At 41.3% G+C, this 72,089-nt stretch overlaps 1 protein-coding gene across 1 annotated transcript; it reads right to left on the minus strand.

Moving 5' to 3' along the window:
* Positions 1-16,655: 16,655 nt before the first annotated feature.
* On the minus strand, positions 16,656-27,820 carry KCNV1 (potassium voltage-gated channel modifier subfamily V member 1). The gene is made up of 4 exons (XM_086742563.1): positions 27,752-27,820; positions 27,014-27,526; positions 24,908-25,434; positions 16,656-17,497 (listed from the first exon to the last, which is right to left on the minus strand). The coding sequence occupies exons 2-4, from the start codon at positions 27,493-27,495 to the stop codon at positions 16,986-16,988; spliced, it is 1,521 nt and encodes a 506-aa protein (XP_086598689.1). The 5' UTR covers positions 27,496-27,526; positions 27,752-27,820; the 3' UTR covers positions 16,656-16,985.
* Positions 27,821-72,089: the final 44,269 nt, after the last annotated feature.

The following is a 72,089-nucleotide window of genomic DNA, read 5'->3' on the forward strand; positions in this document are numbered from 1 at the left end:
TTAAATGAATGCTTCATACTGAGCATATAAAACCAAACAGTGGTTGACTGAAATAGTTAAAGTGTTCTGTGAAAAAAAACCAACAACATTAAAAATAAATCTGATCCATTAGAACCTATTTTAACACCCGTATGTATCCTCACAGAACAGAACAGATTTGCACTCTCACTGCCATCTGGAATGGAATTACGCTAGTAGTCTCTAAAAAATACAATTTAACTATTTAATGCATTTCTATAGTGTGATCCTTCATTTTTCTATTCATGTCCCCCATTCAGTTAAGAATGCCAGCCTTGAAGTCATTGTGTGAATGTCTCATTTGCTTACTGTAGGAACAGAAAGAGTAATAATGTTTGTGGAACGGATACAAGAAATATTAAATATAATTTAAAACTAGTCTCTTTCTGCCATTGAATTGATGGCCTTTGCTAAGATGTATCTGTAACAGACGCTGCTTAAACTTGCTAGATTATATATTCTTACAAGTAAAATGAACATCAGGTATGTATGATCAGTCTTTTACAGGTGTTCAAAATAACATGCTTAATATACAAATCATGAAAAATAAACCAGTTAAAATATAAGAATATCCTTTTTTACTGCTGGAAGAGAGCACACAGTAGATTCATGTGGTTGCTCAAATTATTACAATTAATGTTTGTTTTTAAAGCAGCCCTGCATTTGATTTGCAATTAAAAAAATGAGTTTTTATCTTTCTCAGCTATTTCTTATTCACAAGGAGTTGTGGAATAGTTTTGCATAAATAAGTTTCAGACTCCAGGCTGTTTGTGAAATGCTCACTTCAATGATTCAGTAATTGTGATTCATGTTTTGCAGTTGATCACTCAAAGCACATGGTATTGTTCCTCTTCTATGAGAGGAAGACATAAAATGGAGAATGTGTAATTCACTTTCTTAATGGATAGAAGAAATCAAACTAGAATTTATGAAAATATCAAGTTTCACAAACTTTTAAAGATTATCTGATGTGTGATGTAGTCATAGAAAACAAGTAAGGCTGAAGAAATAAGATTATAAATATTAAATCTTTAGTCCCTGGACAATCCAGAGATGACATGTTTTGCTCTGGGTGGTCTTAAAGTTTGCATTGTTGAATTCTTTTAATTCTTTACTCCTTTCAGATTTTTATCTGGTTTATCCCATGAATGGCTGGCTCCATCTGGAGGATATGAGCTATGGAACTGGAGTTAAAAAGATGTCCTGTAATACATACAAAATAAATATGCCCAGATTCATTCCACAAAAGTTTAGACATTTCATTCTTGAATTTACTTGTGCTAAGGGAGAAGAGCACTGAGAGAGCTGAACAAATATTTTCAACTGATTCACTAAGCAAAAGAAGGAGAAAATAATTTTGACTATTATTATTATATTATATTTGGGGCCCCCAACATAAGAATGATATGGACTAGTTGGAGAAGGTCCAGAGGAGGGCCATGAAGATGATCAGAGGGCTGGAGCACCTCTCCTATGAGGACAGGCTGAGAGAGCTGGGGCTGTTCAGCCTGGAGAAGAGGAGGCTCTGGGGAGACCATATAGCAGTCTTCCAGTACCTCAAGGGGGCCTACAAGAAAGATGGGGAGAGGCTGTTCAGCAGGGCCTGTTGTGACAGGACAAGAGGTAATGGTTTTAAAATAGAGGGAGGTAGATTTAGATTGGATATTAGGAAAAAATTTTTACACTGAGGGTGGTGGAACACTGGAACAGGTTGCTCAGAGAGGTGGTGGAAGCCCCATCCCTGGAAACATTCAAGGCCAGGCTGGATGAGGCTCTGAGCAACCTGATCTAGTCAGGGATGTCCCTGCTCCTTGCAGGGGGGTTGGACTAGATGACCTTTGAAGGTCCCTTCCAACCCTAACCATTCTATGATTCTATGATTCTAAAAACCAAGCCCTATCTTCAATCTTTTGCAGCTTGTCCAAAAAGCCTTCATATGAATTTGTTGTAGAAATAATGTGACATGTTCCTCTTGGTAAATCTACCGATGTAATGGAATTACAGCAGAATGGATTTGGCCCACTTTCCAGCCAACACTCTTTATAAGAGGCTTTGTTGTGTGAAAGCTGGATATGTGATTGGGCCACAAAAGGGACCAAAACCAACATCCAAATTATGGCCTCTGTTATGCAGACTGCCTCCTTCCATATGGAGAGGAATCCAGTTTGCTTGTGCCAAGCACCACAATGGAAATACTGGCAGACTGAGCTAACAAAATGCCACTGGCCATCATTATAATACAGAGGCTGCATTATGCTGCAAATGCTCCCATCAGCTGTCCAGCAAGAGATTGTATTAGAACAGATGTGGCAACACACAAGCCAAAAAAAAAAAAAAAAAAGGGAAAGCTCTTGTCCTCACCTACCACCAGGATTTCACTGTGATTCAGAGCTAGTGCATTTCACTATCAATTATTTAATGTTCTTAGAATTCAAATATTCAGTGAAAAAAAATGATGTTATTTATGTAGCATCTTTCTCTATCAAGAATGTCACTTTCTGATGACAATTCAGTACTTCAGTAATCATTACTTGCATTCTGTATCACATATGTCATCACAAACTGCAGACCTGTCTCCGGTCGGTGGATAGAGACAGTTTCGTTTATCCATGGTATGCTTCCATTCACATTATCTTTTCAGTTTCTTAAGATCAAGTGTACTATTCTCTCCTGTATTTTTTCATAAATCACAGATCAGAGCTACCTGTGCCAGAGAGACATGGTCCTTTAGATGATTCATGCTAGAATGATGTGGTCTGTGGTGCAGGCACTGGCAATACTAGTAACAAGTAGGAGAACACAGCGCAGGTGCAATAACCAGACAGAAAGTCGCACAAGTGCCAGTTTCAGAAGCAGATGCTATATGGGATGCAATGAGCTGCAGCTTTTGACACAGCTCCCTGCAACCCAAGTCCAATCTGTGAGGCAAAAGCAGGTGGCCATGAAATGACCCCAGTGAAATGCAAATCCATAAGGCGTGCAGGCAAGTCAGGAGCTGCTCTGCACATCCTCAGCTCCTTCTCCAGCTTGCCTATTCCTCATATTTTTCCCAGCCAGCCCCCCAAAACTGTGGAAGAGGCCCCAGTAGGCCAACTGCACGTTGGAGAATGCATTCAATGCCACTGACCTTGCCCAGGGAACAAATATTCTGGAATGTGAATGTGTTGAGTGATAAAGTATTATTTGCACATTAAATTCTAGGCAGTGCAATATGCTTTTGTTCCAAACAGTTTCATTTCCTCACCTAACTTCCTGTGTAAAGGTGTTCAATTAGCAAGGTAAAATACAATCTGCTAATTAAAGGGAAAATTTTAGCAGAGGCAATTAGGAATCTAAATAAGGCAGGCAAGCTGAAAATATATGATAGTTTGCTAATTGTAAAAGTAATTAAAAGAAAATCTTAAAAGACTGAGTTACAGTTTAAGAAAGAAAGATCAAAAAGTCAGAAACAAGTAGAAGAGATAAGACAAGTCCAGAATATGAGATCCAGGTTCAGATTCTAAATATTTCCAACCATCTAGCATACGGCAACTCCCATGCAAGTCACTAACTGTTTTGAAATGTACCTCATCCTGTACTCTGGGCAAGGATTAGAAATTTCTCGTGCAGGATTCTGGCTTACAAGGTAAGGTATGTTAAATCAAATACCTAAAATTTTTAATGAATCTGGTCAAGATCTGGTTTTGAGTGAAGGATAAAACACTGTAGCTGCATGTATACTTTCCTTTTGGAAACTGAATGGTTATTAATCTTTCGCACTTTAAAAAATCTCTTTTTTCCCTTTTTGGAATAAAATGATCTGAAGCATTTGTTTCAAACACAAAACAGCTGAACACTCATAGCATTGCAAAAACAGGTTAATGCTCTGCCAGCTTTACCTCCTCCATTCCCACTCCAGCACACACAGAACGGGCTCTTTTCCAGGGAAAGGCTCCTGAAAAAACTTGGAGACATTTCAGAAAGAATATATTAAGTTTATTGCTGCACAATTGGGACTAATTTCACATCAAGGCAAAGACTAAGTGGTAGGTTTGCTTCAGATATCTGAGAAGTGTTAGTACCTGTTGCACAGTCCCAGCACTGTAATAAAGGGATGAGAGAAAAAGAAAACAAATAATCATATTAGTGACCCAGCTGGTTGTTTCTGTCATGAGCGTAACAAAATGTAATCCAGACAGGAAGGACAGGGAAACCAAGAAAAACAGTGGTAATCAGGTTTCTCCACTGGTTCCACTCCTCATCTCCAGCAACAAAACTAAGGACAGGGATTGCAGCAAACTAAACAAATCTCCTATGCTTATTCAAGCTGTATAAAACTCACCAGGCATATTCCTGTCCTTCCAAGGAGGAGGTTAGCAACGGTCAGCACTGGTGCTCAAAATGGCTTTGGAGCAGAAGCCCTTAACTACAGCAGGTGGCCTGAACCAACGGGTTGCACTGATGAGCAGGATGCCTAGCAAGAAGGTCTATCTCCCTTCTAGCAGCTGCAGGGAGGTTTCAGAGCGGACACCCACACCTGAGACAGTGAGTCAGTGCTGGGATGCTGGGGGAGATATCATTGCTGGTGGACCTCAATTTCTAACTCAACAAAGTGTGTTAATTCTTACTTTATGGGGTTTCTGGAGTCACACCAAACCCTGGCTCAAGAAGAGGGACTGCAGGACCAGTGACCTGAGATGCAGAGAGCCCTCTCATATGGCATCTCAGGGCTGCCCCAAGGCCCAGCAGTGGAAAAGCAACTCTCCAGCACCCACCAGTGCAGCTGTAGGGAAGGAGCAGCTATGCCAGTGACCATCTGCTTGAGCTGGCTTTCTTTTATTTTTTTTTGTTTTTTCTTTTTTTTTTTTATTCTGTAATTTGAATCAGTTTCTCTCTACACAGAAAGGCAATGCTGGAGACTTTCTATAGGTTCTCTGTGCTCAGAAAACTATAGAGGGTTTTGCAAACAAGCAATTAAAAGCTGCTTGAAAACCAATTCTGCTGCTGGAAGGATTCAGTCTCAATTGCAGTATTCATCTGATGCTATCACTACAGCAACCAAGCCTGTAAACAATACTGGTGGTCATGGATAACACAACAGTATTTGGTTTAGCGATTAGAAAAAAAAATCCTTGTCAAAATGTATTTCTTTCCTGCCATTGCAGGCTTCCTGATGGAAATGCTGTTTCAAGGGTTTTGCTCTGAAGTACACTAGTCTTTGTCTGACATCAGATCTGAGAAGAAGGTTAAGCTGCAATGCTCTTCCCTTTACATTTTATTGTTATGATCTGACCTGTTACCAATGCATACCTGCTGGCACGATGACAACATTTTTATTAATGTACATGGGTCCTGTTCCTTCTGAAGTAAGACAAAACTATCATTTAATTCTGATACCTACAGAGTGTGATCAGTCTTTTGAGTTCCTACCTAGGGAATTCTGCAAAACTGACATTTTATAATGCCCTACAGATATATTTAACTCACCTGCACCCTGAAAACTAGATAAATCTAAAGAGGTGATCTTTGTAGAGCAAGAACAAAGAGTTATTTTGGCATTATCTCCTGCAGGGCATTGATATACCTAAGGCAGCTACATAGTACTGATGGAAAAAAACCTCCAAAAGTTGAGTGTCTAATCTGATGCCTTAAAACTCACAGCAGAACTCCCAGTATGGATGAGCTATATTACAACCAGGAGGAAAGAGCCATCTAACCTAACCCTAGATAAGCACAGTGTAGAAAATCTTACACTGAAACAGGTCATCTTAATGACTCTTTGCAGTCTTTTAATCTAAAATAGAATCATCTATTATTCTCAATTTGCTGAAGGGACCTTTAGAGTTATTAGCTCTAGTTTAGACACTTACATCTCAGAACCCAAAATCATGGAGAGGTTAATTATTCCTCTTGAGCCCTTTGTGGTGCCACCAAATTTATTGTCTAAGCATCCAACACAGATAGAATTGCTTTGTGTCAATCTAATTGGGCCACAGCTGAAGAGCTATGCACAACTTGGGTGATGGTCCCTTCTGGGAAGATTTATTGAACTGGAAATAATCATAGAATCATAGAATGGTTAGGGTTGGAAGGGACCTTCAAAGGTCATCTAGGCCAACACCCCCGCAAGGACCAGGGACCCATGCCTCTCTAGTTTAGAGAGAATGATGTCGTGCGGGACAGTGTCAAAAGCTTTGCACAAGTCCAGGTAGATGATATCCGTTGCTCGTCCCTTTTCCTACTCATTTGGATGGAAGGGTCTTTAGGAAAGGGCCGTGTTTTGATTCAATGCAACACTTGTGCAGTGGAATCTTGCCTCTTGGGTACGTTTACACTACCAATTATATTAACTCTCTAAACTCAGAAGACGGGTGTATTCTCAGAACCTGTTCCTTGTCTATTTGTTACTGAAGTCTGATTTCCTAGTGATACAAATTGATGTGTTACTTGACATGTCAGTTTTGACCAACTGTAAGCATATGGCTTCCAGTAATCTGGAAAACTGTGGTTCTGTTAATTTCTAATCAATGCCATCCCTATAGCTGTGAGAGAAACACCACACTTGTTTCTTTAGACTTGGATTTTGTTTCTAATATAGGAAAACGGAACACAGGTTTGTGGGGTAGGTTTGTCTACATTTTGACACTGAAAGGCTGTGATTGGCAATTCTTCCATCTGTTATTCAGCAATTCCTGCCAGGAAGAGAAGATGGGAGGGTTAAATGAGAACTGACAGCACGAATAACAAATAGCAGGAACCAGATCCTAATCTTTAACTTGAAGTTTACTTCTTACAAAAAGGTTTTTTTTTGGTGTTGATCTACAGAAGAACAATGCAAATATGAAGCCACATGCTTACACATGGTTCAGGGCAAAGGTGTGTCTGATATACAGAGCTGAATGGCTAGGATGAGGTATGAATTACTAGTGTGTGATTTAATTTGTGGTATGGACCTATGATGCAGGTCAGTTAATGAGCTGAAAAAAATTTCTTCCTCTGCACCAAACCATGTGTTCTTCATTTCTTATGAGAAGATATGAGGAGTAAAACACAAAATGTCACTCACAAAACGTCATTGGTAAATCTCAGCTGAAGAATGTCAGCTTCTTATTTTAAATTAAAATTAATGTAAATTTAAATTAATTTTCTCTTTCCTGTTTTACCTTAATTTTTCTTCTTGTATACTTAGCTTTAATAATGGCTTAATCTGTCTGTTTAGGGCTTCAGTAGTAATAGCTTTTATCACTGCAGCATCTAACAGACATTACAAAAGCTATGGAGGGATCCCACGGAGCCTGTAACCCCAGCAGTTTCTGACATCATGTTCTAAAGGCCGAAATGATGTTGCTAGTTTAGGACAAAAGAGCTATGAGTTTATGAATGTTGCTTCACGGGACAGCAGATCTTAAGCAGAGACATGTTCATCCTGGAATATTTTTCCATAATTCAACACAGTTGGATTGCATAATATATTTCATACCTCAGGCTGAGAGTTACAATTCAGAAATCCGGAACACAGGGCCAGCTCTAAAGAGTGACATCATTAGTTATCTTTTAACTGCTTTCAAGACAATCGCCTTTTTTGGTTGGGTTGAAAAAATGTGTTTAGGACAAGTCAATTCACTGTGCTTGGTTTTTTATGGTGATTGCAAGAGGCCATTCTGAATTCTCGTCCAAGTTCTCCTTAGAAACCGGTTCATGCATTAGGTAGTGAAGAGTCATGCACACTTCAGCCATTTCCCTGCATCTCTCTCTGCTGCGCAGAGTTTGAAACAGACCTGCCTTTCTGAGTCAAGCCGTTGGAAATTAAATGTGTGTATCAGCTTACAGGATTACACAGTAGTACTACATGATTTACAAGGACTTCTAGTTTTATTAAAAACTGTACAAAATTAGGTATAATTAGAGAAAATCTTACATCTGCAGGAGTCTTGTTTTGCTTGATTAGGAAGAAGATTTAATTTTGAAAAGCTGTTACAAATGCATGGGGTTTTTTTCACATCATAATAGACATTTTACATAATTTTAACTGATGATGAACAAAACTGTAGGCTTTTTTAAAAGACCCAGCCTGACTTCAGGCTGTTCTGGGTTCCTCACTCTTTGGTATAAATCCATCTCACAGACAACTTCTTGAGGGTCTGAGAAAGACTGACAGTAACTGGTATTTACATCGGCTGGCATTGGACCCGCTTTTCTGATGTTAGATGGGATCCCTTCCTTTTCCTCACCCCAGCTACAGGGGTTGCTGATGTCTGCAGAGCAAAAACTTAGCATAAGTAAAATAGTTCATAGTGCCCCAAAAACATTTAAATAGGCTTTGTTGTTAGTCTAGAATTCTTTTGTCTCACATAGAAAACCTATAACAGGGCAGTCTGCAAGATCCACCCGCACAAAATTTCTCTCCTGTTTTAGTGTGAGAAGGGGTGTGTACGCTCACGCTTTTCAAGCACGCCTGTGAGGGGCAAGTGCAAAGTGGACTGTGCTCTCCCTCCTGTTGACAGGGCCATCCTCTAGCAGAAGCACCAGTCCTACACATCAGGGTCAAGTTTTTGTCAGAAAAGATTCTATTTCATATATCAAAACAACAAAAAAGTTAATTATATCTGAATTCTTCATCTTAGTCTTTCATTAAAATCTATTTTTGGAAGGAATAGCTTTAGTTACCAACTGCTCATCAGGTTAAGCTCTCTATTTACACCAAACTTAAATGTCTCATCATGCTGTTAGTGAACAGTGAGTGCACTGCAGCTCCGCTTTTGTCTGCAGATGTATGTGTTTTCTAATAGATATGCTTAAATAAAAGACAAAGCTGTAATAATTACAGGACTGTGATGGTTTAGCCTGAATTACCATACAGTTTCTCGCTCATCCTCCCCCTCCCCAGGGGGATGGGGGAGAGAATTGGGAAGAAAGGAGAACTCGTGGGTAGAGATGAAGACAATTTACTAAAATAACAAGGGAAAACTACAATAATAACAGAATATAAGGATATTAAAATATACAAAGTGAACAATATATGTTTTCTTACCACCTGATGTCCCAATGACCAATACAGCCCATCCTGAGCAGCAAAAGGGAACCAGCAAGGTAGAGGGAATGATGCCACCAAAACGAGCAGGAAAGATGGATGCCAGGAAGGCAGATACCCACCCTGGCCTGCCCCCACTTATATACTGAGCATAAAGTTTATGGCATGGAATACTCTCTGTGGCCAGTTTGGATCAATTATTCTGTCTGTCTTTCTCCCAGTTTCCTGCATCTGCACATTAGTGAGACTTGGAAAGCAGGATGGTGTCCTTGGTCTCATTCACAACAACTCATATCATCAGGGTGTTTATCAACATTCTTCACACACAAAATCCAAAACATACCAGCTACTGAGAGGAAAAATTAACTCCATCCCTGCCAAAACCAGGACAGTATCCACCCCTCATTCCATACCATCTACGTCATGCATGTATATATATATGTGTGTGTGTGTGTGTGTATACATATATAAATGTACACAGAGATGTAACTCCTTCAGTCTGTTGAGTTCACTTAGTCCATGACTTTGGGCTCCATCTGTCATAATAGTCTTTCAGGACAAGAGAGATGGTATGTAGTATGGGGTTGTTCCATGCTGCATCTGGAATTCGCAGTTGGTACATCTGGAGTGGTTGGTGTATCATGTCCATGGTCTGCGAGTTGTTGACCTCGAGGAAGTTGTTGGGTGCCAGTTCCTGTTCCATCATCGTTGCATCTCTCTTAGTTTTATTGAAACTCATTCTTCACTGATCTGGGTGTTCCTTGCTGCAATACCTTTGATATGACATATAAGAACTATGGAAATGATTATATACAGTTCAAATTATTGGCTGTTCTCACCTAAAATCAGATCTCCTTGAGGTACACATCGGACTTCCCCATCCTCCCGCATCACCCACCAAGTACATCCAGGTCCTTGAGCAAAAGCAATTCCATGGGTGGGTTTGCCGTTGCCCCAGGGAGGAATAACCCAGACCGTCTTTCCTAACATAGTCCTTAGATGTACCACAGGGACTTTATCACCCTCTGCAATATGTAACAGTTCTGATTGGGCAGGGCCAGCTCGACTGGTGGATCCCCGAGTGTTAACTAACCAGGTGGCTTTTGCTAAATGTTTATCCTAATTTTTGAAGGTCCCACCACCCATTGCTTTTAGTGTAGTTTTCAGCAGTCCATTGTACCGTTCAATCTTTCCAGAGGCTGGTGCGTGATAGGGGATGTGATATACCCACTCAATGCCGTGCTCTTTGGCCCAGGTGTCTATGAGGTTGTTTCAGAAATGAGTCCCGTTGTCTGACTCAATTCTTTCTGGCGTGCCATGTCGCCAGAGAACTTGCTTCTCAATGCCCAAGATGGTGTTTCGGGCAGTGGCATGGGGTACAGGATAGGTCTCTAGCCACCCAGTGGTGGCCTCCACCATTGTAAGGACGTGGCGCTTACCTTGACGAGTTTGTGGGAGTGTGATGTAATCAATCTGCCAGGCCTCTCCATATTTATACTTCAGCCATCGTCCTCCATACCAAAGAGGCTTTAATCGCTTGATTAAATCGCTTAATCGCTTAATTGCAGTGCATATTTCACATTCATGGATAACCTGTGCAATAGTATTCATGCTCAAGTCCACTCCTTGATCACGAGCCCATTTGTATGTTGCATCTCTTCCTTGATGGCCCAAGGTGTCATGAGCCCACCGAGCTAAAAACAGTTCACTTCTGTGTTGCCAGTTTAGGTCCACTTAGGAAACTTTAATCTTAGCAGCCTGATCCACCCATTGGTTATTTTGGTGTTCTTCCGTGGCTCAGCTCTTGGGTACGTGGGCATCTACATGACGTACTTTTACAACCAGATTCTCTAGCAGGGCAGCAATATCTTGCCACAATGTGGCAGCCCAGATGGGCTTGCCTCTGCGCTGCCAGTTGCTCTGTTTCCATTGCTTTAATCACCCCCACAGAGTGTTTGCCACTATCCATGAGTCAGTGTAGAGATAGAGCTTTGGCCATTTTTCCCATTCAGCGATGTCCAAAGCCAAACGGATGGCTTTCACCTCTGCAAACTGACTTGATTCACCTTGGCCTTCAGTGGCTTCTGCCTCTCGTCGTGTAGGACTTCACACAGCAGCTTTCCACTGCCGGTGTTTTCCTACAATACGACAGGACCCATCAGTGAACAGGGCGTATCTCTTCTCATCTTCTGATAAATTATTATATGGTGGGGCTTCTTCAGCACGTGTCACCTCTTCCTCTGGTGGCATTCCAAAATCTTTGCCTTCTGGCCAATCTCTGATTACTTCTAAGATTCCTGGGCGATTGGGGTTTCCTATTTGGGCTCACTGTGTGATCAGTGCGACCCACTTACTCCACGTAGCATGATGTGTAAAGGGGACCTTCCCTCTGAACATCCAGCCCAGCACTGGCAGTCGGGGTGCCAGGAAGAGCTGTGCTTCAGTACCAATCACTTCTGAAGCAGCTCGAACTCCTTCATATGCTGCCAGTATCTCTTTTTCAGTTGGAGTATAGCAGGCCTCAGAACCTCTATATCCCCGGCTCCAAAAGCCTAGGGGTCGACCTCGAGTCTCCCCTGGTGTTCTCTGCCAAAGACTCCAGGTAGGGCCATTCTCCCCAGCTGCGGTGTAGAGGATGTTTTTAACATCTTGTCCTGTTCAGCCCAAGGGCTACTGCATGAACAATCTCCTGTTTAATTTGTTCAAAGGCTTGTCGTTGTTCAGGGCCCCATTTAAAATCGTTCCTCCTTCAAGTCACTTAATAGAGAGGGCTTACAATCATACTGTAATTTGGAATAGGCATTCTCCAGAAACCCACAACGCCCAAGAAGGCCTGTGTTTCCTTTTTCTTAGTCAGTGGAGCCATAGCTGTTATTTTGCTGACCACATCCATTGGAATGTGACGACATCCATCTTGCCATTTTACTCCTAAAAACTGGATCTCTTGTGCAGGCCCCTTGACTTTGCTTTGTTTTATGGCAAAACTGGCTTTCAGAAGGATTTGGATTATTTTCTCCCCTTTTTCAAAAACTTCTGCTGCTTTGTTGTCCCATACGATGATGTCATCAATGTATTGCAGGTGTTCTGGAGCTTCACCCTTTTCCAGTACAGTCTGGATCAGTCCATGGCAGATGGTAGGGCTGTGTTTCCACCCCTGGGGCAATTGATTCCAGGTTTACTGGACAACCCTCCAAGTGAAAGCAAACTGTGGCCTACATTCTGGTGCTAAAAGGATGGAGAAGAACGCGTTGGCAATATCAGTGGTGGCATACCACTTGGCTGCTTTTGACTCCAGTTCATACTGAAGCTCTAGCATATCTGGCACGGCAGCACTCAGTGGTGCCATAACTTCATTTAGGCCACGATAGTCCACTGTTAGTCTCCATTCTCCATTAGATTTTCTCACTGGCCATATGGGACTGTTAAAGGGTGAGCAGGACTTGCTGATCACTCCCTGGCTCTCCAGTTGATGAATCAGCTTGAGGATGGGGATTATGGAGTCTCGGTTGGTGCGATATTGCCGCCAGTGCACCGTGGTGGTAGCAATTGGTAGCTGTTGTTCCTCAACCTTCAGTAATCCCACAACAGAAGGGTCATTTGAGAGCTTGGGCAAGGTGGCCAGCTGTTTATTCTCCTCCGTCTCCACAGTGGCTATACCAAAAGCCCACCAGTACCCTCTTGGGTCTTTGAAATACCCACTCCTGAGGTAATCTATACCAAGAATGCATGGAGCATCTGGGCCAGTCACTATGGGGTGCTTTTGCCACTCATTCCCAGTCAAACTTACTTCAGCCTCCAATACAGTCAGCTGTTGGGATCCTCCTGTCACTCCAGAAATACAAATGGGTTCTGCCCCTTTATAGCTTGATGACATTAGGGTACACTGTGCACCAGTGACAAGGACCCATTAAAACTCTCAAAAAAATCCTGTTTGATAAGAGGTTATAATTGAAAAATGCATCACAGTCCTAGAGAGATTATTGACTCCAGCCTTCTCTTTAGTGAATTATGTTTTCAGGAGCCCAAAGCTTTGGAGACCCCTTGTCTGCAATCAGAGGTGTGGCTACACCCTGTGCTGCTCTACCCTTTCTGCAGTGATGCTATATGATAAAAGCACAGACAGCTAAGTACCAAAGGAGTCAGCAACAGCTGCTCTGGTGCAGTTTAGATGGTGGGCATCTCGACAGAATATGTTCTAGCAGAGCTGTGTGTATGCCTGTAAGCCTCAATGGAGGTCGAGAAGATAATACTGTAGAAAATGAGAGAAGCACATCTCTCATTATCAAAATAATTATAACAAGGTGAGAGAATACTTTGTTATATCAGAAAACAAAAATAAATTGACATTACCTTGTAAAAGACCTCATCACATTCTCCTTTTCTTTTTGCTCCTTTTTGTGCTTAACCAAATTTGCCACACAGCAATCCCACAAGCTCAGACTTTGCCAGCAAAATCCCTGTCTTGGGGCAGAATTGCTCAGCCTACATAGTTTATAGAAAATCAAGATTGAGGTGGTTTATTAACTTACATCACATAATTAAATAGTGATCAGTGAACTATGCATTCAGGGACAATATCAATAATACAACAGGTAAATCAGAATGTTAGATATTGTAAAATATTGGCAAACACAAATTTCTAAATACCTCTGTATAACTTACCTTCAGAAGTGATAAATTGCTCCACAGCTACCAGCAGACCCACCTCTCCTGGACATGGGGTTTCCTTGATGTGCTGGTTTCTACAAACTGGCACTCCAATATTTTGCTGAACTATCTCCAGTATGCCCCTATCTTTCTTATACTGGGGAGCCCAGCACTGGATACATCACCCAGATGTGTCTCACCGGGGCTGAGCAGAGGAGCAGGACCACCTCCCTTGACCTGCTGGCAATGCTCTGTCTTATGTGCTCTGGGAGGCTGTTGGCTTTCTTCAACTAAAGAATGACAAAGAAAAATTTTAGTGATGTTTAGAAAGTTCTGGTGCGGTTAGACCACAGTGTCCCCAACTAAAATCCTCCCCTAAGCATCTACAAACAAATATACCAGATTTTTCAGATTGCTGGTCTACACTGTAGTCTCTGCCACTGCATTTTCACTATTATTGCTTTGTGCACTAGGGAACCAAGGTTAACACACTGCTCTGAGTGCTGCAGCTACACCCTTCAATGCCCATTTTTGAAAGAATTTGGGTTTTCAGCTAAAATGCTAAATTTTCAGCCAACGTTACTGATGTTCTAACACATGATGCTTTCTGCCAAGTCTGCTGTGGGATGGAAATGGCAGAACAGACATGAGGACAAGAGGTAGTTTCTTATCTTCAGTGTGATATTCTAAAGATAGCACAGTAACATCCTTAATTCGGTGGCTTAGTGGTGACTGAGCTGTTTTCTAAATCTGTGGCAGTAAGTGCATGGCATAGCTTCATGTTTTAGAGTTGTAAAGTCCTGTACTGTTTGCTGCTCAGTACGAATGCTCTGGTTCTTCTGTCTGTACGAGCTGAAAGCAGAACTCGCTTTCATCTGCAAAATGATTTGCTAGTCTCAGCCCATAGTGTGAGAGATAACCTTGCTGCATAAACAACATGATTGACAAACACTTCTTGGGAGACTTTGAATTTAAAATCAAGAGGTCTGAAAATAGAAGCCAAAGAAGCTACTGGATAAAGTCTCAGCCATGTTTCCCCATGGGCATTTCTAGGAATCTTTATCTCCAGAGCTGGTGAAAGGAGTGAATCAACTGATATATCCCAGAACATTTCTCTTGTTCTTTTGAGTCCTTCACAAAAAGCACAGGATGCAATAAAAGCAGCCTTTCCCTAAAGAGAATCAATCAGCTATCTAACTGCATTTCCTTTCTCAAACAGAGATCAGATGCTGTAGAAGAAAGCACAAAAGACATTACAAAACAGCCTTCCCACAATGAAAGCTTCTTCCTAATTCTCTATAATTAGAATGACTTTTGAATGAGAAACAGCCTGTACAATTTGTGCAGCCTGAGACAGTTCCTGCTCCAAGGAGCTATGAAATAATAACCTAGAGTGGGCTGCATCAAATCTTCCCCTGCAGAATTAATTTTGTCCCCTGGACATCAACAGGAATTTTGTGATGGATTCATAGAGTATTTGGGCAGAGGGGAACACTGTGATAACACAGCTTGCTGTCTGTGTAACACAGACCATGAGGCTGACCTACGAATTTTCACACCTAGACAACTTCTGGTAGAGCAAGCCACAGTCTTTTGGTTTCCCGTGTTTTCCCTTGGCTTCCTTCTGACCCTGGTGACAGCTGCATGTGCTTCATGGTCCTAAATCCAAATGCTGACTGACACCAGCTGACAAATCAGGAGAAGTTTCATGCTGAAATGCTACTCAGTTTGCATCAAGCTTGGAGCCTTTGAAAATTTTCCTTGTTGTGTTATGTTGACATCATCATTTATAGGGAATGGGAGGAAAACACACTATTGTTTCAAAACAAGTATTGTTCAATGTTTATTAAAAACAGGTTATTTCACCCATTCATATATCCTCAAAGGCAGTTTAAGCCTTCTATATACATAAATACCTTATAAAATTAAATAGCCCACAGTTAATAGATGTTTATTTTTAGTGAATATGTTGAATTAATGTCGTATGTAAATAATGATTGTACTTATATTGCCCAAAAGAAACATGAAATGAGAGAGGTTTATGATTTTATGATCATGATTCTGTGATTTTTCACGATTCTATGATTCTATTATTTTTTAATTTAAGTTACTAACCTACTAGTTGAGTTATATGCATACTGTGCCAATGTCATAGTCTAGGACAGTCAAATTATGTTAAAGAAAAGCTTTGTTTCCTAAGAATGATATTGTCCCCCTGGAGAGGTAAGTGGTGGGAAACTTTACTGAAAGTACTTTTAATTATTTTAATTTTCCACTTTGATTACTGCATTAGACTAAGCATCCAGTCCAATAAGAGCTCATTTTTCGTTTGGAACAAAAGATTTTGATGAAGGATTTTTCTAATAATGGGTCAGTGAAGATTATTAATTTTTTTTTAAATCTGGCCCCCTTGGAATACCTACTGATTTTAATGGGAGACAGAAACACAAGTAACTTGTTATCTTTCACCATTTCTGTTTCTTTTGATATCCACCAGTGACTTGACTTGAGCGCAAAAACTGCTTAGCTACACAAATAAGTTATGGGAATCAAAACACACAGACAAGGCATAGTTCAAACTAAGTTTATAAATGACTTCTATGCTGCAAAGGCTGTATTTGCTCCTGCAACTTCCAGAGCAACTGCAGAGGATGATCTACATTACAACACCTATTTCACGACTATTTTATACTTTGCTGCAGATCTTGCATCTGCTTCATACTTTCACCTATCTCCTGACACCCACCATGTATCTGGTAGCCCTCCCCCAGCGTCCAGTAACCTTTTTCATGCAAATGGAGTAGAAGATGAGGACAAGAAAGTGGGTTAAGATGAAGCTTGTTATAGGAATGTCATCCTAAATTTATTCGATATTTCACTTCCTTAGATTTCCCTTTTCAGCTTTTCTTAATGTCTTTGACTTTTGTTCTTCCAATGCAAATACAAATCTTACAGATCTTTAACATTCGAAACACTGTGGCAATTTTCACTAAGACTTTATTATTAGACATTAGCAAAGACATAAGATTCATAGACAAGTGTTTGCATCATTGTTTTACTTTGATGGACCCATTATTTCCCATCTTACCCACTACTATCCAGTTCTGGAAGCAGGTTTCTGAGCTCCTTGAGAGAGTCCATATTACGAATTCTACCTTTTGTATACGATAGTTACCTCAGTCTGTCCAAGTAAGTAAAATTCCAGCTGGAAAAGCAAATATACTACGTGTCAAATAATAAAAAAAAGAGGTGCTTAACACTATATTTTTGAAGTAGTCTATTTGTTATACAATGCTAAATAATTTAAAAGTCAAAACCAAAAATCATCTGCTCCACTGCTCCTTGTACTTGCTCTCTCTCTGCTTTTCAACCTTAACATGTCCATGACACTCCGTGCATATATGTCTCGCAAATTAACATTGATATTTGAATCACTGGATGAGTTCTTGGTGAGTTTCTTTAAAGCTTCTCGCTGCCGAAGAGCAGCTTCTTTTATCTTCAGTGTAAAATAACAGGCAGAAAAGCGGTCATTTATTATAGCTATTGGCAAAGCCAAAACCAATATTCCTGATAGTATACACATAAAGGCCACTACCTTACCAATGGTAGTGTCTGGTCTAATGTCACCATAACCAACAGTTGTCATGGAAGTTGTTGCCCACCACCAAGCACCAGGAACGCTTGTGAAAGTTGTGCCTGGCACACCTTGCTCAACAAAGTACTCCACAGTGGAAAATATAGAGATTCCTACAGAGAGGAAAAGCAGCAGAAGGCCAACCTCCTCGTAGCACTGTGCGATAGTCATCCCAAGAGATCGCAAGCCTGAAAGACAAGAAATGCAGTCAGTAGGTTGATTCATGTAGCTGTCAGCCTAACTTCGCAAAACATCTCTTACTTAAAAGCTGACTGCCTTACGTTTTTCTTTGACTGCTAGCGAACATGCCTTAAGAAAAAGGGGTGCTGCTTTCAACACTACTGGGAAAATGTGATTTAAAGAAATAGATTAAAATGTCAGAATGAACCACTAACATAATCTCAATTTCCTTAAAATAGAACATAGAAATTCTCGTCATTACTTATCATTTGAGCTATGTATGCATATAATTTAGGAAAACTAACCAATCTTGATTTAGTAATTGGCTATAACAGAAGATCTAGCACAGTTTTTAATAAGTTATCTAAATAATCATTGAAAAACACACTAAAACACTTGCTCCCTACTTTGAGTTTGCATGTGCCAAGCTCCTGTTTTCCAACCATGGTTATATTTTTCTCTTGTACCAAGCAAATCTCGGTTACCGAATTTGTGTTCCCAGGTGGGTGCTTAGAGCCTAGTTCAGTCACTCAGTAACTTTTTCTTTGCTAAGTACTACTTTCTATCCTTTTACAGTTCTCACAGCCACTTGTTGATCCCCTTTTCCCCTCAAAACCTATCAATATTTGTATCTAGAGACATCAAAGCAAATACAGTATTCCAGCAGCAGCTGCACTGGTCCCAAAGCCAGAGACAGCAAAGCCTTCCAATGCAAATATGGTATTCTCTTAATTCACTGATATGTTGCATCAGTCCTATTGCCCATGAGCTGGTGATTTTAGATTGGTTTTTAACACTGTTCTTTAAAAACGTGCTATGTTTTCTTTAATAAATGAGAAAAACAATTATTATGCATTGTTCTTCATGTTCTAACTATCCCAGTGTTTGCAAAATAGCTTATTGGAGCTCTGCCTCTGCTTGCAGACTTCACAGGCTCATGAAGGTAACAAGCAATTCGATTTGCTTTTCTTTCCTCAATCTCAATCCACAAGATGTTAAAATTTCTTCTTGCTTTAGGCTCTTTCTTTTCTTCTTCAGGTCTAATGGGATTTAAAGTTTTTGTTTATGTACAGGAAACAGTGGAAGTACATGCTAGAGTTTGTAGGGAGTTTCCTTTCTCAAAATTTTCTTCTACCAACTCCAGTTAAGGACTTAGAATCATAGAATCATAGAATCATAGAATGGTTAGGGTTGGAAGGGACCTTCAAAGGTCATCTAGTCCAACCCCCCTGCAAGGAGCAGGGACATCCCTCACTAGGTCAGGTTGCTCAGAGCCTCATCCAGCCTGGCCTTGAACGTTTCCAGGGATGGGGCCTCCACCACCTTTCTGGGCAACCTGTTCCAGTGTTCTATAACTCGCATCATAAAAAATTTTTTCCTAATTTCTAATCTAAATCTACCCCCCTCTATTTTAAAACCATTACCTCTCGTCCTATTGCAACAGGCCCTACTAAACAGCCTTTCCCCATCTTTCTTGTAGGCCCCCTTCAGGTACTGGAAGACCGCTATCAGGTCTCCCCGGAGCCTCCTCTTCTCCAGGCTGAACAGCCCCAACTCTCTGAGCCTGTCCTCATAGGAGAGGTGCTCCAGCCCTCTTATCATCTTCGTGGCCCTCCTCTGGACCTTCTCCAACTGGTCCATGTCCTTCTTGTGTTGGGGGCTCCAGAACTGGACACAGTACGCCAGGTGGGGTCTCACCAGGGCAGAGTAGAGGGGGAGAATCACCTTCCTCGACCTGCTGGCCACTCTTCTCTTGATGCAGCCCAGGATGCGGTTGGCCTTCTGGGCTGCAAGGGCGCATTGCCTGCTCATGTTGAGCTTCTCATCCACCAGCACTCCCAAGTCCTTCTCCTCAGGGCTGCTCTCAATCCATTCTCTGCCCAGCCTGTATTTGTGCCTGGGATTGCCATGACCCAGGTGCAGGACCTTGCACTTGGCCTAGTTGAACTTCATGAGATTGGACTTGTCCATATCTAGGTTTGATATTACTATAATGATGATCTGTTGGTTATAATGTTTATTACAATGATATATAGTTTAAATCTGCAACACAAAGGCAATACAATATATGAGTGTAATCTTTTCTCTGTTAATGTGACTGCCTCCATATTTTTAAATTGCACTAAGATAAGCAGTGTAAAAGCTGTGTGAGACATTTGCAAGGATCCAGATCAAACTCTCCTCTTCCAAGGAAGTTGCTATCATCAATTGCCCTGTAAAACGTACTACCGAACAAGGTAGAAGAAAAAGTCCTTTCAGGTGACCTGCAAAGCAGTTACTCCAACTTAATATTACTTCTGTAGCACTTCTTTTCAAAGCATAAATGGGAACTGTAAAATCCAGGATCTGCCCCTTATGATGGATCCTGAGAATACCGCAGCTAAAAACCAGTTCAACTCTTGCATAAACCAGGTTAAAATAAGGAGGAACAGGTCAGTGACTGCTAACTCTTTGTATCACATTGATGACACCTTCAGTAAAGTATTTTTCCCATGGGTAATTATTCGGACTGTTAAAGAGTCTGAATTTTTTTTTAGCGTTTTGAGTTCTATCATCCTCATTTAAAACACAGTACTGATAAACTGCAGAAGGTGCAGAAGAGTGTAACAGAAATTATTCAATGTCTGGAAAAACAGAGCTTCCAGCTGCCTCAGTTATCAAAAAGAAGAACAGGTATTGAAGAGGTATCTTGGTTATCATAAAGGAAAATAATAAATAAAACCCCCTTTAATTTGTTAAAGTCAAAGCAAAACAAAAACAAACAAAAAAAAACCCCACAGAAGCAGTGCCCGGACATTGAAATAAAAAAAAATTCAAATTAATTTGAGGAGGGTACATAATCACTATAATGAATTATCAGTGAAACAATGATTCTCCATCTCTTCCTGTGTTCAGATGAAGTCAGAAGACATTTTTAGATGAGTCTATGAATCAGACAACTTACTAGACTCCTCAGTTCATTCTAAGTGGGAATCAGTTGGTGTATTCAGAAGAATAATATATTCTGATATATTCTGCTATATTATATGAGAACTTTAAAAAATGTCTCTGAGCCCTAACACACAGTCAAACCAGGGCTGGTCCAGCACAGACACTTCAGCAAGTCTTACGACTTCCATGAGTCCCCCTTGCCAGGAGCTATAACAGCTTGGTTGTTCGTGCTGGAAGGTGCTGAGACTGTAACAGAGCTGGCGTGTGGTAGGCGAGCAGCCCCAGCCCTGGGGCCAGAGGAAGGGGAGGTGTTTCTGCCATGCAGGTCAATACTATCTCTCTATTGCCCAAAAGGACTTGGCAACACAAGCTGATGTTCCTCAGCTTCAGTTTGCACACAGCGTTTAAATAATCCTGAATTTTTGGCACTAAAAGTGCTGAAGTTTTGCCTTTTCATGTATCCAGAGGCATCTCATCCTGACACATGCTACAGCCTTCTCTCAAACATATACCCATCGCCATCACAAGTAAGATGCTCACATCCTACTTCACCTCAAGGAGTCAGTCTGTAAGTGCTTCCCAGAGGAGGATCAGCAAGGCTTCACACAAAACAGGGCCCCAGAAGGAAACAACAGCTGAGGAGCATCAGCGAATGTGAGAAACACAAGTTCAGTTCTCACCTATTCTTGAAGCTACTCAAATCCATCATTTTGATATCTCAGAAGAGTGGTCTCACCCTCTAGCTATGCATTTTCTGGATAGATGTACTACTAATTTCTCAGTTATTCCTTGATGAAGTATAGCACTTTGCATAAATAGTAACACACTCATGCCATGAACCCCGTAAGTACCGTACGCAGACAGTACTCATGTCAGTCTAGCCCCGGTGTTTCGAGGCATCATATCCCTACTATTAGCTGAGTTCAGCTTTCAAAGGGGCAGAAATGATTCTCTCATTTATCTTTTCTGTCCTTCTCCCACAAAAAGGGTTAGGTTGCCATTTCTTTAAAGTAAGGAAAATAATTTGTTTTTTCCTAACTCATTTCTGCCCCTGAGAGCAGAGCCAGGCTGCTGTTGTGATCCTGGCTTTGCTATGGGTCTGCACAGTATTACAGAAACCTTCTCCTTGTGATGGTGATCACCCCAACTTGGTGAAAGGGGAGTTGCTGCCTGCAGCCACAAATTTTCTCACCTCTTTTCTTCTGATCTCGCACTCCTCTTGCCACACAAACAGGTGAGCAGTGCATGAAGCTTTCTCTGGTCTGAGAGTGCAGGAGTCAGAGAGAAGCTTCACGGGGAGGTAGCTTTAAGCTGCCAGATCCAAGAAGTTGCAAGAGCCACCCCTAAACATTGAGATTTATCAGGACTGCCTAGGTAAGGCAAGGAGGATGGTGTCTGTGTACAGTAATTATGGGGTTCATGTCATATCAGCAGCTGTGGTTAGGGATGCGTTTAGAACCACGTTGCTAACAAAACTCTCTTCTACTACATACCTCTAGCAATAAGAAACAAGGCTTCAGATCTGATAGTGTATGTTTCTATTTTGATTCTGCATCCAATTCTGGAGCCCCCAACATAAGAAGGACATGGACCTGTTGGAGGAAGTCCAGAGGAGGGCCATGAAGATGATCAGAGGACAGGCTGAGAGAGCTGGGGCTGTTCAGCCTGGAGAAGAGAAGGCTCCAGGGAGACCTTACTGTAGCCTTCTAATACTTAAAGGGGTCTTATAGGAAAGATGGGGAGAAACTCTTTAGCAGGCTCTGTTGTGACAGGACAAGGGGCAATGATTTTAAAATAGAGGGAGGTAGATTCAGACTGGACATAAGGAAAAAAAAATTTACAATGAGGGTGGTGGAACACTGGAACAGGTTGTCCAGAGAGGTGGTGGATGCCCCATCCCTGGAAACATTCAAGGCCAGGTTGGATGAGGCTCTGAGCAACCTGATCTGGTTGGAGATGTCCCTGCCCCTTGCAGGACGCTTGGACTAGATGACCTTTAAAGGTGCCTTCCAACCCTAACTGTTTTATGATTCTATGATTTATTAGGGCAATGTTTCATCATAGTAGCAGCATCTTCTCTGACAGAAGATCGAAACAGTGACTTTCTACATTGAAATTATACAGATTTGATTCAGTGTTCTGGGCCTAAGTGGGCAGCAACTGAACTACCAAGAAGGAAGCACAGCAATGGTAATGCTGCTTTGGGTGGTTTAAATAGATATGTATGTTGCTTCTTGTATGTTGAAAGTGGTGCATTGGTTCCAGTAGAAAGACGATAGCTCACTTCCAGATTAGGAGACAAGATTTTTATATAATTAATTCACTTGTACCTAACATGGCATTACTAAACTCAATATTAATGTAACTCAATATTGTGATATAAAGTGTGGTAATATTTTATTGAATTTCAGAATAAATAGACACAAAAGATTAGACCATCCCTGAAAGTTAATATACCTGAAGTTAACAGTTGTTATATAAACATCTGGTTTCAAGTTGATAGGAAAAGTCATAGAACTCAGTTTCATGCATTCATTCTGTAACAGTAAAATGCAATAAACTGGAGACTTTGTAACTTGACTCAGTATACTTTTGGATCAGTATTTTGTTATTCAGCACAAAAGTGCCTTGATGCATTAAAATATTTTTCTTATTTTCAAAATACAGTTAAGAGAGGAATGCATTCACATTACAGCTACCATTAAAAGTAGCCAGTGGCCTTTTTTTTTTTTGCAAAAAACACCCCACGAAACCCTGTACAAGTTATAACGAAGTACAACAAACTCACTGACAGACTGAATCATTACAAGTTTCCTTTCAACTGCTTTCTAAGGGACAATTATGCATCAGAAGAGGCATAATCTAGGGTAGGCAGGTACGATTAAGATACTTCCCACTATGGTTATGCTCAGTAGCATTAGAGTTACTCCCTGCCATTGGTAGGCAGGTTCATTACCCTTCAGTGGGAACAAAAATAAGGAGACACATTCTGCTGCAGCAAGCACACTGTAATGCCTGCTGAACTGGGGCCAGTTCACAAACAGGGTTGAGATGGCTCTCCAAAAAAAACCAAAAAAACCAAAAAAAACCGCAAACAAACAAAAAATGGAGAGGCAATAACCTATTCCCACTTCATGGCAGAAAATGCTGGAAGGGTACATCGAACGCCATGTAAAAATGACCGTCACCATCTTCAGAACAGGCTAATACTGCAGGATAGGGACTATGATTTACTATGAGGATCTAATTTTTCAAAGCTCCAAGTGCTGGGTGAACATTTGTCCTGTCAAATTCAGCACCATATTCAGCACTGATTTAAGTGGGGGCATAATTAAATCATTTTGAAAGTGCCAAGGGCTGAACAACATCATGGCATGGAGAGGGTACGGCAGGAGTACAGCTTTTATTCCTTCATATAGCCAGGCATGCACATGCCATAAAGTAGTAACAAAAATGGTGTAAGTGTAAGGGGAAATGCAACACCTTCCAATAATTTCCAGCTTCCTCTGACAAATTCCCACTGGAAACAGTACCTTTTATGCCTTCCTTTCACCATTCAGGAAGAGTGAACAAAAACGTTCTCAGAAATGCATTTCACCTTCCACCCTACCCCTGCTTGCTGTTTATCCATCTGTCTGCTGACCTGTCAGGAACAGTTGGACACAGAGGGCCCCACACCAGTGGATGAACACTGACTGAACCTGACACTGCTGCTCCATGCTGCACTGAGGTCCAGCTCAGTAAGTAGCCCCCAGCTGTGCCCCACATAACACAGATACCAATGTGCTCAACAGGGCCAGAGACCCCCTCAGCCCACTACCTGGTAAGATTCAGTTTAAGTAGTTTTGAAGCATTCTCTACTGCAGTTGTTTTCACAGAAACAGAGAATGGTTTGGGTTGGAAGGGCCCTTAAAAATCATCCAGTTCCAACCCCCCTGCCATGGGCAGAGACACCTTCCACTAGACCATGTCACTCAAAGCCCCATCCAGCCTGGCCTTGAACACTTCCAGGGACAGCACATGTACCACCTCTCTGGGAAACTTGGTCCAGTGTTTCACCACTCTCACTGTAAAAAATTTTTTCCTTCTATCTAGTTTAAATCATCCTCCTATTTTAAAACCATTGCCCCTTGTCCTATCACAACAGACCCTGCTAAAACGCCTGTTCCCATCTTTCTTATAAGCCCCCTTTAGGTACTGGAAGGCTGCTATAATGTGTCCCTGAAGCCTTCTCTTCTCCAGGCTGAACAGCTCCAGCTCTCTCACTCTGTCCTCACAGGAGAGGTGCTCCAGCCTTCTGATCATCTTTGTGGCCCCACTCTGGACTCACTCTAAGTCTATGATTCTATGCTTTTCACAAGCCATTACTGCTAACAGATTGGGTAAAAAAGGTTAAGCAGAAATGCACACAAAATGGAGCACTGTGCCCAGGGACAGCTGTCGCAGGCAGCAAAAACAAGAAGTATCACTGCCATGGCCGAAAGTACCTGTTGAATGTCTTCCCAGCTTCAACATCCGCAGGGCTCTGAGCAGTCTCAGCACTTGGACAATGCGCCCCACGTTCTCCAGTTCTTGGGAGCTCTCCCCACCACACAGACTCTCCACCAGCAGGGTGATGTAGAAAGGTAAAATAGCAAGGAGGTCTATGATGTTTGCCACACTCCTTAGGAATCGACACCGATCCCGTGCACATAGGAACCTCAGAACAAATTCCACAGTGAACCATGCAATGCATAGGTACTCCAGGGCATCCAGTAGCGGTGGAGCCAACCAGCTTAGCTCTACCGAAATCAAAGCCATGTTGGCAATGGAGACAACAACAAAAGCCATAGACAGTGTGCCGAAAGTCCTGGCTGCTGCAGAGGAGCCAGGCTTTTCTAAAACTTCCCAAAGTTTTTGTCTGACACTTGGACAGAGGCTACCAGAAAAGTCCTCTTCTTCATCTTGGGCATCCAGTTCTTCTGCATCTTTCTTGATGTCTAAGGCTTCACTCAGCTCCTTCCTCCTGAAGTATCTGCCCAGGAACATCCCCAGAGAGATTTTTAATATCATAATGCATATGTTTTTATTATCCTCTACCACATGAAGCATGAGAATACACGCTAAAGCTCCTACCTTATATGAACTCACAAAACCCTGATGTCAAGCATTTGGTTGAAGATTTTGTTAATTGGGACCCTGCAGCATGTTTCCACTGACCTGGTATTTCCATTCTCCCATTTCACAGTGATAGTTTGTATGTGGAGAGTAATTTTATTCTGATAGTGTGTTATTTCTATGGATCATGTTGACTACAGTAGGATCTGCTGCATGACTAACATGCATTCTTGTAAGCAATCCTGGCACAACCAGACTCTCTGTTTCTAAACTGTCCTCAATTTTATTAATTCTACTGCATTTTTATTACATTGGCAAATATCTGCAATACTAAAAGGGAAGGCATAATAAAAGCCATGCAGTTCATGGATGAAGTTCTGATCAATAAGATGACAAGTTATCTTTCTTTCTTTCTTAAATATATGGGTCCTCACACAACAAAGTGCACAAGCATCTGTGCTGAGTAAAACTTACACATTGTAGGTGCATAGTTGAGTGTTTTGTTAGAGCAAGAGTATATTTACAGAACAATTTAATGAAACAAAAACATTCCCAAAGTACACTAAAAAAAAAAAAAAATCAGTTTCTATCCTATCTGTATTTCTTACCTGCTAGGGTAGGATAACTTTAGTATCCTTTTTGGATGGGGGTTGCTTGTTTGTTTCTTTCTACTAATTTTGACATAACCCCTTTAGATAAATAGTAGTTATGCTCTTCAGAGAATTAATTTCTTCAATACTAACAAACAAATCAGTAACGCTAAAAATAGTGGGGGGAAAAAAGTAAACTACAAATAGAATTAACAGAAATATCCTGCGGTGGTTCAGTCAAAATCCACCCTATTCCTCAGCTGCCTGTTACAATTTGTCTCCAGTGAGCAATGTTCCTGCTGCTGCTGCCCCCTCCCTGTAAGCTGCTACATCCATGTGTGATGCTTCCCGTCATGGCTCCTCCTGGAGCCACGCCACCCACACTCAGCCTGGCAGGTGACCACCCCCACTTCTGCCTCTCCAGCTTGGATCTGGAAATACTCCAGAATAGAAAGCGTGGGGTGGGGAGGCTCCAAATCTCCCCAGCACCATGCCTGACTCTACATCAAATCCCTCTTAACTAGGATAACCCCAAACCGGGTGACTGATCCTTTAACAATCTTTTTCATCTGAAATATTGTCCAGGGCCAGTCTGAAGCCAGTGCAGGACAATCCAAATCCTGCTTCTGTTAAGGTCTCACTAGCTCAACCCCACTACCAACCTGTCCCTCAGCAAAGTTCAACAGCAACCTCACCCAACACATTTCCCATTTTGTACACCCATCCACCTCCAGAGCAGGATTCAGGGCTGAACTCATCCAGCTTTGAGCACAGTTTTCCCAATGCTCGGCAGGCTACCTCGCCTACCCGCACTGCTGGATCTCTCACCTGAGCATCCCTGCATGCAAGTCAACGCTGAGCTCACCCAGCCCACAATCTCACGCACCGCATCTTCCCACAACTTACCGGTCTCTGCAGCAGGAATCGATGCTGAGCTCATCCAGACCCCAGTACTGGATCTCTTGCAGGAAGGAAAGTGCACAAAGCTGCTCCATCACATGCAGCCTCCCTGTCTGGTAGTAATTCAGGATGTAGTGAAATGCCTGTGAGCTGCGGTCAAAGAAATACTCATTCTCCACGAGGTTGGCATCATCACAAATCTCAAGGAGCCCGGAGGCCACATCCCGGGCAGCAGAGACCACTACAGCCAGTTTGCCAAGACGGGTGTCAGGGTAGCAAGACAAAGTTTGCTGGGACATCACAAAGCGGCTGCCTCCTACATTGATAGTAAAGCAGTCCAAGGAGGGAATGACCTTCTGGAGCAGGGGCCCCTGCTCTTCCTCACTGGAGAAAACACTGGAGTCCAGGGAGCCCAGGGATGTGCTACTCCCCGGTTCCTCCAGGGATGCTTGGGAAGAGAGAGACATGCAGCAGGGAGGCGACTTCATCCTGTAGCTGCCAGCAGCAGCCCACACTCTCCTGGATCGAAAACACAACAAAGCTGCAGAGAAGACTGCCCCGCCGGGGGCGGGGTGGCCGGGCCAGCCTAGGAGCGCATCCCTTGCCTTTGGCTACCGTCCCGGAGACACCTCACCGTCCCCGCTTCCTCCGAGCGATGCCTCCATCGGAGGCAGAGGTTGGGCAGGGCGGTTGAGCAGCACAACCCTGCCTACACCTGCGAGGATACAGAAGGAACAATGATACCTGAGGCGGCTTCGCCTCCTCCTGCCCGGGCCGGCGGCCGTCGGGAAGCGCCCGGCCTCACCTGCCCGCCGCGGCCCCGCATCTCCAGCCGCTGGGGCGAGGGCGGAGGAACCCAACCAGGACACACAACACGGGACGCCGGCGCCGGGTTCAGCGTGGTCTCCGGGCTGCCAGGGGACGCCCCCCGACAGCATCCCGACTCCCGACAGCATCCCCGACCCCCGCCCGCCCCGGCCCCACAGCTCTGTCCTCGGCCCCGGGGCATCCTCCCCCCTCCCGCGCCGTGATCACACCTCGCCCGTAGCCGCTGCCGAAGTTGCCCCCCGCCTCCTCGCCGGGGCAGCGGCTGCGGACCGGACATCTCGGCACGGCTGCCTGCCCTCCTCCCGTCCCGGCCAGCCGCCCCCCGCCCCGCCTCACCTGCCCACCGCCCAGCCTTGCCGCCCTCCCTTCGCCGCCAGCCTCTGCCCACTCTCCCACCTCCAAACTTCTGGGCAGCGCCTCCATGGCGGGTCATGTGCTGCGGGGCGGGGAGGGGGGTGGGGGAAGGGGGCTGAGCGGACGCGGGGCGGGCCGGGCTGGCCTACCGCCTCTCCCGCTCCGCCACGCCCCGCCCCGCCCCGCCCCGCCTGGGGGTCGCTGGACCCCGGCGGGGGCTGGGGCAGGACCGAGGCCGGAGTGCGGGGCCGGGGTGGGGAGCCAGCCGCAGGTGTCCGCGCCGGGACAAAGCAGACCTGCAGGCTCCTCCAGGCGAGTTCCCGGGGCGCTTTTGAAGCCGCCCCGCCTTTAACAGGCGTGAACCCGAACGCGATTCTGAATAGATGATGTATCCCCACGTACGCTACTCCCACGACCACAAGTCTGAAGTCACGCAAGTAAAATGGTCGTTGTAAAGGCCAGTCGAGGTACGTGAAAGAGCCTATTTTAACCCAGCTGCCGTCAGCCTGTTTTCTAAAATACTCTGGAATATCTTAGGCACTGTTCTGTGCTGAATTTGTAGCTCCTCGGTTAAACAGTGCAAGACTTAGGTTCACCCTCCTTACTTCTTCTCCTATGAAGCAGTTATTTCTGACAAATTTTGAATACTCACTTTTGCAAATTTGCATTTTCTGTCACCTCTTCCTCCTTGCCGGGGTGGGCAGCTGCCTGTGTTTCAGTAGAGCCTGCCAGGAGGGGAAATTCTGTAGCAAGCGAAGTGTGGCTTTTTGTGTCATGCCACCAGCGTTGTGTGCCATACCACTAGCTTTTGATTCCCCATCACTTGTTGCATACAACATATCCAGTTATGGACCTTTCTCACATTTATTTCACAGATATCTCATGATCATAGAATCATAGAATCGTAGAATGGTTCGTTTTGGAAGGGACCTTTAAAGGTCATCTCGTCCAACCCCCCTGCAAGGAGCAGGGACATCTTCAACTAGATCAGGTTGCTCAGAGCTCCATCCAACCTGGCCTTGAATGTTTCCAGGGATGGGGCCATCATGGAAAGATGATGGTTCACCTTTTGGAAAACTGTAATCTTCTCTATTCTACATGAAGATTAGCTGAACATGTACCATATTGTAGTGTTGCAACACCCACAGCAATCTCTCTGCTTAGCACTTGCTGGTGGAGAAATCTACTCCCAATGACAGCTGGCAAAAAGTGTTTCCTGGTTGGAGAGAATCTAGAGGAAAACAGCAAGGACAGGGTTTGAAAGTAATGGCCCAATATTCCCATGATGGAACAGCTATGGCGGAGTGGAATGGGCATTATAACAGTCTTCAAATACATGAAAGGCTGCTTGCAAAGATGAAGGGTACAATCTGTTCTTCTTGGCTGCATATGATAGATCTAGAAGTAATGGGATTGAATGACAGGAAGGACATTTAGGGTAGCTATTAAGAAGGTTTTGGTGAAGCAAGTGAAGGAGATAATCTGGGATGTTGGTCTCTGTTACTGGTCATCAAAGAACTGACTGGATAAGGATCTGTCAGGAATAGCAGAGATGTGGTGCTTCCTTTCCTGAGGCAGGCTGAAAGGGTTAGATGACCTCCTGAGACCCCCTCCAGCTCCATAATTCTTTATTTCATGTGTGTAATAAAAAAAAGTAATTACTTATTTGCATAGACATTCTACTTTTTATTGTTTCAAACAATCAAATTGAAAAATAATTCAAGTGAGTGATCACAAAAATGTGAATTAATTTTCCATCAAAACTATCAGCAACTGCTGCTATGAAGCCAGCTTTCAAATATAGCCCATTTTTAGTCCAGGATTGCCATTCAGGAGTGCAGTCCCTCTGATGGTTAGCACTTAAGCTAGTACTTAATTAAAAGTAATAATTAAAAAATTCATTAAGACCATCAGGAAGACCAATTCATTAATGAGAATTAAGTGCCTCAGAGCAGCAAGATGCCTTAGTGAGTGTAACAGACTCATAATTGTTCAATCATAAAACTACTCACTCAAACTCTTTTTAGACTTTTTTTTTTTTTTTTTCAGTAGTCATTCTTTCCATCAGCTGGAAAGACTTTTTCAAGCATATTTTCTCCATTGGAAGGGAGATCTGGAAACACTCCCCTTCCATCACCATAATTCAAAGGACAGGTGCTTCCTCTGTTAATCCAGATCCACTGGGGTTTCTTTCTAAGAACCTAATGAAAAGTTTTGATTTTGTCTAGTCAAAATGAGTACCTAATTCACAGCATCATTAAAACTGTAGATCACTTGTTCTGAAAATATGCTAATGTATCATTTTTAGCATACATATAAGACTTTGAGAGGCCAGGTTCAGTTTTCTGTTTACCTGTGCCCTTTGTGGAATAATATCTGCATATAGGTGTATTTATGTCACTTTGAAGTTCTTGGTTTTTTGTTGGATTTTTTTTTTTTGGTCTGATTATCAAGTGTTCAAACTAGAGTGTTTTCTTCAAAGTGCTAGAGGAAAGCCATGTGTTAAGATTACACTCTCTATTAGTTTTGTGCACTTAATAGGCATTCTGCACATTCATTTCTCAATTCAGGAAAGAGACATCACCAACAAACTTGCTCAGTGTCTATAACTTCCATAATGTCAATTTACATCACCAGAGTTAGACAGGAGAACTGGGCATGATATAGTCTCTTACTTCTGAGTTCTGGCTCTCTGCTAGTTGTAAATATAGATTTTAATTGAAAAAAAAAGATAACTTTTAGAAAACTGTTCAGAATTTTTTTTTTTTTCAAATGTACCAGAAAAATAAAATTGGAGGATTTCAAGGAAATTAGAAAAATGTTTTATGAGTAGAAAGGCTCAAAAATAGAGGATTTATTTTTCTACCACTAGAGACATAAGAAACAGTGACTACTGGAGCATTTTTCATTTTCTGGGGAACTCTTAAAGTATCAGCTATTTGTTGTTCGTGCTCTTTTGTACATGAGGAACCAAAGCAAGAGCTTTCATAATTTTATCATTCCCTTGGCAAACCCGCTCAGGCAACAATATTGTTATACCATCGGAGTAGCAGCAAAAAATAATATAACAGTACAAAGAGAGAGTCATTTGGTCTTACTCACTCTGCCAGTGAAGTGCTGCTGCTGAAGTGAGGCACGGACATTTCCAAGGCATTTTGGCTCACGGAATTTGTAACGTTGGGTAGAACCATGTCTACATGGTTCGGAAATGTGGTTCAGACTGAAGAGGTTATACAGTACTGCTTTGTTGCGTCAGGAATATCTGCAACAACTGAATGGTAGTGACATCTGTCTGAACTTCTATTATCTTTACCAGTGCTTCAACTGATATTTCCCTGGTATGATACCATTGACTGAATGAAAAACAATTTCATTATTTCAAGAGACCATACAGAATTTTTTTTTGCTGGAATGCTGAAATATGAGTTGCAACCCAGTGTGTCTGTTGTGGGAGTTGAAAAATTTGCTTCAACAGAAAGCCAGCTGTTACAACAACATCTTTTATAATATATTTTCCTGGTCTTCAATATTCCTCATGTTGAAAGCTATGATTTTATGCCAATTGTGTCGTCACTTTTCCCAGCTGGAATATTGTGATACATAGGAAAAAGCCAGGATGTGCAGGTCCCAAAATTTGTCCTTATCTTTTCAAATAACCTTGATCTGATTGTAAGCTACTGGAATTTCTGACACATTATATTTCCAAATTTTTAAAGTATTTGGATCTCATATATTAATCTGCATTTGGAAAATAAAATCAGAGTGGCTTTCCTAGACCTTATGTGGTACAAGAGAGGGAAAAGGTTAGGAAAATAATACAATAGGTGAGATATATCTAGGGAAAACTTTCTCCAGGAATGTTAATAGTTTCCAGCAGCACAAGGACTTGAAAAGCCAGAGGCTGCATGGAGCCTAACATGTTTCATAACCTTCCATGGTGCTGCAAATTAATGTTTGAACTTGTTTCTCTTTTGAAGTCAATAACATTTTGTGCAAGGTTCTTCACAATTTACCTGCACAAAGGGTGAAAGATACACTACAGTTCTGTTAAACCTTCCTTCGTTCTCTTGTTGTGACTGCTGAATAATGGCTCATGTTGTCAGCACTGCTCATGATTTTGCTGATATGTGCCATACAATAGTTTCTATGGAAGTGGTCATTTTCAGTGATATATCTGTAATTTTTTTTTTATATGGATCCAAGCTTTATGCGTAATACTTAATATCAAAGGTTAAAATTAATGGATGTCAGCAGTTACAGTATTTGCCTGTTGCAAATTTTGGACGAGGTGCAAGCCATTAAGCCCTGAGCTCCATGGCATTCAACACTAGACATAATCTGTATCATAAACTCAATTCCCTTAACACAGATCAAGAGTCACTTCCTAAAAATGATAGTGGTACTGGCTAGATCCTCTGCTGAGTCTTCCCCTTTGGTTAAAGTGAAGCAGTGCTCTTTGGGAGCAGTTGTGGTTCCTTTACAATCTAGTTATCTGAAGCTTGTCCTTCTTTCATATAGTCTGGGAGCTGCTGTAACCTCAACAGGTGAGAAAAGATGAAACCTAGAAATTCTCTCTACTGTTTCCTTTGGCAAGTGAAATAAGAGCTTATTAGATCAGCTTTATTCCCTCCAGGGATATTCTGCTTTTCTTGTGGAAATGGCCCAGCTGAAACCAGCCAGATCTCACTTTCTTTGAGATAGCTGCATAGAACAGACAGAACAGAAGACACACAGTTTGGTCCGCAGTGTGTGAAAACCGTTTAAGAGAGTATGGAATCAGCGCTATGTTAAGAAAGCTGTTTTCAGTATCTTTGAACACTACCCACTTTCAGACCCTATTTATTTTCTTGACTTTTACAATGTGGTAGGGAGTAAAAAAAGAGTAGCTGGGGAGGTAGTTCTGTAGAGCAACCTACACATATGAGCAGTTTTATTTTCAAAGTAAGGGCTAACTTTACATCCACTGACTGCATAGGAAAGCAAGTTGCTGATATTTTCTGCTGAAATTGTATTGGAAATGGGCTTTAATATATAAAACTGAGCTTAGTAAACAGTGCGTGTAATGATAAGCTGAACACTGCTTTTGATTTTGTTAGATTGACGAAGGGGATTAATAAGAATTTTCAAATTTTAATTTTAGCTGCATTATGCCGAATGCCCCAAAGTTCTCAGAGATGAATAAAAGATATGCAACCAGACCTGGCTGTTGACCTACCTAATGCATTTTTTAGGAGCTGTTACTCTGATCTCCTGTCACTGAGCAGGTGCAACCCAGCAATGCCAAGGAAAATTACATACAGATGTCAAGAGAAGAACACTTCTCTTTAAATAGAGACATGGTTTGTTACTCTGAAGGAAAGCTCCAATGACTTAGTATACAAAATAATGACTTGTTCAAAATAAATTTTAAAATAGACCAAAGACAGTGAAGTCATTCAGCACACAATGAGATTTAAATAAATCAATCTGAGATTTAAATCCGTATTGCCAGAAAAACATTTTCAGCCCTCACCAAAAGAGACTAAAGTTTTGGACATTAAATACATGCAACAATCCATGTGCTGTTCCTGCTATTGTTCCTGCCCAAGATTACTTGTTTTATTCAGCAGCTAAGCTCACTGCTCAATCAGCCAACTAGCAAAGCTTTTGGTCTTCTCCTTAAGTAAACTTGAAATTACTTATCCTTCAGATGAAATCTTCTAATTTGACAAATGTCAGTTCCTTTCTGCTAGCAATCCAGGTAAACTTTGCAGCTTTTAAATCCATTTTGTATTCATTCTTTCCTGTGGTCCATTCCGATGACTACTTTTTAGTGTTTATGTTTCTTCACTAGTTTCTCCTGTGCTAATTTACCACACAAACTTTTGCTTTTCTTCAAGAGTACTCACACCTTATTACCTGAGTTATTTCTTTAGCTGTATCTAAACTGAGTTGCAAGTGCTTAACTTAGTGCACTCTAGGTTTCCAGTCTCTAGTCAACAGCTGAAGAATCTGTCTGGATCAACTTCTAGGTCCCTCAGGAATTTCAAACCAACATCAGTGCTCACTGCTGTTCTCCATGGACCATTGTTACATTCCCAGATACAACTTGGCATCATTCATGTTAACAACACAACATGTTTTCTCAAGATGTGCCGTTTGTTTGTAAGTTAAGAAAAGTGTAGTGGGTCTGGCTGGGATAGAGTTAATTTTCTTCAAAGCAGCCCATGTGGTGCTGTGTTTTACATTTGTGATCAAAATGGTGTTGACAACACACCAATGTTTTAGCTAATGCTGGACAGTGCTTACACAGAGTCAAGACCTCTGTTTCCCACTCTGAACCCCAAGGAGTAGGCTGAGGGTGGAAAAGAGGCTGGCGCAGGACCCAGATGGGACTACTGAGCCAAACTGTGATACTCCATACCGTACGATGTTGTGCTTAGTGGTAAAACTGAGGGGGAGGAAGTCTTTTGAATGTAGCCGTTGCTCAGAGACTGGCTGGGCATCTGTCTACTGGTGAGAGGTGGTGAGTGATTGTGCTTGTATCACTTGTTTTGTTCTGTTTTGTTTTTTTTCTTTTTTTTTTTTTTTTTCCCCTTCCCTTATTATATTGTCTTTATATTGAAAGGAACCTTTAAAGATCATCTAGTGCAACTCTCCTGCCATGGGCAGGGAAGAGTCACTCAAAGCCCCATCCAACCTGACCTTAACACTTCCAGTGATGGGACATCCTCAACTTATCTGGGCAACCCTTATCATAAATAATTCTTTCCTTCTGTCTAAGCTAAATCTGTCTTCCTTTGTTTAAAAACTGTCACCTCTTGTTCTACTGCTACAAGCCCTGGTAAAAGTTCTCTGTCTTTCTTTCTTATAAGCCCTCTTTAAGTATTGCAAGGTTACAGTAAGTCTCCCTGAAGTCTTTTCTTCTCTAGGCTGAGCAGCCCCAACTCTTTCAGCCTGTCTTTACAGGAAAGGTACTCCAGCCCTCTGGTCATTTTCATGGCCCTCCTCTGGACCCTCTCCAACTGGTCCATGTTCTTCTTACGTTGGGGACTCCCAGTTCGATGCAGTATTCTAGGTGGGGTCTTAGCAGAGTGAAGCAGAATGGGAGAATTACCTCCCTCAACATGCTAGCCACGCTTCTTTTGATGTAGCCCAGGATATGATTGACTTTCTGGGCTGCAAGTGCACATCACCAGCTCTTACCTATTTTTTCATGCACCAGTGTCCCCAAGATCTTCTCTACTGGGCTGCTCTTAATCCATTCATCCTCTAGTCTATACTGATACTGGAGACTGCCCTGTACAGGATCTTGCACTTTGCCTTGTTGAACTTCATGAGGTTTGCATGGGCCCACCTCTCCAGCCTGTCAAAGTCCCTCTGGATGGCATCCCTTCCCTCCAGTGTGTCATCCACACCACACTGTTTGGTGTCATCTGAAAACTTGCTGAGTGTTCACTCAATCCCACTATGTCATTAATAAAGATATTGAGCAGTACCCAACCCAGAGGTGCCCAGTAACAGAACCAGGGGCAATGGGCACAAACTGAAACACCCGAGGTTCTGTCTGAACATCAGAAAAAACTTTTTTAACTGTGAGGCAGACTGAGCACTGGAATAGGTTCCCTATGGAGATTACGGAGTCTCTCTCCTTGGAGATGCTAAAAAACCATATAGACACAGTCCTGGGCAATTGTCTCTGCTTGAGCAGGGCAGCTGGAAAAGATATCCTCCAGAGATCCCTTCCAATCTCAACCATTCTATATCTAATTTTTTAATATAGTAAATAAATAACAGATAGTAAAATATTATTAAAATATATTACAATACCATAGTAAAGTATATAAAAGAAAACAAACAGAACTTTTAATGTTTACATGGAATATGTGGTTGACCCTTCACTTTTAAGTGAGGAATATTTGACAATTCTCAAAAGTGAAGGCTCTTTGAGGAATTTCTGTTATCAGTTATTTTCTTAATAGCACATCTTATCAGAGATGGAAGACAATGCTCTTTTAATCTTGAAACATCTCTCAGGCAATAAAGTCCATATCCTTCAAAGAAATTGACTCCTCAATCTGTGAATGTTCATTGTGTTATTATGCAACACATCATGATCTTCTGGTAGCATACTGAATAACAAAATTACCTTTTTTTTTTTTTTTTGGTAAGCTTTAATTTTGCCTTTATTTTTCAAACTTATAAAAGGATAGAAAGTGTAACAGCCAACAAGAAGAATATATTCTTTAAAAGAGATAAGATCCACTCCAGCCTGTTAAACATATTACTTATACATATAAACCAGTAGCAATCTCTGAGCCATAGTTAGTATGGAAGATAATTATTTTAGGCAAAAGTAATCATTATTTGTTAAGAATTTGTTTAACAACAGCAAAATATCAACATTGCAGTTACCTCTGGCAACTTTAAAATATTGAGGCATTTGTAAAACTTGTTTATTGTAATAACTTCTGTATCTGCACTAAAAGAAAAAGATCTCATTCATCTATCTACGTTCCTAGCAATTCTATCTACAGCACTGAACACACATCCAACACCATCCATAACTGAGCATCCAATAACAAAGAGGAGAACCAGAACAGACATGTCTTCACATAGAAAAAAACATCATCATGGAAATAAATTTAGATAATTTCATGCAGTGCAAAAGAGAAATGTGTTCAGACAACTTCATCTCTGCTGCCATCCTCTACTGACTTTAAGTGGGGTTTCTTTGCCTCTCAGTCCTGCAGTTTACATTTTATGTATTAAATAATTGTCTTTGATTAGTAATGCAAAAAACCTGCATTTGGCATAGTATGTAAGGTAACTGTTCATCATCTTTTCATTCATTCAAAGTAGCTTAAGAGCCTTTAAGTTTATAAAGTTAATTTGGGTATATAGGTTAACCTCACATATATCCTGTAGCAAGAATAATTAATTTTGTAAGAGGAATTGTGGTTCTTAAGTAGCTATTATTTGTAAATTGACTTCCTGTGTAAGTGATTGACTGCACAACAGACCAATAGTCTGCCTATGAAAAACAGGTTTCATTTTCCCACCAGTCACCTTTACCCTCCTCAGTCAAAGAAGAGAAATAAGAGTTTCAAAAAAGCAATTCATTATTTGTATTATACACCTCTGCTTTAGGATGGGATAAATCACACCTTACAGAGGTCCATTTGTCTCGCCTGATGGCAAGGGAAGGCTAGACAAAAGCTGAGATAAGGTATCAGCACTGTAGATGTCTATGGTTTCCCAGATGAATCTGACTCTAGTGTTTTTTACTTTTTTTAAAATTATTTTTTAATGTTTTTGTAAAAACTAAATAATTCTTTACTACTTAAATCAGTATAGATCTTAGTTCTTGCCTACCAACATAAGCATGTATTACCAGTGTATCACACACTTATTTTGATAACTATGAAAATGCTTTGTATTTTCAAAATTACATTATTTGTTCTGGATCTCACAAATAATTTTAGAAGTGTGATATTTGATTAATCCTCACAACATCACTGTGAAATAGGGAAGTACCATTACGATTAAATGGTGACAGTTAATTACTGCTGTCTGCAATTAAGCTGTACTGGCCCAGGACACCTCATTCTTCCAAGTGACTGAATGTTTAGAGGGACCTGGATCATACAGGACTGCGTGATAAAGTGCTGAACTTCTTGGGGGAGACATTCATCACTGCTTCTGGGTGCATAGAAGGGAAAGTGTGTTTGTTGACTTCTTAGCTTATGCACTAGAGTTTATTTGTACCGGGGAAGAGGTCCCTGTCCTCTGGAGAATTTTGGGAATGGAACTCTGAGAAAACTTCTGTGGATAGAAACAGTCATTTTCCTCAATTTCAGCCTGTCACATTTGCATAAATAGTAAATATTTGCATAATACATTTTCCAAGGTTTTCAACTATATCAACAATGTGACTTGAACGCTCAGTGGAACAGTTCCCTTGTTTCATACACTGCGGCATGCGTACCTGACTGTGGACATAGGGACTAATGCTATTTCATTACTTTTTTTTTTTTTTTTTTTTGGTAAGAGAAGACTGGATTCTACATAATCTCATCACATCTTATTACATCTGAACAGTAGTAAGAAATCATGATAATTTTGGTTCAATGGCTAAAAAAAATCATAGACTTTATTGTGAGGAATAAATAATCTCACGGATTATTCCCACACAGAATTAGTAACTTTTTCTTGATTTGGTTGAATGCATGCAGCAAGAGGAAATAATGGCATGTAAGCAAATGTATGAAAGCAATCAACTCTACAAAACTTGATGTGTTAGTATTGATTCCACTAATATACAGTATTCCAATTACAGTTGCTTCAGTGTCAATATCTTTGTTATTCACTTACTGAAACTCCAGTAAGCAGTGTCTTTATAGATGTCAGTAGGTGTATGTTTATGGATATGAGCCTGTCAGAAAAAATCTATTTAATGTCTCCAATTTTTGTAAATCTTCCATTGTTGTCAGTCAGAATTTCTTAGGAGTGGTGATGCGTGTGCTGATCAATTTAACTCCTTTCTTCAGGCTGCATGAGATTTGGTATAGCTTAGATCAAACATGTAATATTTACAAATAAGAGAGAATTTTTAATCTATCAGACTCCAGGATAGTGCTAACAATGAATTCACAGCCAACAGTCCTAAATGGATAAATGCTCAGGTTTTGGGTTCCACAAACAGTTTCAGAAGGAATTTTGCAATCCTGACTAATTCTTTACTTGATTTTGACTTTTAGAGTTCTAAAGTCTGTGGAGTATTAGAGGATCTTTGTGGAGGTGAAAGTGGAAGGGAATGATTTAATAGAAAAGAAGGTTTATCTTGATTTGAAACTTATTAACCATATCTTGTATGTTTATAATGCATTTAAAATACATTTCTAAATTTTCAAGATCTCTATCTGATGATTGTATACATAAAGCCTGGTTACATGCCCATTTAAGTCAATGAGTTATTTTCTTTTGATTTCAAAAGACTTTGGACAGGGTCCAGACATTGATTGTCTGAGCTCATCCTCTTGTCAGTCCTGTAGAGAGGAAATTCTCTCTCCTTCCCTTGATCCTTCTTTTCTGTGTGTTGTAGTTCAGCCCCGACTGGGACCAGACTACGCAGTCTCTCTCTCTCTCGCTTCCCCCACCCTCCAAGAGAATAGGGGGAGATGATATAAGGAAAATGGCTCAAGGTTTGAGATAAGGATGGAGAGAAAACCTTAAAGTTACCGTTATGGGCACAACAGACTTGACTTGGGGAAAACTATTCATTTATTTCTAAAACTAGCAGGAGAATGAGACAGGGAACAAGATAACCTCCCCCCACCCCTCCCTCTTCCCAAGCTTAACATTATCTCTACTACCTTCCCCTCCTGAGCGGCACAGGGGGGAAGAGGGAATGGGGGTTATGGTCAGTCCACCACACATCGCTTTATGCTGCTGCTTCATTGTTGGGGGAAGAACTCCTCACATTCCTGCTCTGCTCCTTCGTAGAGTCCCTCCCACGGGCCACAGTCCTTCATGAAACTGATCTGGCGTGGGTCATCTCTTCCACGGGGTGCAGTCCCTCCAGAACAGTTGTCCCAGCGGGCCCTCCATGGGCCACAGCCTCCTTCAGGCCTCCACCTCCTCTGGTGTGAGGTCCTCCATGGGCTGCAGGTGGATCTCTGCCCCTCCGTGGACCTCCATGGGCTGCAGGGGGACAACCTGCTCCACCATGGTCTTCACCACAGGCTGCAGGGGAATCTTGGCCAGGAGCCGCATTACTTCTCCCTCTCCTTCTTCACTGACCTTGGCATCTGCAGCCGTTCCTCACAACAGGCAGGCAGACGCCTCTCAGGATCTTTTTACATCTTACTCACTTCTCATCTCCTCTCCACTTCTTGCAGCCAGGCCGGGCCAAGTTGGGCCCAGTCGGCTGCCCGGCGGGAGGCCAGAGGGTGAGGCCTGCAAGGCCCACAAGGCTTGCACCTCCCCCTCTCTGCCCCCGCTCCGCTGCTTCACATCTTCTTCTCCTTTCTTTTTTTTCTGTTTTCCCCTTCTTAAATATGTTATCGCAGAGGCGTTATCACGGGACATTCTGCTACCAATTGGCTTGGCCTTGGCCAGCAGCGGGTCCGCCCTAGGCCTGGCCGAGTCCCCTGAACAAAGGGGAGCGACTTCTAGCAGTTTCCTACAGAAGCTACCACCTTAGGCCCCCCCTCACCAAACAAAACCAGAACACTGTGTCTTGAACTAATGTTGATATTTAGAGCATTGAAAGTGAAACCACATCCTCAACTTGCCTCTAGACACTACTGTAATACAAACCATTAGTAATAATGTATATTATAGCAGTGATAACTATAAATGTCCGTAAATAACCATGAGTAATCATAAAAGACTTCAGTCATGTTGATATCTGAAAGGGAATTAGAATCCAGAAAGAAATGATAATCTATTGTGATATCTAAATCTGCTCTTCAGTAACCCTGTTTACGCTGTACTGAGGTTTTGCCTAAATGGAGAGGTAAAAAGCCTGAAAGACTTGTGGCCATGTTGTTGCCTTCTCTTTCCTATACTACTGCTTTGTCTCCGTAATTTCTTTCCTTTCCACTCTAGTTTGATTTCCATTTGCTTTAATCATGCTGCTACCCTTAATAGCTCTTAACTTCTGACTCAGTGGAAAAATTCCTGACAAAAGGATGGCCATCTAAGAATGCTGTAAAATTTCTCATCAAGAAAAAAATGCATAACTTTAACATACAAATAATCTCAGTTATTTCAGAGAGAAGCCTTTAACTCAAACTGTATATATATAATAATCCTAATCAAAGAGATTGTGTGCTTGATGAATAATTGGGATGTGATTCTGTAAAATAATGCTTTTTGATTTGTCTTTGAAAGCATGATTAAATATATGTATTTTAATTGAATTAGTGTTTACGTAATAATTAGGAGTAATAATATGAATAGTTTTTTGTTAATGAGTAAAAATATGTTAAAATTGAATGGCAGAAATATTGAGCAAAGGCTACCGAGCTATGAATTCTTTGTGAATTCATAGATATTATGAACGGTCCTTCTCTGTACCTCATTGTTTCTTGCCACAAAGCACTATCTCAGTTATCTACCTAAATTTCATTTGCTTTAAATTCTACTCATGTGACTAACAAAATTCTTCTGATCCACTTCATCAGTTTTAACTAGATTTCTGTGATTTGTGGAATAGGTATTGTCTTCTGGAATTCGTTCAGGTTTAGTTTTTATTTTTACTTGAATCCCCTTCTGCATGAAAAATTTAAACTAGCCAGTTGCTGCACCCTATAGGACAGTTTTGTGCCCCCTTCCCTATGTCAGTTTTCCTCTTCTTGCCTTGCCTTGCCTTGCCTTACCTAGCCTTCCCAAATTTTTGTCCTGAGATCATCAGGTTGAATAACTGTACTGAACTGTATGAATCAACTTCTTCCTGCCCCTTTCTTGCTGCCATTTTAATGACTTCCGAAACCTTGGTGACTCAGGGCTCCATTTATTCACCAGAGCTGATTGTTTTGAGCTGCTTCAGCAACACAATATGACTGCCAGCCCCTTTAAGCTGCTCTGGGATAGACTCTTTAGCTTGAGGAAAACCTCTGCTACTTATTTGCTCCACAATCATTCCCTTTTCATGGCTCCAACTGGGATATACATCTAAATCCTAGCTGCCAGGCTGGAGTCTCTAGACTGGACATCATTAGCTAACTCTAAGACAAAGCATTTTTCTGGAAAGTTTACAGCAAATTTTATCTCTCATCTTTGCTTATGATGTTGTCTATGACTTTTAAAAAAGAGTCTTCCTCCTTGTTTTGCAAATCAGCTTTCAAATTGTCCAGATGAGGGCTTATGGTCTGGATAGGCTGGAGAAGGATAATTCTAAATCATTTTTCCCTGTTGTGTTTTTTTTTTTCACCTGTAAAGTCGTATTCAGCTTAGCTGTTTCTTGCCATAATGTTACTTACCTGTGTGTATCTCATACCACCTTACATGTACAAGCACGCTTCTGCTTCTTGGCCTCCACTTGCTTCCTTGGGGAAGAATGGATCTTTCATAGGTTTTGCATCACATCTGTTAGTCCTAAGCAGATATCTCAGGTACCCTTACAAATATAAAATGGCAGTAGACACCTGCACCTAAAAAAGTGAGTTAAGCCAAAAATGTTCATGTTAAAAGAATTCCAATATAGTTAAATGAGTAAAATTTCAAATATAGAAAGTCAAATCTCAGAATACCTTCATCTAAGGCTAATTATTAATTTTACCATACCCAAAGATTTTTCCTTGAAAAGAAAGCCTTACTTCTACTGAAGCAATTACTTTCCAGCTGTTTTCAGTCTTTTTCCTTGATTGTGAGCTATCAGCCCCACCTAGTGAATGATTAATGAATTCTTAAAATACAGCACACCAGAAGTTACAAGCAAATGCTTTTTTTTTTTCTGGCCTATATTTTCTGCTTCTCCTCCTAAAGACCTCAGTGACTCTTGATTTAACTGAATCGGTGTGTAAAACATACTGGTAGAAGTGAAATCAGAAATAGGCTTAATGGCTTGCTCTCACATATTACAAGATTAGTTATAACCCTCAACAGTTTTGGTGTTATGGTATGATTCAGACTACAAGGAGCATCACAGCAGTACAAGTTTTGGAGTATAGAACAGAGAAAGAATATTCCTGTGTTTTCCAAATTTATTGAAGAGAAAAATATACTAACATGTTAAATGCAACACCTAACTAGGTAGCTATGCTGTACTTAGTGCACTGAAATATAATTGGGAGACAAAGTAGTATGAGCAAGTTGAAAGGTACTGGGCCAGATTCTTTGTTGGAATAAATTGGAACAAGTTGGAATAAATTAGAATAAGCTTATTTGGCTTGAGGCATTGCTTTTATGCATCTGGGAACATGGCTTGCTAATACTTGAAGGAAAAGTATTGCTGATAGCAAATAATTGTTTCTCCTGTTCCACCCAAGCAGTTCATATGCCTTTTGAAGAATTCAGAACAGCATGAACTTGGGGCTTGAATTTAGTTTAGCTTAAATTTAAATTGAACAATTATTTTTTTTTTTTTAAAAAAAAACTTTGATCTAATCTTGTATGGCCTCAGGATAGCTTAGAATATATCCTAATCATTGAACTCCTGAAACCACATGAAGTGGCTTTTAAGAGACTTAGCTTTACAGACTTAAGTACTTAGGTTAGAAGGCTTATTTTCCTGGGTTTTCTATGTAGTCCTTTACTTACTACTTCTGAGAGGAGGTTTGGTACAAAACAAATTTTGACAGCATTAGAAAGAGAGTTGACCATCACTAAAAGAAGATGAAGAACAAAAGTCTACAGATGTGGGCTACAGATCTCAGCAGCATAGGTGAAATTTGGCCATCCCCTGGGAGGTCCAGCAAGGACATATTGCTCTTGTGAACTGCTTGCTGAACAGCCCTGAAATGGAGGCAATTGCTAAGAAATTCTATGTCATGTCCTTGCACACTCACAGCTGGCTTGAACAGCATCTCTCTAGATTTTTTATTGTATACAGCGAGGAGGCATAACACATTAACTACAGAGAGAGCCTAGGGAAATTAATCTAATTGAACTATTTAAAAAAGGCACGAAAGTCTACCTGTTGTTCATAAGCAGGCCACTAGTTTCTGTTCATTTAATTTAACAAATATTGATTAGGCAAGACTTAGAATGACAGAATCACAGGATGACTGAGGTTGGAAGAGACCTCTGCAGGTCATCTGGTCCAATCCCCCTGTGTCGTGGAAGGGAGTTTTTCTGGTTTTGTTTAGTGAAGAGGGGCTGCGGTGGTAGCTTTTGGAAGAAGCTGCTAGAAGTTGCTCCCCTTTGTTTAGTGGACTAGGGTGGATCCGCTGCTGGTCAAGGCCAAGCCAATTGGTAGCAGAATGTTCCGTGACAATGCCTCTGTGATAATGTAATTAAGAAGGGGAATACAGAAAAAAAAAAAGAGAAGACAAGATGTGAAGGAGTTGAGCAGGGGCAGAGAGGGGGAGGCACGAGCCTTGTGGGCCTTGCAGGCCTCACCCTCTGGCCTCCCGCTGGCCGGCCGACTGGGCCCAACTCTTCCTGACCTGGCTTCAAGAAGTGGAGAGGAGATGAGATGTGAATGAGATGTAAAAAGATCCTGAGCAGCATCTACCAGCCTGTTGTGAAGAATTTTTCTTGTGAGAGGAACAGCTGCAGACACCAAGGTCAGTGAAGAAGGAGGGGGAGGAGTAATGTGGCTCCTGGCCAAGATTCCCCTGCAGCCTGTGGTGATGACCATGGTGGAGCAGGTTGTCCCCCTGCAGCCCACGGAGGGGCAGAGATCCACCTGCAGCCCGTGGAGGACCCCACGCCGGAGCAGGTGGAGGCCTGAAGGAGGCTGTGGCCCGTGGAGGGCCCGCTGGGACAGCTGTTCTGGAGGGACTGCACCCCGTGGAAGAGATGACCCACGCCAGATCAGTTTCACGAAGGACTGTGGCCCGTGGGAGGGACCCTACGAAGGAGCAGAGCAGGAATGTGAGGAGTTCTTCCCCCAACAATGAAGCAGCAGCATAAAGCGATGTGTGGTGGACTGACCATAACCCCCATTCCCTCTTCCCCCCTGTGCCGCTCAGGAGGGGAAGGTAGTAGAGATAATGTTAAGCTTGGGAAGAGGGAGGGATGGGGGGAGGTTATCTTGTTCCCTGTCTCATTCTCCTGCTTTGGTTTTATAATGAGCAAATAGTTTTCCCCAAGTCGAGTCTGTTTTGCCCATAACAGTAACTTTAAGAATATCTCCCTGTCCTTATCTCAAACCTCGCGCCTTTTTCTTATATTATCTCTCCCTATTCTCTTGGAGGGTGGGGGGAGTGAGAGAGAGACTACGTAGTATGACTGCAACTGAGGCTAAACTATGACAGGAGTGATGCACTTCTTTTGTAAGAGAGAAGCAACAATAGATTTTTTTTAATATAAAAGAGTGGTTTAGCAAAGTTCGATAGTAAATGGTAAATGTGACAGTAATTTAATAAGATGACATGGCAAGGTATACCTCTTTATTTACTGTGTAGAGAGCAGGGTCAGACAAAACTGTCAGGGAGACTCTCCCATTGAGTCATGAGATTCGGAAAGGACCCCCTTGTTTTCTGAACTCCTTCTCAGAGAGGAGTCTAGGTGCGGCTGGATCTAATCCTAGTCCCAGGCTTGACCAACAGTCTAAAGGATTATACGTGCCCAATCAATCCATTATATCACTTAGGTAAGATTTCAAAGTTTAGCATGCTATTAGTCACTCACTGAGGCTCTGTTGCAGCAAGAAATCTCTCAACCTCTAGAAGTAACCTTGAGAGGCATCCCTCCTCAAGGGGAGATCTCGACTTGCAGCCTGTGCTGTGTAGGAGAGCTCTTGGGCTGCTCACAATTTATGGTGTAAGATAATTGACTAATAGTCATATTTGCATACTCTAAGGTGTTATACCAAAAAGCCAAGATAAGTCACGAACTTGGCTTTTAATTTATAAATACGAATACATTTTTGAATTACCAGGTTCAAATATTTCAGTTAGTCTTTTCCAGTGTTTCCCCCGCCATGCGCTACACTCGGATGTGCTGCTGTGGATTGTGCTGGATCATTTGTAGTGTGATCCTTGCGACATAACTCTAGTCATGACCTGTAGTTAGTTATCCATTGCACGGCCCAGTGACTTGTAAAGTGTTTGTACTTCAAAAATTTGGCCTCAGTGTGGGAATAAGGGGCTTGAAAAACACGTATCAGCTTGCATTACAAATGTAAAGGTTAGAAGCACTCAAAAGTATCTCACAGACTTAAAAAAAGGAGCATGTGTTTTGCAGCCTTTACGAGAGGTGGTTATAGCTGGCACTTCTACATACGAACTGTTATGGCTGTAGCTATTAGTGCTTCAAAATAGCCAGAATGCTCCTGCTCCTGCTCCTCATTCAAGAGGTGCCTGATTATTTCCAGCCATCTGGTAAATCCTTAAAAGCTGTTGCTTATAAGATGTAGTAAAAGCTATTTTTGCTTTGTAATTACAGCTTTCATAGATAGTACTATGTGTGAAAGGAGAGGAAATTTCAGGTTTATTGTTCTTATTAGCTATGTGATATTGAGCAGTTTTAGAAGAAATAATTATGTATGCTTCAGTTTATTTCTGCTGGGAATGTAGAACTGCTGTGATGGCTGAACAGAGCAAAAGGAATCAGTGCAAGTGTATTGGCAAATGTAATATTTCAAATCCAGGATTAGAACCTTGCAAGACTCAAATGGTTAATCAGAGTTGAAGAATATTTAGCAAATCATATTTAATTATTCTGTGTAAATTTGCACGTCACTTACTTTTCCATTCCATTATCTATGAATAAAACCTGATTAAATATGAACATGAGATGGTTGTATGAGTTTTGACATGATAGTGCCATCTGCTGTTACATTATGTGATTTGTAGACAATTTTCTGAGTCATTTAGAGGCTTACCGCCACCTTCATAGGACAGATACAGGGGAAGGCTTAGGAACTGTGGTGCTGAGCGGAAGGCCTCAGCTTGATATTTGGAGCTATGTTACTCTTATTCTTAGGTATAGTTATTTTGGGAGAATAGAGTAAGTTCATTGAGAGGGACTGAAACACATTAATTCCTCTGAGACATAACTGATGAACATTCATATCTCTCCATGGCCTGTTGAAATTGGAGTCCAGTGGCAGAATGTATGGAAACTATGCCCTTTTCTTCTCATTTGATTCAGGAGCTTGACTGGTGCATGTGCTTTCCAAGTGCTCATAGTATTTGGACTGTGTGCAACGTTTATGATTATGGCTCATGGTGGAGATAAGGAGTGTTCATACCTTGGCTTGCTTAGCATAGTACCATTAGGTAGTTCTGGAAAGCCCAAGAGCGGATTTGTTGGTACTCAGGGAGCCTTTAAAGGTTGAAACTTAGGCATCTGTAAACCTTAAGCACCTCTATTAATTGACACTCTTTGACTAGGAATTTTAAGAAGCTAGAGTTTGGATTAAAGCACCTGCAGGAGCAGTTGAGCACCTTGTTTTCTATCCTTCATTGTCCTTTTCAACCTTCTATAATTGTTCTATTCATTATGAAGTGAAGAGTGAGGAAGGAACAAAACAGCACAAGAAAGTAATGTTGTGGATGCACCTTGAATTTATAATAGAATCATAGAATCACAGAATAGTTAGGGTTGGAAAGGACCCTTGAAGGTCATCTAGTCCAATTCCCTCTGCAAGGAGCAGGGAATCCAACTAGATCCCCAACCAGATCAGGTTGCTCAGAGCCCTGTCCAACCTGGCCTTGAATGTTTCCAGGGATGGAGCATCAACCACCTCTCTGGGCAACCTATTTCAGTGTTCTACCACCCTCAGTGTAAAATTGTTGTCCAGTCTGAATCTACCTCCCTTTATTTTAAAATCATTACCCCTTGTCCTATGACAACAGGCCCTGCTAAAGAGTTTCTCCTCATCTTTCTTTTGAGCTCCCTTCAGGTACTGGAAGACTGCTATATGGTCTCCCTGGAGCCTCCTCTTCTGCAGGCTGAACAGCCCCAACTCTCTCAGCCTGTCCTCATAGCAGAGGTGCTCCAGCCCTTTTATTATCTTCGTGGCCCTCCTCTGGACTCACTCCGACTGGTCCATGTCCTTCTTATGTTGGGGGCTCCAGAACTGGACACAGTACTCCAGGTGGGGTCTCACGAGGGTAGAGTAGAGGGGGAGAATCACCTCCCTTGACCTGCTGGCCACGCTGCTTTGGATGCAGCCCAGGACACAGTTGGCTTTCTGGGCAGCAAGCGCAAATTTCTGGCTCATGTTGAGCTTCTCATCAGCCAGCACTTCCAAGTCCTCCTCACGGCTGCTCTCAATCCATTTCCTGCCCAGCCTGTATTTGTGCTCGAGATTGCCCCAACCCATGTGCAGGACCTTGCATTTGGCCTGGCTGAACTTCATGAGATTTGCACGAGTACACTTCTCCAGCCTGTCAAGGTCCCTCTGGATGGGATGCCTTCCCACAAGCGTGTTGACCGTACCACACAGATTGGTATCATTAGCAAACTTGCTGAGAGTGCACTCTATCCCACTGTCCATGTCACCGACAAAGATGTTAAACAAGGCTGGTCCTAATACTGACCCCTGAGGAACGCCACTGGTCACTGGTCTCCGCCCAGACATCGAGCCATTGACCACAACTCTTTGAGTGTGGCCGTCCAGCCAATTCCTTATCCACCGAATAGTTTGTCCATCAAATCCATGTCTCTCCAGTTTGGAGACAAGGATGTCACATTGGGAGAGTGTCAAATGCTTTGCACAAGTCCAGGTAGATGATGTCAATTGCTCTTCCCGTATCCACCAATGCTGTAACCCCATCATAGAAGGGCATCAAATGTGTGATTTGCCCTTAGTTATTTTCCCTGTCACCAATCACCTCCTTATTTTCCATGTGCCTTGGCATGGTTTCCAGGAGGATCTGCTCCACGACCTTGCCAGGCACAGAGGCGAGACTGACTGGCCTGCAGTTCTCCAGGTCAATTATCTGTTCTATTTTATTTTCTATTTGTATTTTTACACTTTTTTAACATTCTATGTGATTTTTGCCCTCTACTGAACTCAAGTTTTCGTAAGTGCTGGTAAAACACCAGGATCTTTTTCTTGCGTAGTTCAGAATTCTATAATGAAAATGGAAAGGTAAGACTGTTTTTCTCTATGTGTATTAGTTGATTTTATCTAGACTGATTTTCATGTGCTATTGCTTACTAAGATGAGGTGTTTCTTTTTGCCAGCCTCACCCACTGGACTGTTGCTGTTAGAGCTCCAAATAACTTAGTGGCATTAGAAAACTGTATCACTTAGCCGTTTGTTCCATTTTCCAGATAATTTTTGAGCATGCTGAATAGTACAAACCTTTGTACAGCTATCTGGGGGATCCTGTTGTTATTCTTCTGCTGAGAAAAAAAAAAAAAGTAACTTTTTATTACTTCTCTCTTACTTTTTTTTCATAGTTTTAAAGCAAATCTTTATATATTTGAGGACTTTCCCTCTTACTTTACAGCAGCTTATCGTCTGTAACTGGCTTTGGTGAACAACCCTGTTGAATGCTTTCTGGGGAATGTAGAAGATTATACCAAATAGACTTTTCTCCAATTGATTTGCAAGGTATGGCTTTTCTTTACAAAGCTGTATTGCTTTCTCCTCAAGATATTTTAATCCGTGTACCAACACTTTTATTCTACTGTTTATTACACTTTCTAAGAATTTGCTTGGTACAATTTCAAATTTACTTGTCTGGAGCTCACAGAGCCCTTTTTAAAAATTATCATCATGTTTACTATTTTCTGCACTTTATACTGAGATGGTTTTAAGCGCATGGTTACACATGACAGTGAATTGATTTCCTTTAGAACTTTTGGGGAATGGTATTGCTTCTCTTTTGTTGTCTTCTCAGCCTAGCTGCTCCATTTACAGTGTCTAAAAATGTAGTCTCAGAATTGTCTGTGAAATGATGTCTCATAATTATGTATTTGAGCAATCTCACATATTTTGTCTTCTAGTTTTGCAACTTTTTAGACTGATCTCAGCATGTCATAGCATGGCATTTGATGCTGTCTTGGTCAGGCACTGATACTGTAGTGATATTATTACCTGTAATAGATATTCTGTGTTATGAGCTGATACGGCCAATTCATTTATCTACTTTGACTCTAAGTGATCTATGGATTACTACTGTTACCAGTAAATATCATTTGTCTGTCCCATATAATTTATATCCTAGAATGGTGTCGTAGTTCAGCCCCGATCGGACCAGACTACGCAGTCTCTCTCTCACTCCCCCCACCTTCCGAGAGAACAGGGAGAGAAAATATAAGGAAAAACGACTCGAGGTTTGAGATAAGGACAGGGAGAAATCCTTAAAGTTACCGTCACGGGCAAAACAGACTCGACTTGGGGAAAACTATTCATTTATTACTACAAACAGCAGGAGAATGAGACAGAGAACAAGATAACCTCCATCCACCCCTCCCTCTTCCCAAGCTTAACATTATCTCTACTACCTTCCCCTCCTGAGCGGCACAGGGGGGAAGAGGGAATGGGGGTTGCAGTCAGTTCATCATATGTTGTTTTACGCCGCTGCTTCATGGTCGGGGGAAGAACTCCTCACATTCCTCCCCTGCTCCATCGTGGGGTCCCTCCCACGGGCCACAGTCCTTTGTGGAACTGCTCCGGCGTGGGTCATTTCTTCCACGGGTGCAGTCCCTCCAGAACAGCTGTCCCAGCGGGCCCTCCACGGGCCACAGCTGCCTTCAGGCATCCACCTCCCCCGGTGCGGGGTCCTTCACGGGCTCCAAGTGGATCTCTGCCCCTCCATGGACCTCCATGGGCTGCAGGGGGACAACCTGCTCCACCATGGTCGTCACCACAGGCTGCAGGGGAATCTTGGCCAGGAGCCGCATTACTCCTCCCCCTCCTTCTTCACTGACCTTGGTGTCTGCAGCCGTTCCTCACAACAGGCTGGTAGGTGTCTCTCAGGATCTTTTTTACATCTCATTCACTTCTCATCTCCTCTCCACTTCTTGCAGCCGGGCTGGACCGAGTCGGGCCCAGTCGGCCACCTGGCAAGAGGCCAGAGGGTGAGGCCTGCAAGGCCCATGAGGCCTGCGCCTCCCTCTCTGCGCCTCTGCCCCCGCTCAGCTCCTTCACATCTTCTCTCCTCTCTCTTTTTTTTTTCTGTTTTCCCATTCTTAAATACGTTATCGCAGAGGCGTCATCACGAGACATTCTGCTACCAATCGGCTCGGCCTTGGCCAGCAGTGGGTCCGCCCTAGGCCTGGCCAAGTCCCCTGAACAAAGGGGAGCACCTTCTAGCAGTTTCCTACAGAAGCTGCCACCTTAGGCCCCCCCCTACTAAACAAAACCATGACAAATGGCAACATCTCTGCAAAAACAATATGTGCAAGTGATGAGACTTTTGGAATCAGTGGGTTTTAGTGAGGAGTATTTCTGAAAATGCAGTTAAGCACTTATCTGCATTTGCAGACACCTGTCTAGATGGATTTCAAACTGTGATTGTAAAAAAGTAATTTTCCTTCCTTACCAAATTAAATTTTGGTAGTCATAATCAAGCTTACTGTTACTAAAACCATAGTTATGGACAGTAATGTACTTTCTTAAGGCAGAACCAGTGAAGTAGTTCTACCATTACTTAAAGGATTAATGATACACACTGAGAAAACTTCAGAGAGCCTCATGTGCTCAGCTTCCCTGAGATTTTTTTCCTTAATTACGGATGTCTCCAGGCACATGTTAGTTAATTTCCCTCCTTTTCAGTGCCTGTGCTTTCAAACTAAGGCAAGTGTACTACCTTCTTATGTCTATATTCCTCTGTTCCTAGGACTCTGTAGACAAACTCTTTTATTACCAGTTATTTGTTTATCAATATGTAAAACCTTCAGAATTCCTCATTCTTCTTACTGGCATGCCATGTCACTGACGGTGTTAAAAAGTCTCAGACTAATGGAGTTTATGGGTACCTACCTTAGCCTTAGTCCTCACAGGTTTTGTACTACTGAAGTTTCATTTAGCAGTATTTTTATTCTCCTTAGCAGCTATAGAGGGCTTTGGGTAAAATTCTCACACAAGAGTACAGACAGTACCTGAGATTATATTTTAAAGTAACTCCACTTATGTATTTTCTGTTTACAGCACATAGCAATAGTTTCTATAAAATCATAACATGTGATACGGTCTTGTTAGACTTATTGGTTTTCTTCTAGGTTTCCACAACATTAGGTGCTAAGGACTCTTTTGAAAAGGGAAATTAATTATGCAGTCATTTATTTTCTTTTCTCATTTCTACTCATGCCTTGTCTCCAGTTTAGCAGGTTGAGCCTTAACTGAATCATTTCCCTGTGCAGACATAAATTGTAGTGAGAGAGCCAAGGAATGAGAAAACTAAAGAGTGTGTCTAGACAATCCCTAGCTAACTATTTAGGGAGGTGTGGGACAACAATTTAGGGTTTTTTTAATAGTGTAGTTTGTTGCTGATTTTTGTCAAACTTGCTCTGGAGAGAGATGAGATGATTAATATATCACTGTTTGTTTGGCACATTAAGATGGGTAGATTTTTCTCATACTGTCCAAAGAAGATGCAAGTGATACCAAACAATAGTTGTCCTCAACATAGTAATTAATTTGTAGATTAGTGTACTTCAGCATTCCAGCCCAAAGAAGAGAGATGTTTTATGATTTCATACATTAAGATGAAGGGGAAACATGGTAACAAGGTGGGATGTCTGCATGCTGAACACTGAATAGCTCTGGTTTGGCACACAGGGAGGTTTGGAAGAAAAGAATAAATGTACAGTTGTGTAGCAATTTCTCCCTCTAAAAGGGGCAGATTCAAGGTTAGAAGCTCCCGTTGCCTTCAGTAAATTTTGGATCATACCTTGTGGACCTGATTATTTCCCACAAACTTGACACATTCTTCATCATCTCACAGCTTTCTCTGCAGAGATGAAGGGAGGATTTGGAATTTCAGTAAAAAAAAAGAGAACTAAACAGACTTTATATATTTAGAACACAGGCAGCTACTGCCATTTGAAAAGTCTGTTCCACAAACTGTCTACAGCCCCTTCGTGAATCAGTGCATGGATACAATAGCTGCAACATTTATTACTGACTTAGATGTATGAACAAGCAGTAGCCTGATAGCTCAAGTGAGGTGAACACTCACAGGAGATAAATTGCCATTTTGTGACATATACCTGTGGTACAGCAAATAAAGAAGAGGAAATGGAGACGCCAGACAAATGGAGCATAAGAGAGACAGTGCACAGCAGAGAGAGATTTCTGTAGAACAGTGGGTGGCACTGTGCACATGTGCTAAAAAAATTCAGCCTGCTGCCTAGTATGTGCAGCGTTAGTAAAGGAAAATGAAGGTGACACTATATATAGTTCAATATTTTATCCATAAAGAACAGGACTTACACACATTTAATACAAGATCTTAATCCTAGGCAAATAATGATGATGGTGACGATGATGATTATACTTTATAGCTCTGTTCAACCTGCTTTTGGGGGATATCAAAGCACCCTGCAAACGTTAGTGAAATCAACATATTTCACCAAGATAGCTAAACACAAGCCCTTTCCTGAAAGGAGGCAATACAGAATTGTTTCTGTTCTGATCCCCCAAAGGCTGAGGGGAGCACCCCGGCAGCACGCTTGGCCACTGTAACTTCTTTCAGTGCTGGCCGGGGCGCTGGACCACACAGCTGCGGGAGTCCAGACAGCTGCCAAAGGGCAGCTGAGAGGGAAAACAGGGTTGTAACACACAGTAAAAAGCCTTGCTTCCTCTCTGCTATCCCGCAGTACTCTCTGTGTTGCTGCAGGAAGCATTGCGATAGCCTCTGCTCTTCCTAGAGATGAACCTTGCGTTTAGATATCAAAGTGACAAAATACCCTCTGTAATTTTCCAGTGCAGACCAAGATACAACATTATGAATATCTATTTCAATAAATAATCTTCCTACAAAACAGAGCCTGTATTCTATTCTGTAGTATAATATGCAGAGATGTATATGGATAAATGTTGTGTGGGAGATCTTCAGAACTGTAGAAGGAAAAGATGTATTTGCATAGATCTCTTCCTGATTCATATGTATGTATTATTTCTTGTGTAGACCTAATAGAAATTGCAGTTTCCATGTGAATATATTGAAAATTCTGATGGTGTTCCTTTGTATGGGCACAATGAAGCTGACCTTTTTTGCAACTGTTGAGAAATCCAGATTTAAAGTACATTCAGTTATAAGAAATATTTTTTTTTTTGCTAAAAATACATATGCATTACAAAAAGATTAATAATTCTAACTAATCTTAGTCAAATAATGAAAGAGTGAGCAACCTAGAAACCACATCTGTTAGTTAAACTGTGCCAGATATTTAATGCATGACATGCACAACACATTAAAAAAAGGAGACAATTAACAATTCAAATGGGTTTCCAGACTACTACACAATGATCTAATGGAAGTACGTATTCAGATCATGCACACTTTTCCACAGCTCTCTTCAGCAAAACTATGTACCATTGAGAATGTGAAACATGGCCAGAGCTAATACGACAAAGACAAACAAATCAAATCTTTCAGTAATTTAAGGAACTGATTCTTCACGGCCAAGCACAGTTCCAAGCAATTTTCCCATTGATGTAACCACATTAATGAGGATGAAATTGATGACCTAATACAATGAAGCTTAAGCAAGTTGTAATTTTCTCTTGTGTACAGGTGGAAATCTTGATATATGTCACTGTAACATATTTACAATAAGCATTTGTAGTGGTATAATTATTGAGAGTGGTGGACTGCCAGTGTTCTTAGCAGACATCAGAGACCTTGAGCTACAAGTAAGGAAATTGTGGAAACCCCCATTAGTGGGACAACAGCCCAGAGGAGATGTTAAAGGAAGCCAAATCTAGTGGACTTTAAGACTCAGGGGGGTTCTCCAACCCCCTGTGGATATACAGACACACAGACAGAGTGCACACACATCTGGCTGCAGAGATCAGTACAGAAAGCAGTGCCGTTCCTGGCACCAACACAGATGTTATACCACTGGCAGCAAGTGTTCTTCCTCCTGGGCAGGGGTTCCTCAGTGGGCACCCCATCTTTGCCTCACCCCACACTCTCTTCATCCACCATCACATGCACATCTATGGGTCCCTCAAACCCCAGAGCAATCAGTCCTGGTCGTGTCTGCCCAGAGTCCCTGCCCAGATCGTGGGCCCCGTTTGTCCAGCCTCCAGCCCTGACCTTGGCTCTGTCTGACCTGGCTGGTCCAGGTTGGAGTTCGGTAGCCAGTTGTCCCTCAGCTCCCCATCACAGAGCAGAGAGAAAAGTGCAGTACAACAGCTTGATTACACAAGCCACCACTTCTATCCCACCTTCTCTCCCATTTCCCATACTTCCTCCTCTTCCTCCAGTGAGCCTACAGGCATGATTTCCAGTATCCATATAATGCGATGGGGATGACTTTCAGCTGATTAGGATAATTGTCATATTTGAGATGATTACAATGTTGGAATAGGTGGTCACTCTGGCAGAACAGGATAAACAATGCTACAGAATAGCATAGACTATATTTTCACCATCCCCTACAGAAAAAAATCATGTTGTTCCTTTTGGTACTTTGTATGAATGTGTGTTAATCAAAATTGGACATGTACTGTCATGGTGGCACACAGCACTGTGCCACTAGTGGGAGAGGGAAGGGGCTGGTGTTTGATGAATTCTGAAGGGGATTCTCAGATTAATTTAGGTGTTTTTTTCTATCCACTTCTTTCTGTCCATTAACTGTGAAGAAAACGTGAATGTCTCCTTAAAATGACCCAGTCTACTTAAAAAGTGTTTCTGTTACGTCAGTTGAATATAGGGAACTGATACTATATGTCAAATGCCTCTATCCATTTGAGATTCAGTATACTCAATTTTCTTCTGAGAACTGAAAAGGCATGATGCTACGACTTCCTGGTTTTTGCACAATAGTCTACAAATTAATGAAATTATCCAGGTTCAGGTGGCAGGGCTGCCCAGCTCATCTTTTGGCCCTCTGAAAAGTAATAACTAACTAAATAAATCAGGACTGGACAATGATTAACGGTAAGCTCAAGTCAACTTCCAGCTGACCTGTGTCTTTTGAGTGCTCCTTTAGTAAGAACTGACTAAATTACTTTCTTCTGAATAAATTTCCTAACCAGAAAATTATCAAATGGAAGGGAAATATCACCACCATATCAAATGAAATTAGCAGTAGTCCTGATAAATCTAAACTTTTGTGTATTTCCAGGAATGTAAATGAAGCTACTGTGCTTTTCGCCCCAAGCCTGGATTATGATGAATGTTCTTATCTTGCCAAAGAAAGTGTCTCTATGAATGCTGGATGATGTGTGGCAGGTAGGCTCAAGGGATTTCCAAGGTAATGAGAAATGGGTTTAGTTAGGTAGGTATATAAAGAACAAATTGTCCTGGAAAGTTGGCAGACTAATCTGCTGCTTCAAATAGTAAGTGGATTTTGGATATACAAATCCAAACTTAAACAAGATGTGGGTTGATGAGATCTCATTTTTTTATTAACTTCTCCTTAGGAAATTCAATTGCTGTTCTTTCACCAGTGACATTGACATTAATTTTATTTTGCTAGCTGTGGTCTGTTACATATATTCCAAGAAGATTACTCTTTCCTGAAGTTTTTTGCCCAGTTTCAGTTAAAACTGAATCTCATTTCTACCAAATAATTCATTATCCATGTCTCTGATGTGTCTGGGTTAGAAAATAACAACTACCACATTCTAGGAAATCTGCATTAAGAAGAAAGAAAAGGATTATTTTTCTTTGAGTCCACTGCTTCCTTTGTATTCTAAAAGTTTTCTGAAAGTTGTCATGAAGTTCTCTAAGGTCACTGGTTGAAGAGTGTTATAAAAACACACAAATACATCGTAGTTGCAGAATGTAGTCACCTCTGCTGCCTTCTCCCAGCTTTCCAGTAAACTACTCTGTGATTGATTAAATATTTCAGCTTCAGTTGAGTGTTTAATCTGTCTCAACTGTCAGTAGTTTTGAGTGCAGTTGGAAGAAATTTTCTCACTTAATTTAACAAGTTTCTATGTAACAACTGAAATTATCTGAAAAGGAAAATTCTTTAACCTGACTGAATGTGAGGATACAGTTAATCAGGAAGCACTATGTGTACGGTGCCTCTTAAGGGGCAAGGAAGAGCAGCATTAGGTAAATATTTCTTAAGATCTTAGCAAGGGACAATAAAAATGAAACCTCAGAGACCCACAGTGGGCTCCTTAAGCATCAAAACCCAGATACATTCCTTCAATTTAAAATCTAGGAATAATTTATAATCTGTCTTAAAAGCAGCCTTCAATTCAGATAGTCTCAGAGATACCTTATAAATATTCTAAATAAATATGAAAGAGTACAAAAAGCTTGCAGTCTCGAGGAGGGGTTCTGCTCATGCAGTTGCAGCTGTTGGAGGTGCCTAGTCTTAGCTGTTCCTGTTGACTGCCGTGATAGTGGAGATTGATGGTAACCACCTAGCTTGAACAATCATCTTAAAACAAAGTAATCTTCCAGAAGCGTTTCCCTCACTCTGTTGTCTTTAGAGGGAGTCTAAAGAACAGTCATAAATTAGGTGCCTTGCTTTCCACAGCTAAGTGAGATGGGAAGGCTTAAGTGGTAAATGTTGATTTAGTTTAAAAGCTTTTCAAAATAACGGTCTCCAAATGTGCAGTGTCAGACAGCTTTAGCAATGCTATAAGCACTATGTGTAATACATCTTTAATCTATTCTGCAGATTAGTTACACTCCAAATTTCATCATCTGGAGGCTTTTTGACCCAGAAGATGTGTGACTTCCTGATGCACTGTTTCAAATCGGTATACCAGCAAGTAGCATGCCTTTGTACACAGAGAGCTCTACATACTTAGCTGTAGAATACATCAGTCTTATTTTGTTCTTGCTGTTCAAGGAAGTTTACACTTGCAATCATTGTGTTTCGCATGACATAAATAAATGAAAAATTGGGCTTCGCTATGACCTGGAATCAGGTCATCTCCAAAACCAAAATTATCTATTCCTAGAGCCTTCCCAGTAGAGGTGTCTTTTACTTGTGCTTAAAATCCACCTGCAAGAACTACATGTTGTCCTTAAGCAATATATCCCATTGCTTCTATTCTCTGTGCTATAAAGCTTTTTTTCCCAGTGCATAACTTAAACTCTCTTGCTATAATAATTAAATTAATTTTGTGTTTAGACATGTGGACACATTGCTTCCTTCCTCTTTCTACTGTTTTCTACTTATAGAATCATAGAATGGTTAGGGTTTGAAGGGACCTTCAAAGGTCATCTAGTCCAAACCCCCTGCAAGGAGCAGGGACATCCCCGACTAGATCAGGTTGCTCAGGGCCTCATCCAGCCTGGCCTTGAACGTTTCCAGGGATGGGGCCTCCACCACCTTTCTGGGCAACCTGTTTCAGTGTTCTATAACTCGCATAGTAAAAAATTTTTTTCTAATTTCCAATCTAAATCTACCCCCCTCTATTTTAAAACCATTACCTCTTGTCCTATTGCAACAGGCCCTACTAAACAGCCTTCCCCCTGAGTTATTATATCCACCCTGTACTGAAAACTTTCTTCAATGGCTTCTTCAGTTAGTTTCCATAGCTATATCATGGACACTGTTGTGAAACACAGGCATCTGCCAGGAAGATCAATTTTATTTTAGGAAGGAAAATTCTACTCAATGCTTTCCATATGGGCCAGTGTAAAATTTCACTCAGAGAACAATTAAATCAAATTATTTTAATTACAATGGCTGCTTCAGTTTATTCTGAATGGTAGCAGGTATCTAAGTGCACTTCATGAAAACAATTGTCAGTGTATTCCCATAGCAAATTAATATCAGTTCTTGAACATTAAATCTAAACTTAATTTCATGAACTCTTAATATCCCTCTTGTTCAAGAGCACATATTCTTTACTAATACATTTTGCATGTGTAATTTGCTAAATGGCTAACAGTACTAGAATCCACACATTGTCAGAGGTAGTTGAAGCGAATCTATCACCATCGAAAATATATATTTTGCTTCCATATATATTAATACAATCTTTTCAGTGACGAGAAATGTACAAACTATAGTCAGGAGGTTTGAATACCAAGGCTTGATGCTTCCTGGTCATGAAGGACATTATTTCAAGGAAAGGCAATTGAATTCCCCAAGCAACATTCTGGCTAAAATGACTTAATGACATTTCTGATGTCGTCTACAGTGTGTGGCATTTCAGCCCCTAACTGAAGGTATCCTGAAACAGTGATACTGAACTGAGACATAATTTAGGAAGCCATTATTGTTGAATTCTAATATAGGGCTTTGCACTCTATGTGCCAATATACTGAAGTTGCTTTGTGCCATTGACATTCCATCAAATGATGACATAGCTGAGCCTATAGCTTGTTGAGGTCACCAGTATGCCAGACCTCCACTAACATCCATGTAACACTGATTCCAAGTCCTTGTCTTTAAACAGACTCTAGAGTATTTTCCAGTAATTGCTATTGTATGATGATGCAATAATGTCAATTATTACATTTAGATTTTACCATGCATTTTCAGAGTTCCTTGGAATAGAAGTTTGTTACATTATGTTAAAGGAAAATCCTGATAGAAATTACTGTAATTCACATTAGGACTGCATGAAACCACTATAGATGGTGGATTATAGTCTGTACCATTATCAAGAGTTTGGACTGATCTCTTCTAATTCAAGTAACATTTGTATTTCAGCATTCCAGAAAAACAAAACATCTGTGAGAATAACAAAAAGGGTAGTTTTTAGTAGCAATTTCTGCAGTAAGTTCCAATGGAGTGTAATTACAGTAATCAAAAGAAAGAAAACCGTTCATGCTGTTAGTAAAATATGCATTCTCTTATGTGAATAACTAAGGGAAATGAATGTAACAGTACCAATCTCTCCTAAGCACAGAAAATAGTATCTGTTAGACTGTGCTAACTGATATTACATGCCTGTTTTAAGTGGTACCATGCTATAGTGAAATATCTAACGTGTAGTTGCTTGAGTTCCCTTAGGCTGTTGGGGTGCAATCACTTGCAAATAGGTACCCACTCACAAAGCAAACAAAAGCTTCTTTAAGAGGTTCAAGTTTTAGAACCTGTCCTCAAATCCCTAAAATCTACTGAGTAATATTTATATAAATATGCTGACATTGCCTTTGCCATGCTTGGGATCATTTCTCCCTAACCAGGATCAAAGAGTTTAAACGATGGCAGAAGTGGTGGATTTGCTCAGTGTATTGCTGCCTGCAGGTAACTTAATAGGCTTTAGTATTTCCTCAGGCCTGTCTTTTTCAGAAATTGTTAGTTTGAAATCTACAGTGTTATTATTGAACATACTGTCAGGAGTTGGCCGAAAAGCTGTCCTGTAAGCATGTTCCAGACATTTAACATTGTGAATGCCAGCTGATTAAATAAACTGCCATGCAGAAACTTACTGAAGCAGAAAGCTCTGGTCTGTGAGGCCAGGGACCAAGCACTCTCCTTCACATTTATGTGTAGCTAGCAGTGAAATGGCATCAAACATATAAGATGAATCGTGGGGTGAGTTTTTAATCATTAGCCAAAATACATTAAGAGCTTTAAAAAGAGAGTGAAGTAGATTCTAACATGAAAGGTAAGTTTCTGTGCTGCTGTATGTTGCCATGGATCTTGATTCAAAGGCCCTCTATGACCCATGAAGTGAATTCAGTGAGCCCTTTCAAATCTGGCTTTAGGCAGCTACTGCCAGGGAAAAGTACAAGGCTATTGATCTTGAATGGATAAAGGCACTTTCCTGCAAAAAGAAAGAAATCTTGAGGAGGAAACACTCATATGTTTAGCACTTTCTATCACTCAAAGAAAATTCACATGGTGTGTTCCCTTGTTTTGTCCTGTTCTTAGCTGAGTAGTTTTATCCAGCTCTCCCTAGGAAGCTTCAGTACCTCCTCCTGGAGCTGGATTCCACTTTAGTATCCAAATCTTTAGCTCTGTTTAGATCTTTGTTTTGTTAGTACCTTGATTTCCAGCACTTTCTGTTGTGCTGACTTAAGGATAGAACTTTTACTAATAACTTAAATAACCATTACTTTGCTAATGAATGCACATTATGCCTTTGCTAAAGGAAAGAGATATTGTTTTCAGCTAGCTATACTCCTTATTTTAGAGCTGGTAGAAAATTTCAAGCAGCATTATTGTTATTACTGAGAGTATTATTGATTTTATTCCCTGATACACTAAATAGATATTAGGAAGACAAAAGTTTCTTTTCATAGACGTTTATAATATAGATATATAATCTGGAAGAAGTAGAAAATAGAAGATTTTTTTTTTTTAATCCCCATTCTAGAAAAGGATAGCTGCAGCAGCTAGAGATCAAAGATTTTGTGTTATGTCAAAGTCCACAGCACAGCTACATGAATCAAAATATGGTCTTCTGCCTTTATGGTAAAATCAAGATTAATTTATATTAATTGTTCTGTTCTATATTTTTAAAAGTTCGGAATTTCTTTAGTTAGACCTTGCTGCTCAGATGAGATTATGCCAGGATTTTCTTAGCAGTATAAAAATTGTGAGAATCACTAACCTTCAAGAATAGACGAATAGAATTCTTTATACATCAGTAGCAACTTAGTCTTGTTCCATTAAGGAATTAGTTTGTGTATTTCTAGTCTATGATAACAAATAATTTGAATTTATTTTAGTGTACAGCAGGAACTATAAAGTTAAGAATACCTAAGATTTATGGAATTAATGTATGATTTGACGTAGTAATCATTACACAGTACCTCCACTACCCATAAACATGGTAGTAATAATACTTCAAAGTAAAATTCACAACTTTGAAAATGCCGAAGCACAATACTTTATATATACACACAATTTCACAAAGATGGGTTGTTTTCTTCCCTGAATTTAAGGCTAGAATTTTGTTAGCAATTTATACTGTAAAACACTCTTGAACTTTCAATGAATCTTAAATACTCTAGTATGTGGATCAAGGACAGTACAATTTGCTTTCATCAGTGACTTTTCCCAAGAAAACAGGAAAAATTTAAAAGATATTAAAAAGCTCCCAGATCTCTGGAGACAACGGAGTCATGCAAATGCCTAGTTTTCTGGATGCTTAATTGATGCTTTATTGATGCTTCTGTACACCAAGGAAAACTACTTGATACAATGAAACATCTCTGCCATTCCTATCAGAACACATTTGAAAACTGGAGCACATTCTTGGGTGAGTTTATGTAGCACAGTATGAAAATAATCTAAGCTCCTTTCCAGAGTGTTGTGGTTTAGCGCTAGTCACCACACGACTTTTTTTTTTTTTGCTCGCCCTCCCCAGCAGGATGAGGGAAGAATTGGGAAGAAGGAAAAACCTGTGGGTTGAGATGAAGACAGTTTACTAGACTAGCAAAGGAAAACTACAATAATAACAGAATATAAGGATACTAAAATACACAAAATGAACAGTGCATGATTTCTCACCACCTGATGTTCCAACGACCAATCAGCCCATCGAGTTGTAACTGAGCAGTACATACCCCGAGCAGTAACCATGGAAATAAAACAAAGCAGCAAGCAAAGAAGCAAGAGAGACGTACTCCCCACCCTGGGCACCCAATTATATACTAAGCATGACATATATGGCATGGAATACTCTCTGGCCAGTTTGGGTCAGTTATTCTAGTTATATCCCTCCCAGCTTCCTGCACATTAGTGAGACCTGGGAAGCCAGGCAGTGTTCTTGGTCTTATTAGCAAGTACTCATAATATCAGTGTTTTTAATCAACATTCTTCACATACAAAACCCAAAACACACTAGCTCCTGAGAGGAAAATTAACTCCACTCCTGCCAAAACCAAGATAGTATCTACTTCTTATTCCATACCATCTACATCATGCTTATATATATATATACACACACATATATAGACAGATATCACTCCCTCAATCTATGGGCCATCCCTTTGAAGTCTGTTGCATTCATTTAGTCCATGACTTTGGGCTTCATCTGTCATAACAGTCTTTCAGGATAAGAGAGATGGTATGTAGTGTGAGACTGTTGCATGCTGCATCTGGACCTTGCAGTTGGTACATCTGGCACAGCTGGTGTATCACATCAGTGGTCTGTGAATTGAAGATGTTGATCTTGAAGAAGTCATTCGGCACCAGTTTTGGTTCCATCACTGCTGCACCTCGCTTGGTTTCATTGAAGTTCATTTTTCACTGACCTAGGTGATTCTTGCTGCAATACCTTTGATATGACATGTAATAACTATAGAAATTATGACATATATTTCAAATTATCGGCTATTATTGTAGTTTAGCCCTGCTCAGGACCAAACTACACAGTCTCTCACTCACTCCCCCTACCCTTCAGTGGGACAGGGAGGAGAACTGTAAAGAAAAGAATGCAAAACTCATGAGTTGCAATAAGAAATGCTTAAGAGAAAAACAGAAGAAAAGAAAACAGAGATGCAAAATAAACCAAACCCAGTAACAGAAAATACTTAAGTGCATAATTTACACTACCATAGCTCACAGTTGCTTTGCTTTCTCCCAAGTAGCAGGAGACTCTGCTTACCACCCTCCTCACTTATACACTGAGCATGATGCTGCATGGGATGGAATAGCCCTTTGGCTAATTTGGGTAAACTTAGCCCAGCTGTTGGCTAATTAGTAAACTATCCCAGCTGTGTCCCCCAACCACAGGGGCCACCAGCTCCAGTTCCTTCCCCTGCTCAGGTGAATATTAACTCTACTCTAGCCACGATTTTAACTTAAAATCAAATCTCCTTCGGGTACACAATGGACTTCCTATCCTTCCACATCACCTACCAAGTATACCTAAGTCCTTGAGCAAAAGCAATCCCATGAGTGGGTTTGCCTTCGTCCAGGGGAGGAATAACCCAGACTGTCTTCCCCAGCATATTCCTTACATGCACTACAGGGACTTTATCTTCTTTTGCAGTAAGTAGACTTTATCTTCTTTTACAGTTCTGATTGGGCAGGGCCAGCGCAATTGATGGATCTCCAAGTGTTGACTAACCTAGTGGCTTTTGCTAAATGTTTATCCAAATTTTTGAAGGTTCCACCACCCATTGCATTCAGTGTAGTTTTTAACAGTCCATTGTACCATTCAATTTTTCCAGAGGCTGGTGCATGATAAGGGATGTGATATACCCACTCAATGCTGTGCTCTTTGGCCCAGGTGTCTATGAGGTTGTTTTGGAAATGAGTCCCGTTGTCTGACTCCATTTTTTCTGGAGTGCCATGTTACAAGAGAACTTGCTTCTCAAGGCTCAGGATAATGTTTCGGGTGGTGACACGGGGTACAGAATATGTCTCCAGCCACCCAGTGGTTACTTCCACCACTGTAAGCACACAATGTTTGCCTTGGTGGGTTTGTGCGAGTGTGATGTAGTCAATTTGCCAGGCCTCTCCATATTTATATTTCAGCCATTGTCCGCCATACCAAAGAGGCTTTAACTGCTTGGCTTGCTTAATTGCAGCATGTTTTACATTGGCAGATAACCTGTGCAATAATGTCCATGGTTAGTCCACCTCTTGATCATGAGCACATTTGTATAGTGCATCTCTTCCTTGATGACCTGAGGTGTCATGGGACCACTGAGCTAGAAATAGTTCAAGCAATCACTATGCCAGTAGCAGGGATTGGGGTAGCCACAGTGCCTGTTGTAGGGGCTGATGTAACTGCAGTGCCTGTAGTGGGAATTGGGGTAGCTGTGGTGCCTGCTGTGGGGGTTGAAGTGACTGCAGCATCTGTAGGAGGGATTGGAGTAGCCACAGTGTCTGTAGGGGAGACTGGAGTATCTGCAGTGTCTGTCACCAGGGTTGGAGTATCCACAGTGCCTACTGCCAGGGTTATGGCAGCCACAGTATTCTTAAACAGCTGTTTAAACTTATTCAAGATCAAGATCTGAGACAGCTGCAAGAAACCTGCCAACATGAACATGGTGGTTGGAGTATCCCAAGGGCATTCAAAAGTCTCAAAAGCTGTTGAAATTAGCTTGGCAAATTTGGGGAAGCTGTAGACAGATGTTCCCCCCACAACCTGATTTCCTGGACCAAAAGAAGGGATATAATTCCAAACAACACCCACAAAAGGCTCCCGAAATGCCTGCATGGAGCCACCGCTGCTGCTTCACTCTGCGTGCTGCCCACAGCCACTGAATGCAAGTAGAAACCGATCCCATTACCAGTGATCACACCCAACCAGCCAGTGCCACATAGCACAGCAGAGCAATACCTTTAATCAAACACATAGAATTGGTAAATTGTATATAAACACTGGCAAATAGCATATATGGCAAGTAGGGTGCTGCCCAATACAGCTCTAAAAACAGGTTCAAGAGCAAATAAAACAACATTGTGGCCAACAATGACCAAATTGGCATACTGAATGCTTGTGACAGATCTATTTTCAACACACTGTGTTCAAACCTGTCCTTATCTCAGCCCTTTGTGCCTGGCTGGGGACTCGAACCTTGGATCCTCAGATTAAAGTCTGACAATATCCCAACTGATGTAGTGAGGCCCCTTCGAGCCCCACATTGGACGCCAAAGAGATTGTGGTGGTTTAGCCCTAGTCACCATACAGTTTCTTTGCAATTCTCTCCTCCATCCTGCTGGGGAGGGGAGGGTGAGCAAGAAACTGTGTAGTGACTAGGGCTAAACCACAGCATAGAGGCAAGAGCCTTTGAGGATGGATGGGGAAATCTTCTCTGCAAACCCAGTGAAGACATTAGATGAGAGTCTATGAGCAGGTTTTTTTTTTTTTCATTGCTGCTGTTATTTTTGCAAGGACAAAGAGAACTAGTATGTTACAAAGGTTTATGAAATGTAATGACGACGTATTAAATAATGCCATCTGCCTAATTTCAGTCAGTTACTAAGATAAAGCACCAATCTAAAAGATGAGAAAAGGGAAAAAAGTTATCTGCAGGATTTATCCAGAACAAAAGATGACCGAAGTGCGTTTATATTGAAAAGTAGAATGACTAGGAGAAACTAATTTAAATTTAAGACATGAACATTATTTTCTCTTAATGGTTTCCCTTTCTTTTAAGTATTACAATATGATTTAAGGATTTAAATATCTTTTCAAGATTTAAAAGCAATCAGGAAAAAATATCAATGAGAAGAAGCCTTTCTTTTTCAATTTCTAGGTTTACTCTTTGAATTTTAACAGTGTTTTGGAGGATAATAACATTTTACTCCTAGTGCAATGATACTTTATGTCTTTTTATGTGTTCAGCTGCCTATTCGTTAGTTGAAATGTTCACTTGTTCTGGCAACAAAGTTGATTGTATGCTGTGATTAAAGAGTTTTTGATGAAAATATGTTTTTGTGTGGTTTCTCTTCCTCAGTCAATTTTCCTTCCTGATATGATGCCTAGATTATACTTTTAAACTGAAGTCTCTACGCATTACTGCTTACCTTCCCACCATTTTTTTGGTAGCCCAATGAATATGATTTTTTTCCCCGTTCCTAAATACCTGTGTTGACAGGTATGAGTCATAGGACTTGTCTAGGTTTGTTGTGGCCTCAGCTGCTTTCACTGTCAGTAATTGTCTAGTAGTCAAGTGTTTATTGCCTAACTTGTTTGAGCTTAACCTCTGGAAATATCATGTATGATACAGACCCGACAAACCTATCTAGCCAATGTGTAACAAACAACAACCTTTATGCCATTTGGAGCTGGAAGAGGTTACTGCACAATTTTTGAAGCAGCTAGCAAAGAGTAAGAAGGATGTAGGCTGTGATAAGAAAACATAAAGATAGCTTTCTAAGTGGAGCCTCCAACTCCTGTGAACATCGCTGTCTTCCCAACAAAGAACTCAAGATGCTGCTGAAACACCATACTCCTCAAATTCTGCCTCCCATTCCTCCTCTAGTCTGCTTGAGGAAGGCTGAAAATGACAACGTTAGGGTCCCAGAAGCACTGGAAGGGTAAACATAACAGCAGAAAAAAGAGGCGTCTGATACCAAGATTTTTTTTTTTAGTACAAAAATTTGCAGTGTGTCAAATGGGTGGGAATAATCAGCAGAGATTTACCATTTGTAAATCAGGCCTGACTGACATGACTGTTTTCTATGACGAAATGCCTGGATTTTCAAAGTACGGGACTGATGCAGGAGAGTCTCCAGCTGGGAACGAGATGCTTTTTCTGCATGAGGATGGTCAATCAGTGGAAAAGATTGCCAGAGAAGTAGTGCAGTCTCCATTCTTGGAGATTTTCAAGACCTGATGGGATAAAGCCTTGAGGAATCTGGGGTGGTCTTATTGCTCACCCTGCTTGCAGGTGGGTTGGCTGAGAGACTCTGAGTTTCCTTCTACGGGGAGTTGTCTATAATTAGTAGCAAAGCACAATTTACTGTTACTTGTTGAAGAGTTATTTTCTCCTTTGATAACTTTGTATCATGTCAAAGGGACCAGTTTTGTCACATTCTTTAAGAAACTTGCAGAATACCCTTCTGAAATTTGTAAAATAGCTCATGGATAAAACTAATAAAACTGATGAAATATAACACCCTTAGGAGTTTTTAATGATGACCAGTTTAATCGAAATATTTAATTTAGTTTTTCTAGTTTGATGTCTTTTCATGCTGAAAGTCTCAGGATAGACATACAGTTAGTTATTAGATGATTTCAGTACCTTAATTAACTATTATATTTAATTGTGCTTACATAGAGCTCAATAAATGACTAAAGACAAACAACTATTCTCTAATAGATAAGGGGTTGTTGACATAATTGTGCACTAATAATGTTGTTAATTATATTTTGCACAGCAGTAGCATCCCTAGACACTAGGCAGCAAACAAATGGAACGGTTCTTCTCCTGCACTGGTTTGACATTGTGGGAGATGTAGTTTCACTGAAGGACAGTGTTGGAGGTTTAAAATATGAATTCTTACGTGTTTATTCTCCAACTCCCATAAGGGGATGTCAAAAAATACTAAAGGGTGGTTTAATGGTTTAAAAGGGAATTGACACCTGACAAAAAAAAAAAACAAAACACTGTGTTTCAGGGAAGGAAGAGGTTTTGATATGGATTGGATGGTTTGTTGTTGGTTTTTTTTTGGTTTTTTTGGGTTTTTCTTTTTTTTTTTTTTTTTTTTTTACAGTGAGAATTAAAAATTTTCAACTAAATGGGAAATTACTTAAAGGAGGAAATTTACTACAGAAAAAAAACAGTTTTGAAAAGAGTTGTCCACTTTTGCCTCATAACTAAATTCTTGAAGATGGAACGGGAAAGGTGAGATGTAAGACCTGTACTAATCCTCAACACAAAGCTCCTGATGTTTGTGTGCACAAGTACAGAGAAACATTGACAAATGAAATGTATTATTGCAACTATAAATATAATCTATAAAATTATGTGTAACTGGCATCTTCCCATTCTGCATGGAACTAAAGGACAGATCCTATCTATGCTGGATGCTTATGTGCAATTTATTTTACTACAAGTGGATAAAAATAAGGCATTGTGTTTTGTACAGCCTTAAAAAACTCCATGGGAATGCGGCAGGTGTCATAGATTGAATAACAGATACGTACTTAGCTGAAAGTAAATACTGTCTCTTCCAAACAAGAAATTGTTTCTAGAAGCCAGAAGTCAGCCAGATGAGCCCTAAAAGTGTCCATTCTTCTTACCATCAGTTTTTTTCACAGCCATCCTTCTCCTGTTCATTATAGTTTTCACCCTTCTCTAAATATTTGGAAAAAAGCTGGCAAAGAAAAATGAAAAACATTCTATATTCAGCAAGCATTGTAAAGCACTCCATGAGATGTAAAGCTGTTAGCTCTACTAACATAGACAGAAAAATATGAGTTTTCTTATACAGAGATGGAAGAAAAAAATATTGCCTGTGACTAGTTCCTCAGGCTGTACTTTGACATGCACGTAAGTCAGCATATTCACTGGAAACAGATGTCTATTCTTGCCTCCTTTATGCCCCTAACTCTTCATTCTCACTCTCTCACAATGTATTTAATACTAATACAATGTTATACTTGGTTATTTTTCAGAAGGACCAGTGCTTGAGCCAGTTTACTATATGCTTTCAGAAATGCTTTTGCTGGCCTGGTGTGTAGAGGAGGGAGACTAGAACAGGATAATGAAGACAAGGTGAATACAGAGCCTGTTTTTACTAGGTACAGTAAAAAAAATAAATGCACTTCAAAACTACAGGCCAGCAGTAAACACTTGGAAGTTTGTCACAATTCAGGACCAAATAGGATGTAGATTATAGCAAAGAGCTGAAGTATATTTTTATTTACTTAGAGGAGTTTGTAGAAGTGTTGCTGCAGTTCTTTTACATATTGTGATACTGGTCAGTGATACTGGCCTCCAGAACCTCCTTCCCATTCCTTCATTACAACTATCTCCAGTACCACATCAGATATATCACAACAGATGCGAATTACAGTCATCTGGCAGCAAAAGAAGAAGAATTACTCTGTTTTATTTTTTAAAGCCAAATCAGTTCCTCATTGTATGTTGCAAGGCGGACCCATAAAAGCTGTGTTAGGAAAACCAAAGGTCCAATATTGAGCCACGGAATGGATGAGCACAACTTGATAGGCCTAAACCTCAGCTTTTCAAAAGCAGGTTGACTACAAAAATTTCTTTACTCCCAATGTGTGAAGGTCTTGCTTTCTCATCAGGTGAAAGGGACTGGTAATGAATGTACAAAAGGAAGCTAGATTTATGGAAAATGTTACAAGAAGTAAGAAAATATGCTCAGATGTCAGGGGTTGTATGACATTTCAATAAACTTACAATGTCAGCCTTGTAAGCTAGAATCAGAGAATCATTTAGGTTGGAAAAGACCTTTAAGATTACCAAGTCCAACTGTTAACTTAATACTACCAAGTCCACCACTAAACCATGTCCCTAAGCACCACATCTAGATGTCTTTTAAATATCCCCAGGGCTGTTGACTCAATCACTTCCTGGGGCAGCCCATTCCAATACTTGATAGTCTTTTCAGTGAAATTATTTTTCCTAATGTCCAATCTAAACCTCCCCTGGTGCAACTTGAGGTCATTTCCTCTTGTCCTATCACTTGTTACTTGAGAGAAAAGACTGAGACCCACCTCGCCACAACCTCCTTTCAGGTAGTTGTAGAGGGCCGTAAGGTGTCCCCTGAGCCTTCTTTTCTCCAGATTAAACAATCTGTGTTCCCTCAGCAGCTCCTCATAAGTCTTGTTCTCTAGACCCTTCACTGACTTTGTTGCTTTTCTTTGGACATACTCCAGCACCTTAATGTCTGTCTTGTAGTGAGGGGACCAAAACTGAACACAGTATTTGAGGTGCAGCCTCATCAGTGTCAAGCATATGGGCATGATCACTTCCATGGCCCTGCTGGCCACACTATTTCTGAAACAAGCCAGGATGCTATTCACCTTCTTGGCCACCTGGACACACCACTGGCTCATATTTAGATGGCTGTCAACCAACACTCCCAGGTCTTTTTCTGCTGGGCAGCTTTTCAGCCACTCTTCCTCAAGCCTGTAGCATTGCATAGGGTTGTTGTGACGAAAGTGCAGGACCTGACACTAGCCTTATAGAAGTTCATGCAATTGGCCACAGCCCATTGATCCACCCTGTCCAGATCCCTCTGTAGACCCTTGCTACCCTCAAGCAGATCAACACTCCTGCCAACTTGGTGTCATCTGCAAACTTACTAAGGGTGCACTCGATCCTCTCATCCAGATCATTGATAAAAATATTAAACAGAACTAGCCCAATTACTGAGCCCTGGGGAACACCACTTGTGACTGGCCACCAACTGGATTTAACTCCATCCACCACAACTCTTTGGTCTTGGCCATCCAGACAGTTTTGTACTCAGCGAAGCGTATGCCCGTCCAAGCCATGAGCAGTCAGTTTCTCCAGGAGAATGCTATGGTAAATGATGTCAAAGTCTTTACTGCAGTACAGGTAAAAAAAATCCACAGCTTTTACCTCATGCACTAAGTGGGTCACTTTGTCAGAGAATGAGATCAGGTTAGTCAAGCAGGACTTGCCTTTTATAAACCCATACTGACTGGGCCTGATCACCTCATTGTCCTGTACATGCCATGTGATGGCACTCAAGGTGATCTACTCCATAACGTTCCCCAGCACTGAGGTTAGGCTGGCAGGCCCATAGTTCCCCAGATCCTCCTTCCATCCCTTTGTGTAGATGGGCGTCACATTTGCTAACCTCCAGTCAACTGGGACCTCCCTGGTTAGCCATGACTGCTGGTAAATGATGGAAAGTGGCTTGATGAACATTTCCACCAGATCCTTCAATATACTTGGGGGGATCCCATCTGACCTCACAGACCTGTATACATCTAAGTGGTGTAGGAGGTCGCTAACCATTTCCCCTTGGATTATGGGGATTATTCTGCACCTTGTTCCTGGCTTCCAGCTCAGGGGCTGGGTACCCAGAGAACAACTGATCTTACTGTTAAAGACTGAGGCAAAGAAGGCATTGAGTAGCTCAGCCTTTTCCTTATCCTTTGTCACTATGTTTCCCCCTACATCCAATAAATGATGGAGGTTCTTCTCAGCCTTCCTTTTGTTATTAGTGCATTTATAGAAACATTTTTATTGTCTTTTACAACAGTGGCTAGATTAAGTTCTAGTTGGGTTTTGGCCTTTCTAAATTTCTCCCTGCCTAACCTCATGACATCCTTGTAGTCCTCCTGAGCTGCCCACCTTTTCTTCCAAAGGTCATAAACTGTCTTTTTTTTTTTTTTTTTTTTCTCCTAAGTTCAAGCCAAAGCTCTCCATTCAGCCAGGGTGGCCTTATTAGCTACTGGTTCATCTTTCAGCACACTGGGTTGGCCTGGTCCTGTGCTTTTAAGATTTCCCTCTTGAGGGATGTCTAGGCTTCCTGGACTCCTTTGCCCTTCAGCACTGCTTCCCAAAGGACTTTGTTGACCGGGCTCCTAAACAAGCCAAAGTCTGCACTCTGGAAGCCCAAGGTGGCGGTTCTATTTACTCCCCTCCTCACTTCTCTGAGAATCAGAAACTCTCTTATTTTGTGATTACTGTGCCCAACACAGCCTCCAACCATCACATCATGGACAAGCCTTTCTTTGTTGGCACAAAACAGGTCCAGTGGGGCACCTTCCTTAGTTGGCTCCCTCACCAGCTATGTCAGCAAGTTATCTTCGACGCACTCCAGGAACCTCCTAGACTGTTTCTTCTCTGCTGTATTGTACTTCCAGCAGACATCTGGTAAG

The sequence above is a fragment of the Chlamydotis macqueenii genome, chromosome 2, assembly GCF_036417535.1.
Source record: "Chlamydotis macqueenii isolate bChlMac1 chromosome 2, bChlMac1.mat, whole genome shotgun sequence".
In the NCBI taxonomy this organism is placed as follows: Eukaryota; Metazoa; Chordata; class Aves; order Otidiformes; family Otididae; genus Chlamydotis; species Chlamydotis macqueenii.

Coding starts and splice junctions, on each gene's coding strand:
- KCNV1 (XM_086742563.1), bottom strand. CDS start 27,495: ATGAAGTCGCCTCCCTGCTGCATGTCTCTCTCTTCCCAAGCATCCCTG. Junction 25,435..27,013: donor GATTCCTGCTGCAGAGACCG/GTAAGTTGTGGG, acceptor GTTCCTGGGCAG/ATACTTCAGGAGGAAGGAGC. Junction 17,498..24,907: donor GCTGGGAAGACATTCAACAG/GTACTTTCGGCC, acceptor CTTGTCTTTCAG/GCTTGCGATCTCTTGGGATG.